We start from the raw sequence: 72,089 nt of genomic DNA, 5'->3' as shown, positions 1-72,089 counted from the left end.
TCTTATTTTGAAATTCTTTCAATAGTCACGTATCTCGACTTACTTGACATTTGCTCTCAGGTAGCGATAATATCTCCAAATAAATTAGGTTCTTACACTCCCTTCAAGCTTTGAATACTTCTAAAAATTTTAAATCTAATTTAATCAAATTTACTTACCCACCTGTGGCGATATGAAAGAATTAAATTTTGATGTTTGGTACTGTTCAGGATATTATTAACCTCGGATTGGAAAATAATCATTCGGTACGGTAAAAACTGTACAGTGTGAAGTAAAGGGAAAATTATAGCTTCATTCATTTGGTGATCTTGACCTTGAAAATGACGATCTTCTAAGTTAGAAATTTGGAGACCACTGAAATAAATCTTGACACCCAGCTGTTCTTAGCAAAACTGTTCTTAAAATTTACTCAGTTTGCAGCGTAGAAATGGTCATTGTAGACACATCAAGATATTCTGAGAGAGTCCTTACCCCCTCTTGTGACAGAAATCATTGGTATTGTTGGTTTTTTCTGTCTTATATTTGTATCTTCTATTTTTTAAGTTTATTTCCTTTTTCCCGCAAAACCGTCCAGTCTTAGAGAAACCTTTCAGAGCATAAGTCATGCCCAAAAGCTTATCCGGTTTCATTATAATAACGTGAAAAATCGTATTTGTAAATGGTAAGGTGTTGCGCTTCTTGATATTATATTTTCTATTGCTTGATTTCTTTGAACTAATTTATTGCTTCACTGCGTTATAATATTTTTCTATGAATTATTTTGATTCTGAAGTCTGATTGCTCGACTGCGTTATAATATTTTTCTATGAGTTTTGTTTCTGAAGTCTGATTGATTGGGTTGTTATTGTGTATTTTTCTATTCGTTATTTTTACCTCTCCGAGGGGACAAAGTCCCCTAGGAGAGGTTATACAACCACCGTGTCTGTCTGTGGGTCTGTCTGTCAGGCCTGCGAACGCGTTCGCATTTTCGGTGCAAAGTGTAATCACTGCGTACGCAGTTTCTCGAGATCTCTGCGTTCGCAGTTTCTCGAAGTGTTGGCAAAACCACCGTGTGACGGTGAGCGTTAACGGATTCATTTGCGGTTTGGTTTGGATGGTGTTTTTTCGCTCACCGTCGTGACGGTTTGGTGTATTACGTTTTTGTAATGTTTATGCGTAGGTTGTGAGTGTTGAATTAGTTGTGTTTGTGTTCTGATGGTTGTGCATGTTGAGTCTGTTGTGTTTATATGGGCGTTTTCTCTCCAACTTCTTCTTAATGACTTTGGGACGGACCGAGTGCTGAGTGTAATGCTACCTCTCAACGTCCAATGGCAGGGTTTCGTCTTAGTATCAATTTGCGATCGCATCGGGCTGGATTTGAACCCGAGACCTCCTGCTTGACAGGCGGACGTTCTACCACAGAAACACCGACACTTGGTACGCCTTATTGAAAATTAGACCTTCAGCTTTATCGGAAGCGTTTTTAATAGAGTACGAAATTTTGGTTTAATTGAAATAGAATTGAAATTGAAATTATTGCATCGAAGAAATTCTAATTTAGCGTTTCTCTATTGATTAAAAACAAATGCGCCACCCAGGTTTCGAACCCAGACCATTAATCATAATAATAATAATCAGCTAGGCTTGGCAGTCGAGCGCTCTACCACAGAACCACCGATAGCTGCTTAGGTTCACTGAAATTAAGACACGCATCGTAAGCATAATAGGTAATAAAGTCTTTTTTTATTAATGAATTTATGAAGGCCTAATCTGGTTTATTTACGAATGAAATTTTAAAGGTTAAATCTTGTTTTAGCGCAGTCGGCCGAGATAAGAGGGTTAAAGGGTAGACCCTGTGGGTGGTCCACTTTGTTGGTTTTTTGTTATTTATTTACGGGTATTCTTAACGACCTATATATAGTTGTGTTAATTCATAGACGATAATTTAACGTTTATTGCTTTAAGAGCTGGCGGTTAGTCAAGTGGCTCTCTGTGCTTTGTTGATGGTAAGGTTTTTGCTTCTTGTAAATATATTTGGTGTGGATATTTGGATAACTACGATTTCTAACGCAGTCAATGATTTCCTGGGTGTGCGAGTCATTATATGATATTGGAAATTGGACGGCATTGGTCTTTTTCATGCGGTATGTGTCACAACGTCAACTGGAAGTCTACGAGTGTTGAAATAAAATGAGCGTTAAAGATGCGGCAAGTATTTCGTAAGCGAGAAAAATACAATTACCATCTGTAGATATTTCTTTCATTAAAATTTGCTTAGTATTATATTCAGCTGATAAACATGTACTGTAAAAAGGGTTAAATTCAACTGTGCATTGTTTTAGTAAGTCTAACTCGCTGTTGTAACTACTTATTTATAATATTCTGAATAAATTAAACTCGATTGTTTCGTCTCAATTATTTAAATTAAAATTAAAATTTTATACCGGGCAGGGTTTGAACCGAAAATACGTTTTTCGTAAATAACTCTGAATTGCGGAGATATCTTTGGGGGTCGTGTCGAGAAATTAATACCACTAGGGACCATTCTTCCGAGGAGAGGTATATTTTGGCTTGCCAACTTCTTATTTTATGATACTCGAATATTTTAAACTGGATATAGTATAACGTTACTTCTGCGTATTTCGAATGTGCGTGATGTGGAGGGTATTTTCACGTTTTATTAGGATCAGTTTTTTTAATTTTATATATCTTTCATTTTATTTGTATTTTATTTCGCTTTTCAGTCGTATCTTTTTATAGAGTTGTATACATCGTGCGCTCACACTTATGTTGGTCTGGTTTGAAACTGGGTCGTCATTACTTCATAATTTATTTTAAACGTTTTCTCGACTGATTAAGATGTTTAATTTGAAATAAAATGAGCGTTAAAGATGCGGCAAGTATTTCGTAAGCGAGAAAAATACAAATACCCTCTGTAGATATTTCTTTCATTAAAATTGGTTTCGTATTATATTTAACTGATAAACTTGTACCGTAAATAGGGTTAAATTCAATTGTGCATTGTTTTAGTACGTCTAACTCGATGTTGTAACTATTTAATTTATAATATTCTGAATAAATTATACTCTGTTGTTTCGTCTCAATTATTTTAATTATAATTAAAATTTTATACCGGGCGGGATTGAACCGGGATTACGTTTTTAGTAAATAACTCGGAATTGCGGAGATATATCTTTAAGAGTCATCTCGAAAAATTTGCTTGCCAACTTGTTATTAAATAAACTATGCACTCGTTTACTCGCAATCACTGAGTTGTGTTCATTATTTATCTCGGTTTTTTGATCTGCGGGATTTTCAAGTAAATTCAAGGCGCAGCTCTTCCGATTCCATGGCATCTTTTCTGGGCAGCGTCGGGGAATTCGTTCCTGCTAAAGAAGATTGGGCTACGTATGTAGAGAGGTTGGAGATTTTCATGACCGTTAACCAGATTGACGACACATTGCGCTCTGGAGTCCTGTTAACATCTGTGGGTAAGAAAATATATTATCTCATCCAAGATTTATGTTCTCCAGCGGCTCCGAAAACGCTGTCATACAAGGATCTGGTTGCCAAATTAACGGCGCACTTCAACCCGGAACCCCATGTAACAGCAGAACGCCACCGATTCAGTAGATGCCATCAGGAAGCTGGCGAGTCTGTCGCTGATTACGTTACAGCGTTACGACATCTCGCTCGATTCTGCCTGTTTGGAGCGCAAATCGATAACTATCTACGCGAGCAATTTATTTCGGGAATCAGGGAGCAGGGCGTTTGGAAGAAGTTGCTATCAGTTAAGACCTTGACTTTTGCTGGAGCCATATCCATAGCGTAGTCCATGGAGCTCGCTTGCAAGGATGCTGATTAACTCAAGTCTGGCGGGAGTCCTGTTCCTGTGCAACCGGTGAGGACGAAAGGAGTAGTCCGTCCTGACGAGCGTTCCACCACAACTCGAGATCTATGTTTTCGTTGTGGTCGACACAATCACCAGTCAGACGATTGCTTCGCTAAAAATAAGGAGTGCAGTAATTGCGGCAAGACCGGACACTATGCAAGGGTGTGCCGATATGCTACCTCTTCATAAGGGTCTAAGCAACCACGATCCAAGCGTGGTCGCAAATCCAAATCAGTCAAGACGGTGGAGACAACTGATGACCACGGGATACCGATGTTTCGTTTCGGACATGACACCGAGCCGCCTATCCTGTTGCGTATCAAGACCAACAACGTCAAAATGGAGATGGAGTTGGATACCGGAGTCTCGGTGATGTCATCAAAAGATTTCCACCAGCACCTCAAATGCCAGTTGCAGCCAACCAGTGTGACCTTACGTCCTTACAAATCTTAGGTCAACATACGTCCACTGGGAACATTTACCACTCGACTAACGTATTGATCATTTTCCCGCGATCATGAACTTTTCGTGGTCAAGGGAGACGAGCCATCACTGTTGGGACCTACGTTCTTCCGCCAGTTTAATATCAAATTCGAAGACGTACTTGACGTACTTACCTTGTCCCAAGTGGTCGGTTCCGATAAACTTACGTTACAGCAAGTACTAGACAAGCATTCAGCGCTATTCACGGACGAATTAGGATTCGTCAAAGGCAAGATCGCTAAATTAACCCTACGTCCGGAGGCAAAACCGGTTTTCAAGAAAGCACGACCAATGGCCTTTGCGCTGATGGGTCCAGTTGAACGATAACTTAAGCGGCTACAGAAAGAAGGTACTTTGGTCCCGGTCACAGTATCCGACTGGGCCACACCTATTGTTCCAGTCTTGAAGCCGAATGGTGAAGTCCGGATCTGATGGTTGAGCAATATCCATTACCAACGGGTCCTGAGTTGTTCAGCAAGCTCGCTGGGGGACAAAGGTTCACTCAGTTGGATCAACGCTACGCCTATGCCCAAATCAAGCTTGATTTGGAGTCGCAACATATGTGCACCATCAGCACGCACCTGGGACACTTCAGGGTGACTCAACTGATGTATGGCGTTGCTTCCGCACCAGCGATTTTCCAGCGAATTATGGATAAAGTCCTGGCTGGAATTCCAGGGTGTATTTCATTTCTGGATGATACCTTGCTGACTGATAAAACCGATGATAGTCACCTGAAGACACTGGATAACGTCCTGTGCATCATGCAGGATGCCGGGTTCCGACTAGGCAAGAATAAATGTTCGTTCTTACTGCCTGAAGTCCGGTATCTGGGCCATAAGATCTCTAAAGATGGTATCCAGCCGACGGATGAGAAGGTGGAAGGTATTGTCAACGCACAACCTCCCAAAGATCAAACGCAGCTTCGAGCGTTCTCGGGTGCTCTGAACTTTTATGGCAAGTTTCTACCGAATCTGTCCACAGTTCTAGCTCCAGTTCACAGTCTTCTTCGTGACGAAGTTCGTTGGAAGTGGACCTCGAAGTGCCAAGCAGCGTTTGATGAAGCCAAGAAACTTCTCAGTTCCGCACCAGTTCTTACACATTACGATCCGAAGTTACCAATTGAGCTGTACTGCGATGCGTCAAGCTACGGTATCGGTGGTGTTGTAACCCAAAACGTTGTCTACGGCTGAAGCCAAGTACGGCCAGATTGACAAAGAAGCGCTGGCCATAATTTTAGGGGTGAAGAAATTCCATCAGTATCTCTTTGGCCGTCATTTCACGCTCTGGACGGATCCCCGACCGTTGGTAACTCTCTTCAAACCAAATACCTCATTACCATTGACTCTATCGCTATGGATGCAGCGTTGGGTATTGTTCCTAACTGGTATCAATATGCCATCGCATTTGTCAAATCGACGGATAATGTCATTGCGGATATGTTGTCTCGTCTGCCTTGCAGCGACAATAAGCAAACTTCCAATGACGTCGATTTCCACCAGGTTAAGATTTTTAATACCCTGCCAGTAACATCCGAAACCATTGTTCAAAGTACCCGACGAGATACAATACTATCCAGGGTGCTAAAGTGGACTAGCGAGGGTTGGCCTGATGTCAATCCAGATTCCGACCTACGGCCATACTTTGAGAAAAGGACCGAGCTGACGTTCATGTCAGATTGCCTACTATGGGGTACTCGAGTCATCATTCCTCAAGCCTTACGTGAGCAGTTGCTGGAAGAGTTACATTCCGGACATCCTGGTATGAGCCGGATGAAAAACCTAGCACGCCAGAACGTCTGGTGGGCAAATATGGACCAGTCGATTTAGGTATGCGTCCGAAGCTGTGGTACCTGCCAGGAGATCCAACCTAATCCACCACGAGCTACACTACATCCATGGGACTGGCCAGACAAGCCTTGGGTCCGCATTAATGCATATTTTGTGGGACCTATCAACGGTTCGATGTTCCTGTTAATCCTCGACGCACATTACAAATGGCAGGATATCTTCCGTATGAAATCCACGACATCCGAAGACACTATTTGGGCGTTCCGATCCGTCTTTTCCCGGCTTGGTCTGCCAGAACGCCTGGTGACGGACAACGGTTCTCAGTTCAAGTCTGACGAGTTCAAGGCCTTTACCAAGTCCTGTGGAATTCTACATACCTTTTCGGCACCATGCCATCCAGCGACCTCAAGAAGAGCCTGAAAGCTAGGGTGAGAGACTGTCATTCTCTGGACGAATCACTCATTCACTTCTTGGGTTCCTATCGTTGCATTCCCCATACGACGACTGGAGTTACACCTTCGGAGCTATTACAAGGTCGAAAGTTCCGTACTCGACAAGCTCTGTTACATCCTTCAATGGCACGCCGGGTGTATGCGAAACAACAACAACAAATGAACGGCTATGGAGGGCACAACCGAGAGTTCCATGTCAGCGATTCAGTCCTCGCCAAAGATCTACGCCGAGGTCAGACATGGATGCCTTCTACAGTAGTCAGTCGTGACAGCGGCGCACGTAATTACACCGTGCTGACCGACTATAACCAATCCTGGCGGTGGCATGTCGATCAACTATGGCGACATAAACCCAAGACCGATGTTCCAGGGGTTCCTGTAACAACGGCTGAACCACAACCAACGACACCAACTAAAGAGCCGGATATATCAGTTCCGATCCAGAACCTCGACGATAAACCAGACTCCGGAAACCTCCGGACAGACTTCAGTACTAATTAAATTTAATAAATCAAATAGTCTTCCCCGAGTTCTAATTTCGAGGGGAAGTGATGTAATCTGTTAACAATTATGGTTTTTATGCATAGATTGTTTTTTATCCATATCTATATAACCTGTTTTTATTAAATAAACTAAGCACTCGTTTACTCGCAATTACTGAGTTGTGTTCATTATTATCTCCCCACGCTTCCGCGGAATAGAGGGAAACCGTGACTGCCTTTCGCTTCGTTACCGAGGTAGTTCGACTATAAACAGCGCTAGGCAGAAGGGAATCGGGTCTCAGGGACGAGCGTATTTGTTTCTGTTCGTCATGATGGGGGATCAAATCTGCCATTGGATACAGGGGGTTTACAGGGTTACAGGGGTACAGGGGGGTTTGGAAGAGAGAGAGAGAGGCGAGTTTTTTTAGTAATTTTTGTGGGGAAAAGGGTACCACGGTAATTATCGCAAGGGAAAAAGGAGGAAGGGTGCCTTACTGGGGGGGTTTGGGACGAGAGAGAAAGGCGAGTTTTTAAGTTATTTTTGCGAGGGAAAGAGGGTACCCCGTGGTTTGACTATGGGGAAAAGGGTACCACGGAAATTATCGCATGGGGCAATGGGGGGAGTGGGGCCTTACAGGGGTAGAGTGCCTCGAAACACACAACTAGATGAGGGCCCACCCTACGGGTGGGCTTCTCGGCAAGTTCATAATAAAATAGCATGCCCTTTATTCGAGGCTGTGGCCTGCGTGGCTCGGCTAATAGCAAAAGTAGCATAAGACCCAAACGTGTGTCAGAACGGTATAGTAGTTAATGAGAGTTTGTCTCAAAGTAAAAAATGGAAACGAAGGAAAATACGTCATCAAAATCGAGGTACTCCAGCGCCGCCGAGCGAGGCGTTTTAGAACGTATGTCTAAGGGTGAGTAAATCACAGAGAAAATCGGGCCAGACTACAGACTAAATATAATGTTGCTAGTACTCTTCCAACTAGTAGGCTATGTATTCTATAGTGTGACTAGGTCTCACTAGAATTGTTAATAGGCTCGACGGTACAGCTGACACACTTTTGGGTCTTATGCTACTTTTGCTAATAGTAATACTCAGCATTCCTAAGTCACTGAATTCTACTTTTTTGAAATAAAAATTTCAGAATCGTGTTTTCTCAATATGACATCATTCGCTAATATTATTAAAAAAATTAAATTGGAAAAACTCAGAGTTAACTACAGTCAGTCTTGAAACAATTGTTATTGTTACGGCAACCGGACGCTTAAACACACTAGAGTGACGTGGTTTATACAAAGGCTGGCAGTAAAGTAGGAAACGTGAAGAATAATTAGTAAATGGATAAAAGGTACTAAACATCAATATTGTTAATAAACAACATTTCATACGAACTAGTACGCAATTCGTAGTGCCAATGATTTACGAAATAGAAGCAAGGCGTGCCCTAACAAGTTGGGAAAAAAGAGGCAGGTCGTGCCTTGGCAAGATGAAATAAAGAGGCAGGGCGAGCCCGGGATAAACGGAAAAACCAAACATTTTTCAAATACAAGTGACACAGTAGACAAAGTATCTCGTAAGGTTCGAAACCACGTGTCTACGCACTATGAAACATGTATGTAAAAACATTACTGTCTTCAAATTTTATTTGTAAAAAGTTCAATTTTTAAAAAGGTGTATAAAATACTTTTAACGCCATGAATTTATGAATTTTTGTTATTTTTGTTATTTATTATTAAGTATCTTCTTACCATGGAAATAATTCATTTCAACAAGATGGCCAAAGTTATTTTATAAAAAGAACTATTATCGCGTTTGGAGTTTATTAAAAATCGAAATTGCTCATATTGAATTGAAATTTAATAATGTTTAGGTATTTTTCTTTTAATTATTCGGTATGTAATTAAAATGATTATTTTTTTATTTGCTTATTGCTTTTATTGTTTTTTTAGTGGCAAATGAACTTCTTTTTAAGAGTATTCTTGACGCCAATATTGGAACAAGGGCAGGGGAGTGGGGGGAGGGGAAAGGGGGGTGCCCAAGCTGCACTCTCAGTGTTTCCTGGTAATTGGAAATTTCCCAAGATTCCAGAAGGATTAAGTGCCGGGAAGTGTAACAGAACGGTTCCTCACGAAGGCTACCTCGCTCCTACAGAGCCCAGAGAAGGGCATCCTGATAATAAATCATGGATCGTGTGGTTAGGAATTGTGCGTCAACCAAATAATTAATATTTAAATATTTTTTTAAAACTAATGTGCAGTTGAATAAATTTACTTTTTGTTTTATATATTAAAATCAGTGTGCGTTAAGTTTATTTTTAAAATTTATAAATAGAAAACCAAATCTATAAATTTGTTAATGCCACACTGAGGAAACATTTTAACATTATCGACAATGTTTTAGTTAACAAAGAGTTATTAAAAATCCCTTGTTAATGGTGTGCTTAAACGTGTGTTATTAACTGTGTGATTTAACTCCTAAAAGTGCGTATTAACAATTATAAAGGTGCCATTTAACTCTAACGAAAGGGCCTACTAACACCTTTAAAGGGGCGATTTAATTCTAAAAAGGGGGTATTGACACTTTTAAAGGTGTTATTTAACTCTTAAAAAGGCGTATTAACACTTGCAAAGGTGTTATTTAACTCTAACAAAAGGGCGTACTTACACGTTTAAAAAAGGGAGTATTAACATAAAAATGTGTTATAAATTTTAAGAAGTTGGCAAGCCAAAATATACCTCTCCTTTGGGCTATGTAAGTTAATTTAGAATGGAGATGTTAGTGTAATCTGGTTGTCGTACTGTACTAAATAGCGCGGCAAATTTAAACTTATCCTGTTATTCCTCCATGGTTTGTCTATGATATTATTTACTTTCGACTTGTAAACGTGGAAGTCAATGGCTCAGCTGTAAAAAATCTACCCGCTAAGATTCCTGGACACGACGGTATTTTATATTAAAATAATTAATTTATTTTAATTTAATTTATAAATTTAAAAAAGTTATAGAATAAATTGACGTTAAAGGCAGTAGAACCCTCATGGCGCTAGTCTAGAACTATAGTAGAAATATCCAATTCTATTAGAGGAAGCGTGCCCGCCCTGAAGAGGTTTTCTCACTTGAAACCTTTATTATTTCATATTTAGTGTTTTTATTTTAAATGCACCCTTAATTAATATATACACAACAATATCCGAGCTATAAAATGATAATTTTAATTATAGTTTGGATATTTATTCAAATATAATTTCTTAATAATGAGGTACATGGTTTTAGATTTACGAAAGGCGTTCTAGTAGATATGAGAAATTAAAGCACTACCAAAGCGGGGATACTTTTAGTGGGATAATTCCTCAAAAATCACTGTATTTCACATTACGTATAACTCGTGGTTAGAAAAATGAGGGGATTGAATTATGTATTGACCAAAATTCCTGAAAAGGTTATACTTCCTTTAATAAGTGTAAAAAATCGTAAAGGAACACGGACTTTCTCCAAGGCTGTTGTTCTAAATAACGTTGTAATGTATTTTCAACCATCTGGCGTAAAGATCAACAGGTTTGCGGTAAAATATCGACTTGCTAATAATATGAATCGGGTTCGATTTCTGGCCACAAATGTATTTTAAATTTAATCTACAAAGAATAAAAATCTTACAGAATAAATTGAGTTTAATAAACGTATTAACGTAAATTTATGTTCCTTTAAATATCGTTCAGATATAAAATGTGTCGGTGCTTCGCTGGTAGAGCATTTGCTCGATCAGCAGGAGCAACCGAGTTCAAATGTCGGTCGCCGTTTTGTTTTTATTCGATAGACAAGTGGTAACATTTGAAATCCTCTACGAAAAAATTAAAATCTTCTACGAAATAATTTAAATGCTCTACGAAAAAAATTAAATCCTCTACGAAAAAATTTAAATCCTCTACGAAATAATTTAAATCCCCTACGAAAAAATTGAAATCCTCTAGGAAAAATTTAAATCCTCTACGAAAAAATGTAAATCATCTACGAAATAATTTAAATCCTCTACGAAAAAATTTAAATCCTCTACGAAATAATTTAAATCGAACACGAAATCCCGTTGTATTTAAATTTGAATCAAAATGTAAAACTATTTTAACTATTAATATTAATCTGAATTTCTAATTTTCAATTAAGGCTAATATGTGTCGGCGGTTCTGTGGTAGAACACTCGCTGCCAAGCAGGAGAGCGGGCGTTCAGAACCCATCCAAGGTTTTCGCAAAATGATAATAATACGTATACCGTGAAAATTTTGTGGAAACCCTGCCATTTGCCCTGGCAAAAGTCAATAACAGGTAGCAGACGGATAGCAGAAATGCAAAAACCGCAACATACCGCCATAACTGATTAAAAGTGCATTTACACACTGTTATTGGAGTGCTTAAAAGTGTTTTATTTGTTTGATAAAGGTTTTGAATCATTGTTCGACTCATCGAATTGTGTTGAAATGATGTTAGAACAGTATGAAACGAACGCCAATTTCTTGAAAGGTTTATCTTACTGAAACATTTGTTTAGTGTCAAGTCACACTATTTTTACACCTATAAAAAGTAACTCCCTTTTGGAAGTGTTAAAACGCTGTGAACGAGGTGTAACACTTTCTTGACACCTTTTACACATCCATATTGCATAAGAGTGTAGCTATATAAAAGAAGATTTGTCTCGAAACTTACAGTTGGAGGTGTTGGAGGTTGTTGGTAATGAAAATATGAACCTTTTCCCCTTTGAAAGCGAGGTTCCAATTACATAAATACGTAGAAAGGTCAAGGTCACGCTTAAAAATATAAACACGGGGCCATAGGTGTAAATTATCGCTTTAGAAAGTTCCTCTATCAACGGAGCAATGTTCGCGGTGCCAAGACAAAAGGTAGAATCCGAAATGAGAAACAGAAAATAAGAATTATCGGATTTAGGAGGAAAGTTAGTTGCCGGGGCCGATTATTTCTGGCGAGTAGTAGTCACTTTGCAAGACTTTCTCCCGATTTAATGGCTATAAACACCATCTGTTGAACAGTGCAAGGGAGGTCTGAAGGAGAAGGGTCACTTATAGGGGTAAATTCAGTAGCTGTGATTCACGTGGTAGAGCAATCCGAAGAAAAACGAGTGTCAGAGCAATTGCGCGCTTTTTGGAATTTAGAATCAAAAGTTCAAAACTAATCAGATCGAAGCCACTTTGACCGATATCGAGAATAACATAAATTTAAAAGGAGTTTGCAACGAGGTAGCGTTGCCTTAGAAACCCAACCGTGAGCAAATGGGGAATAATTTAGAGGTAGCGAAGAGGCGAACAATCAATTTAGTGCGGAAATTAGAATTGAACTCCCAAGATATTGCCAAGTATGACGATATCATACAAGAACAGCTAAAAATGGGGATAGTAGAAATTGTAGAAAAGCGTGGAAACAACGCTGAGCACAAACTTTGTTATCATCTTGCCCGTCGGAGAGTCACCTGTGAAATTAGCGAAACCGCAAAAATAAGGATCGTGTATGATGCTTCCTTCCACCTAGGAGTAACAAACACAAGGAGAACGCATCTTTTCTTTCTTTCTTTTCTTTTATCAACTAGCTTTAAAACACGCTAACGCAGTGTTGTGTACAACTTTCATTGGACGAACATTTACGCTGAACGTTTTACGGGCTGGGGGAAGACAATTTCTGAATTTTCCCCTTCCGAAGGCAACAGGCGCTAATGCGTCTAACTAATGAAAAATGTACCCAAGAAAATGCATGACTTTTGACAGGTTGCGTTCTTCTTGTGTGGGGTGTTGTGTTTGTTGCTCCTTGCTCTCTCTCAATTGCTTAAAATATAAGTGCGCTTTAGGAAACATAAGATAGCCTACACCGGAGAAGGTTTTCCATCAAATAAGTTTAGTCGAGCGAGATAGGGACGCCTTGAGATTTTCTGTGTTAAAACTTTGAAAGACTTTCGGTTGTACGGCCACTCCATCTTGATTGGCAGCCTTCATCAAATATCACGCCCAACAATTTCCATGAGCTAGTGCTGTGTTGAGTAGTGACCTATATGTGGATGATTTAATTTAACAATATTAAAATTATGTATTACAGTGAATACCAAAAACGAACCTTAAAGGGATTTGAGGGACTAAATTAAGGCGGATGTACACGTGAGGTTCGCAAGCGATTTTGCGGCCGCTCGAACTATAGAGGGAAAAAAGGGGAAAATCACGTTTCATTAGATTTATTTTAAAGGAGTAGACATACTGCTGGTAAATGTTATAATGTTTCAGGGTTATTAATTATTCGTTTCTAAAGGCGAGATCACTGAAATAAAATTTTCAATTTCCCTTTTCAGCTGGAACAAGAGAGTCGTGTATGTCCACCTTAATTTTATTGGTATTATTCAAAAAACTCGAAAAGGCGAGAGAAAATTGCACATTTTGAGATACCCTTTCTTTTAGAATCATTTCCAAAAGCCCATTGAATCGTTCTTGATTATTTACAACAGACAGGGCAACGCGGTCTAATGTTTCGGCACTGTTAGTAGCAATATGTTCGGACGACACAGGTAATGTGTGATGTTTTTATGGCTTCTTTTATCACCTTTAATACATATACCAAATTTTTACTTATATGTAAATTGATGTCAATCTGTTTTTCAGGAAATATAGAAAAAGGGCAGCGTTAACAATACATGTACCACTTTTGGATTATTCTTCTACTGTTGGCCTAGTCCGATATGCAAGTGGGTTTTCAGCCATTGCGTGTATTTAAAAATGTTGAGCTATATCTGCTAGCAAGTAATATATTTAAATTGAGTGTTTCTCAATATGCCCATTTCATTGACAATATCTTGCATTGTCAATCTTTGTTTTTTTACCATTTTATGATGCCTTGTCCCCTCCATCATTGGAGGTTACCAATCTGGTGAACCACTGTGAGAGACTGGGCAAGAATCTTGTCATTGAGTGCGATGCCAATGTTCACCACGTTGCATTGGGCAGCAGTGACTGCAACAAACGTGGTGATGACTTAATGTAATTTCTGGTTAGAACTAAACTACATATTCTTAATAAACACAATCTACCAACTTTTGTTACAAGTAACAGTAGGGAGGTTATTGATTTAACTCTGTGCACAGAAAAGTATTACCCTCTGTAACACAATGGCATGTGTCTAATGAACCATCACTTTCAGATCATACGCAAATATGTTTTTCTGTTTTGGTCAAACCTGCCTAGGTAGTTACCGAAATACGCAATCCTAGATCAACTAATTGGCCTAGGTATAGGGAAGACCTTGATCTTCACTTACGGGGATGTGGCTCTAGGCTCTCCTCGGCGCTGGAGCTTGAAACGGCTGTTGATCACATGCAACAGTCCATAATAAACTCGTACCACCAAAACTGTCCTGAAAAATCTACCAACCAGCCAAGGTTAGTTCCTTGGTGGAACAATAAGATTGGTAGACTTCTCAAAACTACTCGCAAACTTTTTAATAGAGCTAAGAGGTCGGGTGTTTGGTCAGCCTATGCTCAGTATGCCTATCAAAGGGGGCAAATCTACTGAGACTACCCTTTATGGCATAATGAATTGCCTCGAACGTGCACTTAAGTTCAAAGAAATAGCGTTAGCTGTTTTTCTAAACATAGAGGGGGCTTTTGATAAAGTCTCTAAGGCTGTCATTCTTAAGGCTGATAAACGTTTTGGTATCAATGACATGTTGTGTCTTTGTATCGATTCTATGTTGACTGATCGGGTAGTGACGGCTTCCTTACTTGGAGAATCGCTGAGGGTCACCACCAATCGGGGCTGCCCTCAGGGGGTGATCATTAACCCCCGCTATGGTGCAAGGTTGTGGACGAACTCTTATTGAGGCTAATCAGGGAGGCTGTCGCGGCTTTGGTTAGGCTGATATGTCGCAATGATCATTACTGGGAAGTACCCTGGAACCATTTTGGCTATGATGAGAAAAGCTCTCATCTCTGTGGAATGCTGGTGAAGAGATGTTGGCCTCACAGTCAATCCTGAGAAGACGATCCTGGTTCCTTTAACTCGTAGGAAGATACAGGACTTGTTTTAATTTCTCTCTTCGCGACCATCTTGGTCAAATCAACTGAGGTAAAATACCTCGGTGTCATTTTGACAGTAAACAAACATGGAAGTGACATCTTGAGCTCAGTATCAAGAAGGCTATAATGTTATTCTGGAGGTTAAGGGGTACCATACGCAAGTTTTGGGGTGTTTGCCCAAAGGTTGTTTATTGGATCTTTACTATGTTAATCAGGCCTATTCTGACGTATGTAGCAGTGGTTTGGTGGCCAAGGTTGTGCTTAAGTTAGTTCAGGCTGAACTACGCACTGTGCAAAGGCTGAACTGTGTCAGCATTACAGGAGCTATGAAAACAATAATGAGTGCCTATCGGTTACTACATAATGGTTGGTGGAGGTCAGCTTATTGGGAGTGCAGCCACACCAAATTGTTTCGACAATTTTCTTGTCATTTACCGATCTTATTGATGGATTCTGACAACATGGCTGCAAAGTTACACTTTGAAAAGAAGTTTAGTGATTACTTTCTAAGTCGTTTAAACTGGACTGGCGACACAGTGTTTGGAACCAAGGGCGAAATTGTTTAGTTCAAGGATGGCTCCAAGACTTACTCAGGGGTGCAGTTTATTGTCAGACTAAGAAGTTTGGCTTCTCTGAGAGCCTTGGCATTTTTGCTACGGTTTTCCAGGCTGAGATTTCAGCTATCTGCTTCTGTGTAGACTTTGTCTTAAGAAGAAGTATCGGGGCAAGACTGTTCAGATTTTCTCGGATAGTCAGGCTGCCCTTAAGGCTCTTAATCAGTTTGGTATTACTTCCAAGCTCGTTCTTAGCTGTTTGGATCTCCTTTCGAAACTGCCACCCATAATAGGGCTTTTCCATGCTTAAATGGCTGGGGCTGCACAATGGACCTCTGGTCAAAGTGCTAGGTTGGGTTTAACCCAACCACCCAACTTTTACTAATAATAATAAAAATAATAATAATAATCCATTAAAACATTTGAGGCCGAACACCATAGTTTTCATTATGATAATATTTAATTTATTTCTCAATTACTATAAGTGACATCTAGACCAAAAATTAATTTCATTGATTACTTAATATTCTCATAAGGATCATAAGAATCGTCAAAGCTATAAGAAAATGTGCGGGAAAATTGCTTACTACATCACAGTGACTTTTAAGGCCAATTAACTCAAGGTTCAGCAAAATTTAGAACGATTTGAAAATGAAAACTAATACATTTAATTTGTAAAAATTAATAGATTATTGGATTAAAAATAAAATATTTTATAAAATAATAACTTGAATTAATTGTCTCAATAGGTCACTTGGAAGGTCTAAGAATCCATTGGTAATTTGGGTAGCAGCTGCCGTCACGAATATCTCAGCTATAAACCACGCCCTTTGAGACCCATCAGGGCCACCACAAATCCTTAGCCATCCAATAGTTTCCGAGCTTAAGCTAATCTTATTTCATTCGGGGATAATTATTTCATTTGTAATTTATGTAATAACTACTCTCTATTGCATTTTTTGAAATAAAGTAATTAATATTATCGCGCAGCTCCAGCAAATAATTCAGGTCGAAATAGGAATTGGAAAAATTAATCGAAAAACGAATCGAGAGTTCGTTTCATTCGGATCAAGGCCTCGTGACGCTTGGAATAGAAAGTGTCACATCTGTCAAACGCCCTGCCTTGATTACTTTATTCGTTTCACCATGTCATCTATAGATTCCATATTTGAAAACCGAGTTGGCAGAGCAAGCCAACAACGTTTGTTCAAAGCTGTTACGAGCTACACCACTACCAACTTCTTCCAATTCGGTTCGTGGCAAATGGGAAACTCGAAATTGGTCGTCATTTTCCACATGCTACTACAAATATTCCCCTATTGACAACTTCAACAACGACCAACTGTGTCGATTCTACTCGTACATTTCTGCTAGATAAAAGGCGACTAACCATAACAGAACGTTACTCTAAAACTCATTTCCACACTGACGATATTTCCCGTAAATACTATCTGGTAAGTATAAGTCTTTTTTACTACATCAAATTACTTGGAAAAGTAATGTTTATTTTCTACTTTTTGAAAACGTTTTATCTGCTAATTGGATTAAAATCAAATCATGGTCTACAGAAATAAAACTAAGCGTTTATTACAATTTAAAAAAAATCTTTACAATTCTAAAGTTATTTTATGGTCAATTGTAGTCTTTCAAAAATATTATAGAAAATTCAATTGAAAATATTTAAAAATGTCGATAGATAATATATTCTTAGCTCTTTTTGAGCCATTTTTTGCAACACATTTTATGGTTTTTCTAAACATTACCTGAGTTGATATGTAAGAATTTCTATAGAAAAAGGTTTAAAAGGTTTCTATAGATAATACATAAACTACACTATATATGTTTATAGTAATACATTTAATGTAATTATATAGTTAATACCTAGACTATTTTAAAATATTTTTATATGGAGATTCATTTAAAGCGTTTCTTTAGATAATACCAATAACCATTCTAAAGAGTATACACATTTTCGGTGTTTTAATTTGGCATTTAAACTGGTAACGACAATTTTACCCAACCCCTTAATAGTCTACACACTTTTGAATTTAAACTTAGGGCTGTGTGGTTTTATATTCCACTTACATTCTTTGCGTTACGTTAGCATTTAATTTGTACTCTATTAAAATTTCAGATCAATTCAAAATGTCTTCCAAATTTGCATTCTGCGTTTTCATCGTCATTCTCGGCATGATTACCACAGCAAAATCTGTTGGAGAACGTAACATACTTTTGTTTCTAAAAACCCTAATATTATTATCATTGTTAATCTAAGCAAGCCGAGCGTAGGCCTATTCTGAATTCAATTCTTAATTCGGGAAATTGTTACGATCAGAGGGGAACCAGCAATTGATTTAATGTGGTTATAAAGGCACGATTAAATGGTTAAAAATTAAATGTTCAAACAACTATTTTACAAAAAATTAAATTGTACAACCCAAGTAGGGCAGGTCAAGCTTCATTACTCAAGGTTAATAAAAACTATCTTTGGTCTATAATGCAGAAAAATTACGCGAAGAAGTAGAAAATTATATAATTAAAAAGAGGAAAAAAGCTTAAAAATACTCGGACTAATAGGTCTTCGAGGATAAAATGAATACGCTAAACTCAGAATAAATAGATCTTGGAGTCTAGAATTTAGTAGAATATGAGATAGAGTCTTAAAATTTAGTCAGGTAATTTTTCAGAAATGTTTTGTTTAGGAATTTAGAATTTGAATTGAATTTTTACGTGAGGTTAATTATCATTAAACACTGATAACTCCGTTACAATAGTACATAGATAATTTTGAAATACTCCCGCTCCAGCAGTGATAGATTGAAAGCTTCAACATATTAAAAATCTCGAGTGACGTATTACAACATTTTTGAAACTAGGTCATTGAGTGTTTTTTGGCGAATTTAAAACACTTTGCCAGCCCTAATGCTCATTAGTGGCCTGTTAAATAAACCGTCGCCGTTAAAACAAAACGAAGTATAATTTCGGTGGCCTTTTTGACAAAAATGGATTTTTAATTTTGCAAGGACTTGTGAAATCGCGTGTTAGGTTTTTACACGCTAGTTAATTTTATAGTTAAATAATTTCGTTTCAATATTGATTACTGAGGATTTTAATTTAAAAATATTTTGCTAAAGGGTAATTTTTAGAGATACGTGGTTTTGTGTCATGTAGTGAATTAAGAGCTGAAAATAAGCAAGATACGTGCTTTTGCGCGAAATGCGTTGTGAATATCAAAGATACGTTTAAATATTTTCTCGATTTAAAATAAGAAATTCAATTGCAACCTATTAATGTTTTAATGTTATATACGTAAATTAGGGTGTAGAATCGAAATATAACAAATTTTTCAAAACCACGTGGTTTTGTTTTAACGGCTAAGAAACTGCCTAATTCGATTACAATGCGATAGAGTTGTTTAAAAAAAATCAGTTCCTTTAATTTCCTACAGCTTGTGTTCCTGTTACGCAACCGTGTGCAGAAATGTGTACGCAAGGATCCGTGCCTACACCAGCGCCATGCGTTTGTGACGCGTCTAGTACTTGCACATGCGCCGCCTGCCCTACAGGTGGAACAATCTTTGAATAATGAAATTAAATTCATTTAAATCCAGCACGGCAATTCTTTCCACATTGAAGCTTTTCTCAAGTTGTGTTCTTTCTAAAAATTGCAATTTTAAATATTTTTTGTATAGGATATTTTTAGTTCAATTTACATTTGTCACGGTTTAACATCTTGGGGAAGTTTTAAAAACAATACTAAGAATTAGACTATAAATTCAGTGTTGTTATCAACTTTGCTCAAATATGCCCATACGAAATTTTCTTCGTTGTGGCACGGGGGTTTTTCTCCGAGTAATTCGGTTTCCCCCTGGGATTTAAATGGGGATTAAAGGCTGCACTAATACGGTTATAACCCTTTTCGAAAGCCGGAATGATTTAAAAAAATATTTTTTCTTGCAATTATTCTTCATTTCTGTGTTTTAAGATGAAATAAACTGACTTGCCTTTCCACGTTTTCGCTTTCTTTAATTCAATTCAAATATTAATTTACATTTCTTCAAACCCGATGAAAGTAACTATTGGAATTAAATATGCGCACGTCTAGAGTATAATACCATAGTTTTATTTAATAAAACTTAGACTGCATTATGTATTGTCAATATTAAAAAAATACTACATAATGATAAAAGCTGAAATTAAATTTCGAAGCAGAATAACTTCAATCGATTTGTTTCATTGTATTTTATTACAGAAGTGTTAAAGTGTAACTAATAATGAATTTATCTGTAGTTTGGGAGACTCACTATGTAGAGACCATGTTTAGCTTTTCTCCTTTCCCCTGAGACAAATAAAATCATTGGTTCTCTAAAACTCTCGTCTTTCGACACAATAGGTGAAACTTTGAAGTCCAGGGGGGTTGAGAAGATGGTAATCACGTGATTTTGTGGAGTACTTCAGCGCCATCTATCGTAAGAAATTCGAACTATAATTAAATTTTGATCTATTTACCTAAGTTATCTAATTAAAGTAAACCGATAGGTTTACTGTTTATTCTTACCCTCGACTACTGGGTAAAACACGTGTGTGAAAAGCACGAAAGCCGCGTTCACACGTGACACTTTGGAGACGTTTTAAAACGATTTAGAAAACCCGATTCACGGCCTCGCAAACTATATATATACATTCAACTATTAGACCGTTTCCGTAACCGTAAAACATCTGGTAACCAAAATAGCACACCTACCACCAGTATGACACCATTTTTTAAACCTTGCACAATATTCGTAAGTAAAATAGCAATTTAACTCTCAGTACGATTTCTAGCTCAAATCTTTACACTAAACCTTTCCATTTCTTAGAATAGAAATGGAACTTATCGTTATTTTGGTCAAAATTGGTAAAAAGGTTTTTTTAAACCGAGTATAAACAAAATATTAAATTTTCTATTTAAATTATCATATGCAATATTGTCAGCCTTATTTAAATGCAAAAACGTGGGCTGCGTGCCTGTGTTTAGAAATTGCTTTAGAAAATATTATTTAATTGACCTCATGCATTTAACGTAGTTCTTCCATTAAAATACAAAATATTTCTTAAATATGAAGTGAGTTATTCATTATCCTGTTTCATTTATATCATTTTTACGGGCAATAATGCTATAGTGCACAGGAACGTTTTTGTTTCTGCTAAAGAACCCCATTGCAGTTGCTGTTAAGCTGTAATTAAAACCTTAAGAGATAATGCCAGCTTCGACAAATTTCGAATTTAGGGTTTTAGGGAACATTATAAGATAGATTTGTATGTACAGAATTCAAAAATATATATGTTATGGCACTTAAAACAAATATTTAGTTATGAATATTAACTTAGGGAACATTATAAGATAGATTTGTATGTACAGAATTCAAAAATATATATGTTATGGCACTTAAAACAAATATTTAGTTATGAATATTAACTTAGGGAACATTATAAGATAGATTTGTATGTACAGAATTCAAAAATACATGTATATATGTTATGGCACTTAAAACAAATATTTAGTTATGAATATTAACTTAGGGAACATTATAAGATAGATTTGTATGTACAGAATTCAAAAATATATATGTTATGGCACTTAAAACAAATATTTAGTTATGAATATTAACTTAGGGAACATTATAAGATAGATTTGTATGTACAGAATTCAAAAATATATATGTTATGGCACTTAAAACAAATATTTAGTTATGAATATTAACTTAGGGAACATTATAAGATAGATTTGTATGTACAGAATTCAAAAATACATGTATATATGTTATGGCACTTAAAACAAATATTTAGTTATGAATATTAACTTAGGGAACATTATAAGATAGATTTGTATGTACAGAATTCAAAAATATATATGTTATGGCACTTAAAACAAATATTTAGTTATGAATATTAACTTAGGGAACATTATAAGATAGATTTGTATGTACAGAATTCAAAAATATATATGTTATGGCACTTAAAACAAATATTTCGTTATGAATATTAACTTAGGGAACATTATAAGATAGATTTGTATGTACAGAATTCAAAAATATATATGTTATGGCACTTAAAACAAATATTTAGTTATGAATATTAACTTCATAATATTTATATGTCAATAAATTTGCCGAAAATTTTCCTACCGTTCAAGTTTTTTTTTAGGATTAAATACGTGCCTAAAATTATGTGTTGATTCTTTGGGCACGCGCTGATAATATTTGTGTGGCTCGCGTGATTTTGCGTGCTCCCTTCAAAAATAAAAACGCGCGCGCTCATTAACTTTATCAGTGCATCGGAAAACAGCGAAAACCAACATCTTTCGAAAGCTTATTACATTATCGTTTGTTTTGGAAATAAGGTATTGATTTCTGTTTACTGATAATTAAATTTCTTATACGTAATACAATTATATGATTTTATTGAAGGTAGAATTTCGATTCCGATGTCGTATTAGTGTTCAGCATAAGAGAGAAAATGATTTTGGAAAATCCACAAGCTAGGCTTCCGATATTAGGCTTGAGAAATTTTTCTCCTACTATTTTCTCTCTGGTTTCCCTCTTAAAATTGTCTCTCTCGGCTCGCTCTAGTAGCAACCAATATAAAAATCTGCCCGCAAATGACATCAAGCCAAGAAATGCAGTGAAGCCTACCCTCCCATTTTAAAACTTCAATTTGCTAGTGAACATTTATTTTTCAAGTAAAATCTTCATTAACATAAAACATTTATATAGCTGATGTTGAACAATTTACTATCCGATATGGAAAAAAACTGACATTGAAAAATAACTGTGATTTGTGTACGATTTAAAAACTTTGGACGACCGTCACAAGTGTATCAAGCACCATTGATTTTAACTCTATCTGTGGTACTTAAAGATCACATTAGCCTGACAACTACAATTAACGTGTAAACTTTCCCTTCATTCGTGTCGTTCATATTAACCATTCAACGGATTGTATTTAAAACTGGCCGTGCATGTATAATGAAATCTACTAACTCTCATAAGCCCAAATAACTGATTTAGAAATTCCGTTTTAAATTTTAAACTAGATTCAAAAGTCACGGGGAAACTGAGCTTCATATTAAGAAAGTCCAGTCAAGGTTTTTACCCATTTTTTGAATGTAGGTCAAATATAAATTAGTACAAATTAAGAAAAGCCAACTAAAAGAATAGTTCATAAACTTTTTTTGACAGATTTCAACCGTATATTTTAAAATTACGGCCTTCACACAAAGGCGCGAATTGTCCCGGGAAAAACCGAGTGTATTTTAATATCTACGTGGACATCGGCAGTCATCAAATATGAATTATTGGCAATTGTGGAATTTCTATCCCTAGAGTACAAAAGTAGGAAACTCTGATCAGACATCACCTCCAACCGTTGTAAGAAGTTTCGAAGCCAATTGATCCTAGGTAAGGATGTTTCCACTTAATTGATGCAGTATTTTAATGTTATTGTTATCTGAATATTTATGTTCAAATACAGTTCAATCTAGCAAACAGTGGAACAGAATGGGAATTTCAGAAAAGTCGAATTTTATTCTGGCAGTGATTTCGGTCGTATTCGTGATTGGATTGCAATACGCTGAAGGTAAAGTAATTTTGATAATTAGCGTTCAAAGAAAATAAAACCGTTAATACATAATTCACCCTAAAATAGGGGTTTAATATTAGCCACTCCTTTTATAAATATAAAAATAAATAAATATAAATAATGATAAATGGAAATCTGTGGTTTTCCGAAACGGGGTCCATTTAGCACACTTATTTCGATTAATTTATTATTTTTTACTTATTAAACTTTCTTTAAACCATTTCTTATAAAAACTTGTTGAGGTTAACGGTAATAGTTAATGTAGGGGCGGTTGGCTCGCGTGGCGTGAATGGCTTGCCACCAGCCTCCTTCGCATTGTAACCCGACCACCTGAATTAAAGGTATTAAAAGTCGTTGGATGACTTAGGCCGAAGGTGGTGCCTTGGGTATTATCCTAGCTGATTATTTACACATAATTCCACGTACGAAATTTCACCGACTAATAAGTAAAAATGAATGAAAAATAAGTAACGTAGTTTGGAATTCAAATATGGAAAATTATTAATACGTCAGTCTATCTGAACCCTCGACGCACAAGACTACAACGCGAACCAATATAACGTTATTTTTTTAACCAACTTTGACTAGAAGTGAAGATAAGCACATTGTGAAAAACTAAATGAAATGAGACTTAAAACGGATTTAAAATTCACAATTTATTTATTTAAAAAATCCTACGTAGGATTTTGTAAATAAATAAATTGTGAATTTTAAAACCGTTTTAAGTCTCTTTTCATTCAACAGTTTCAACTTTGACTAAACAATGTTTGGTCGAACTTTGACCACTGATACTGGACAAACTATAGGAGCTAGGGGAAATTGGCAATGGACAATTTTAGTCCTTTGACCAGCCTAAACAATATCTTTAAATTTCCCATAGAAGAAGTAATTTCAGGATTTTTCAGAAGGGGGCAGAACTTGAGTTTCGGAAAGGGCAAAAACAAGTCAAATTTAATATTTTTAGGATTTGTAATCGAAATAGGGATAGCATAATTGTTAGTAATGTCCCGGATAATAGGCAGAACATTTCCACAAAATATTCAATGTACTTCATCCGATTCTGTGTTGGTATTAGAAAAATTCGTGCACTTTTTTAGCCTTTAAAAATTCAACGGGGGGGGGGGATGCTCCTCCTTGCCCCACCCAAATGACATCCTTGGCAATGTCTTTTTAAGGTTCAGACATTGAAATATTTCAATCATGATTTGGTAACATTTTAGCAATTTATAATGTTGATACAATTTCGTTCATGGTTGATCAGTTTAATTTCTGATCTCATAATTTATTAATAATCGTGACCTTAAAGGGGAACGGCCAAGCTTTTCCAAATATGGCCTTATTTCCGTATCAAAAGATTAACAAGACGTTCAATATACTAACACGTACCTTTTTTTGTCTTGAAAAACTAGCTTTTGGCCCAAAAAGTTGAAACGAAAAATAACGCCAGGTGTTTGGGTTTGAATTTTCGCCGCCATCTTAGGGGCTGCCGCCAGCGCCCCTAACCCCGTATGAGCAAAAGTGACATAAGACCCAAAAGTCTGTCAACTCTACCTTTGCGCCCGCTAAAATATGTCGCTTTTGGTATGAGCGATTCGCGAACTATACTAACTTTTAAAATCGCGCAATTTAGGCTTAAGTCTCGTATAACTGGAACGCGCCGCGCGTGCAAAACAAATTTTTCACGTCTTCAGCAGCGCGCGCTTTTACGTTGTTTTTCTGTCTCACCGACTTCTCACCAGGTGTCGCGGCGGACGCGCGCTTTTCGATTTCCCGAAATTTCTTTATTTTATTTAAAATTAACCACTCAATTTTTTTTGGTGCGGTTTTCGCCATACATTTTAGTTTTTAATGGGCTATAGGGCTATCTCACTGGTTAAAGCTTGACCGTTCCTCTTTAAGGATCATGAGTGCTTTATGAATTAGCGAAGGCCTTTTTAAAGATCTTAATTACGTAGATGTATCATTGCATACGATTTCCTGTTTAGATTTCATCCAGTAATATCACAATGGGTTAAGAATTGTTCAAATATTTTTTTAAATGCTAAGGCAACTAAGATTTTGAATAATTATAGCTTATTCGCAATCCCCTTTCTTATCTAACGGGGTTTTATTTCAGTACCCTTATTGCTATTGTATAACTATTTTCCTATAAATGGTTTTAAACCGAAATAGACAATTTTAGGAACTTTTTAAATGTAAATAAATTGATCAGCCACATATTTACACAAAGTAGCTCATATTATGATTATGAATAATAAAAGCTAGTGTTCCAGATGCCATATACCGTTTTTGAGAAACCCAGGTCTACGATACAGTTCTCTGTTCATCGCCTTAAGGTGGTGCTTTGGGTATTAGCCTAGCTGATTATTATTATTATTATTATTACTATTATTATAATGTCGTGGTGGATGTCAGCGCACTTTGTTTTTAAAATTTGCATTATTCATTCGATCTCGTATCACATTTTAATCACGTTCTGTATTTTCATATCATTCTTATAATTAGCGGGTACATATCAAAAGTCAAAATTTTAGCCAGAGATTCCAACAGTAGACTGGTTTCGCCCTTTTTGGGCTCTTCAGTTCTGTGTAGGAACTCTGGCTTTACTCGGAAATCTGCCGATATCAGTAAAACTAATAAACATTCAGAGTGCCCTATATGTGAGCGGTCCATTGCAGCTTATAGTGAAATTTTCACGTATTATTGCTTGGCGGTCGCTATTCAGCATTCATCTTTTACGCTCGGGCTTCCGTTGAATTCCAACGTAAAATAATTATATCAAAAGTCAAAATTTAGGCCAGAGATTCCACCATAGACTTTTGATATGTTTAAAGATAACGTCGATATAATAATATCTGACCCAAAGAGTACCATTATTGCGGTTTCATAACATAAAATATGTCGTAGTACACAATGTATATTATGGTTTGCTTAATTATTACACTCTGTATAACGGTTTACTGGTTATTTGAAATATTTCGTAGTTTAGTCTGCTATTCAGCAGCTCTTATTTACTGATATCGGCAGATTTCCGAGTAAAGCCAGAGTTCCTACACAGAACTGAAGAGCCCAAAAAGGGCGAAACCAGTCTACTGTTGGAATCTCTGGCTAAAATTTTGACTTTTGATATAAATATCTGAACGTTGGAATTCAACGGAAGTCGGAAGCCCGGGCGTAAAAGATGTCTGCTGAATAGCGACTGCCATGCAATCATTGCTGAAGAATTTCACTATAAGTTGCGATGGACTGCTCACATATAGGGCACTCTGAATATTTATTAGCGGGTACATGATTACGACAAATAAACGCAACATTTAGTTTTTCATTTTCATCAAAAAGGTTCTCCCTTACCATCGATGGATATTTTTTCACTCGCAAAACCATTCATGGGCCAGTTGCCATTGCCCTTTCCAGACAATTCGGTAAGTGAATTTCATATTTATCTTCCGGAGTCTTGGTCAAATAAATTTAGCATCATAGCTTGAAAGCAGGAACCCGGGGTATTTCAAAGCTACTTGGATCTACTACACGCGGTGTTTCCATGATCCAAAGAACTAATTGTGCATTGTGTTTTAATTGTACAAGCAGGCCATTTGTTTCGAAAGGTAGGCCTATATGTTCTCCAATTTTACGAAATTTTCAATATGTTTTTATAAAAAAATAAATAAATTTTATAACTATGAGAGATTAGAATGCATTTTCAACCGGTAGATGTAATGGCAGATACAAATGATACGAAAGAAAATTGAAGAACAGACTCAATAGATTACAAAATAATATAGCTTACCAAAGTAATTTATAAATTTGGTTTGATTTAAAATGATGGAATTTTCACTAAATTATGATATAGTGTAAAGAAAGTTGGTGCTACCAAAAATACCTTTGTGAAAAGATGTTTCAAATGTTCATCTGTTCTTATGGTTCAATCTTCAAAGATTAAAAAACTTATTGAAACAATAATTTATAAAATTGATGGTTCCTTCAGCTGCAAAGCAGCATAAGGACCAAACATTTCCCGTTCTAACAAGATAATTAAAACTCGTTGCTTTGAAGACTGTTTCTTCAGTTTATTGGTTTTTATTGTCGGTTTGACTTAAAGGTCAGTAACACAATTAATTATTAGCAACCAATATCCAAATTTCATTCGGACGAAGAACTAGTTATTTATTATGCAAGGCTAATTCAGCCAGTTAGTGAAATTGTGAAGCTGTCCAAGTAAGGATCAGGCCTTAATTTGTAGAAATCTGAAAAAAGGTGACCTGACTCACAGGACATTCATTCGAGATGTTTTAAACAACCTCATGTAGAATAATGTTATTAGACACCTGGTTGTACTTCATTTCTGGGTGGATCTGGTGGTCGTTATTTTCACAATAAAATTTTATTTCTTAATCGTCTTTATGGGAAGCCAAAATTTTCAACCTTTTTCCTTTGATCGGTTACAAATTTTTATCGTTGTATTATGACGATGCGCTAAAACAACACAATAGTGATTTTGTGGTATATTTAACCATTAGAAGGAAAGCCTGCCATCTGTGTAATTCAGTTTACTTTACAGAGTTTAAACCTGTATTTACCGGTGATTTTACAACACTTATTTGTAAAATACCGAAACATAAAATATACATTTAGTTTTAACATTTTCTGATTATGTAACTCTAACTCTACTTAACTTGTACGTTTTCAAGTATGTTCTGCTGTTTTCTCCATTGAGTTGGGAATATTAATCTAGAGATCCAATCAATTCTGCTCCCCGCGAAAAAAGTTTTTGAAAATTACGAATGTGATGTCTCCTCTAAAATGACGAGAAAATGTTATCATTTGACCCGTGGCGCCATCCATTATTTTTGGAAAAAAAATATTTTTGCCGGAAAACGCGTCTTAGTTGAACGAACCATTGAGAGATAGACGGCGCCACGGGTAGAATGATAAAATTTTCTCGTCATTTGGGAGCCGACGGCAGTATTCTTTTTTTTTAAACTTGTTTCACCAAATACTGAAATCCTACGTTTTGATTGGACCTCTAGATTAATATTCTCAACTCAATGGTTTTCTCTGTGAAAAAAATACGTAATCTCAAAATTATACAATTATTTTCAAAAGTTATCTATCGAAAACATACTCCGAGATTTTCGTAATTCCGAACATAAACTTGTTCTGTTACTTCTCACGGCGAGCACTCTTCACTAAAATACTCGCTAAAATCTAAGTATATTGTTGGTCATTTTACTTACCTCAGATTCGGAAATTTCTCAGTCCAGTTTTCCGTCTAGTGTTTTCTATAAAAACAATAATGTACTATACAACCCTAGGTCTTTTCACTGTATTAAAACTGATCTTTCACCCAGTGCTTAGAAAGGTCACTCTAGGGTCAATAGTGTTATTTTCTATATGCAAAATACAATAAAATTTATTCGGTTTCTCCTTAATGAATTGGCATGAAGGGCTTGCCCGGGTGGTTAGTCATTTAAGAAATCTGGTATACAAATAGTGATAAATCGAAATTATTATTTCCGGAAATCTATAAATACAGGAGAAATATTAGAAATATCGAGAAATTCAAAGAAATATTGGAAATCTAGAGAAATAAACAGAAATATTTTTGATATTTCTGGAAATCAGGAAATTCATAAGAAATATTAGAAACCTATAGAAATCCAAAGAGATATTAGAAAACTATAGAAATCCAAAGAAATATTAGAAAACTATAGAAATCCAAAGAGATATTAGAAAACTATAGAAATCCAAAGAAATATTAGAAAACTATAGAAATCCAAAGAAATATTAGAAAACTATAGAAATCCAAAGAGATATTAGAAAACTATAGAAATCCAAAGAGATATTAGAAACCTATAGAAATCCAAAGAAATATTAGAAAACTATAGAAATCCAAAGAAATATTAGAAAACTATAGAAATTCAAAGAGATATTAGAAAACTATAGAAATCCAAAGAAATATTAGAAAACTATAGAAATCCAAAGAGATATTAGAAAACTATAGAAATCCAAAGAAATATTAGAAAACTATAGAAATCCAAAGAGATATTAGAAAACTATAGAAATCCAAAGAAATATTAGAAAACTATAGCAATCCAAAGAGATATTAGAAAACTATAGAAATCCAAAGAAATATTAGAAAACTATAGAAATCCAAAGAAATATTAGAAAACTATAGAAATCCAAAGAGATATTAGAAAACTATAGAAATCCAAAGAAATATTAGAAAACTATAGAAATCCAAAGAGATATTAGAAAACTATAGAAATCCAAAGAAATATTAGAAACCTATAGAAATCCAAAGAAATATTAGAAAACCATAGAAATCCAAAGAAATATTAGAAAACTATAGAAATCCAAAGAGATATTAGAAAACTATAGAAATCGAAAGAAATATTAGAAAACTATAGAAATCCAAAGAAATATTAGAAAACTATAGAAATCCAAAGAGATATTAGAAAACTATAGAAATCCAAAGAAATATTAGAAAACTATAGAAATCCAAAGAAATATTAGAAAACTATAGAAATCCAAAGAGATATTAGAAAACTATAGAAATCCAAAGAAATATTAGAAAACTATAGAAATCCAAAGAGATATTAGAAAACTATAGAAATCCAAAGAAATATTAGAAACCTATAGAAATCCAAAGAAATATTAGAAAACCATAGAAATCCAAAGAAATATTAGAAAACTATAGAAATCCAAAGAGATATTAGAAAACTATAGAAATCGAAAGAAATATTAGAAAACTATAGAAATCCAAAGAAATATTAGAAAACTATAGAAATCCAAAGAGATATTAGAAAACTATAGAAATCCAAAGAAATATTAGAAAACTATAGAAATCCAAAGAAATATTAGAAAACTATAGAAATCCAAAGAGATATTAGAAAACTATAGAAATCCAAAGAAATATTAGAAAACTATAGAAATCCAAAGAAATATTAGAAAACTATAGAAATCCAAAGAGATATTAGAAAACTATAGAAATCCAAAGAAATATTTGAAATCTCGAGAAATTAAAACACATGTTGGAAATCTAGTGAAATAAACTGAAAAAATGTCGATATTTCTGAAAATCGGGAAATCCAAAGAAATATTGGAAATCTCGAGGAATCGCAAGAAATATTGGAAATCTAGAGAAATAATCGTAAATAATTAAGAAATATCGGAAATATTTAAGAAATATCGGAAATATTTAGAAAGACGTATCCCAGCCTCCTGAATTAATGGTTTTAAAAGTTGCCAGATGGTTTGGGCCTTAGGTGATGCCTTGGGTATTAGCCTAGTTGTTTATAATTATTATTAATATTACTTTCGAAATGTTTAGAAACCGTTTTCTGATAAACTTTTCGGTAATCTATCTCTTTGCAGATGAGAAGTGGATTTCCAAATATTTTTCCCGAAAAACCAAGTAACAAATTAAGATATTTTAGATTCTATTATACATATTTTAAGTGGACAGTTTGATCTAACTGGTCACTGGCGAAGTGTTCATCTTGTGTTTGTGAGCTAGTCAACCTTCGATTACAAAATAAATTCGTCGTGTGGTGTAGAGCTTTCCAAGTGCCTGGACCCAGAAACCCAATTATCGTCGACAAAATACATGAATAAAAAGGGGGCGATAAAAAGCCAAACCCTAAACGAATTTTTAAGAAATGACTGTTCCAATAGTCCTTCGGAATAAAATACATGTGCGAAACTCGGACCACAAATATTTTCTAATCAGGAATGAATAAACAGCTAAAATAACACAAGCAAAAATTTCGATGGTCTTATTTGTGGATCATCGGTACCGTGCAGGAAATAAATCATGTGTTTTTTGGGTGGCTGAATGGTTAGCACTTTTGCCTCGCAGCAAAAGGAGCCGGGTTCGATCCTACCATGTGGCAGTGGGTGAAAACTCGAAATTACTTCTTCTGCGTTGAGAATGCAAGTTCCCTCCCCACTGGTTAAAGGCGTTCCTCGGTTTCCCTTTCCATAAACACTTGTTGAGGTTAACGGTAATAGTTAGTGTAGTTGGCTCGCGTATCATGAAGAGCTTGCTACCACCCTCCTACGCATTGTAACCCGGCCACCTGAATTAATGGCTTTAAAAGTCGCGTGATGACTTAGGCCTGAGGCGGTGCCTTTGGGTATAGGCCTAACTGATTATTATTATCAATTCGGTGCTTATTATGAAGGAAACATAGCCATGAACTTACAAGGAGATGACCCGAGGTGTAACGCACCGATTTGGTTCAAACTCAGGGGTTTGCTAGACCTTCATGTAACGTGAAACACCCTAAAGGGAAATGTCTCCATAGACAACCGTTTTGCCATGGCAATGAAAAATGTTTTTGACAACACAAAATGAAAATTTTCCCATTGAATATAACATGGGAATCTGACCAAATGTAAGGGTACCCCAGTAAAGATTTAATCAATTTCGAACTTTTTCATTATTTTCTTATTTATATTTTCTATTTTTAGCATTTTCAAAAATTAAAATTTTTATAGAGGGTACCCTTAATATTGGTCAATTACCCATGTTATTTTCTATGGGAAAATTTCCATTTTGTGTTGTCAAAAACATTTTTGGTTGCCATGGCAAAACGGTTGTCTATGGAGACATTTCCCTTTGGGGTTTATCAAGTTACATGAAGGTCTACCAAACCCCTGAGTTTGAACCAAATCGGTGTGTTACACCTCGGGTCGTCTCCTTGTTAGGGTTACCGTTTATCGGTCAATTCCATCGACCTGGTAGTAAGAGAGGAACTATATGCCTTTTTAAAAATATCTTTATTTATTTTCACTAAATGATATCAAGGACTGGTTTTTAATGCAGTTGACTTCGAATTGGTACGGCAAGGTCAATAATGGGATTTAAGTAACCTGCTGAAATAATTTAAACCAGTCGGGTCGTAACAAATATTCGACCCCTAGACCCGTTCTCTCCCGTCATGGGTAGTCACCCAAAGGTCAAGGGTTCGCTTTCTGGCCAATTTCACCTGTTATTTCATATCATTATTATAGAAAGATTTCTTTCCATTTTTTATTATAAAGGATTAATGTCGCAATCGAAGGATTCTTTTGAAAACGAAAACCAAGGTGGACAGCTATATAACGATGTTTTCGTAAGTTCATTTCAATCTTCTGTTCCAGTGTTTTAGTCAATTTTCCATATTTGAAGCTAAAAAGGATATTTTAAAGCTTCTTTGAGCGTTTAAACGTGGTATTTTCTCAAGCTTAAGAACTCATAAACCCGAGTTGTTTATTGCCGATTTTATTCAAAGTCGGGCGTAATGTACACCTATATGAGATATGAAATTTACCAAAAGGAGACGTTGCACTACCCATTCCATTTGCCATGGCAACCGAAAATGTTTTTGACCACTTAAAACAAAAATAAGATTTGTTTCCTAATTTTACCGCAAAAATGTTCCAATTTACACATATTTGATGAAATTTACCTAAATGTTGTCCAAATTACCCATTTCGTTATTTATTTTTTTTTTAATTTTCGAAGGTGTGAAACCGAGAAAATCCCACGCTGTTTTAAATGGAGATTTTTTTGTTTTAAAGGCTCAAAAACATTTTCGGTTGCCATGGTAAATCGAATGGGTAGTGCAACGTCTCCTTTTGGGAAATTTCAAATCTCATATAGGTCTACATTACGCCCGACTTTGAATAAAACCGGCAATAAACACCTCGGGTACTCTCCTTGTGAGTTTCAAATTGCTCAAGTAGGCGATATTGCCTTAAAAATAACGACATTTTTAATAAGATTTTAATAGGAAACTATTATTTGTATATTTCTGAGAAATGGAATTTCCACCGGTAGTTGGTAGATAAAAATATTTATAATCGAATTGTAGCATAGACACAGTAACCTACAAATTAATTTTACTAAATATGACTTAATTTTAACTAAAAACTAAGATTGTGAAACGTTAGAACCTCCTTAAATTTCTATCATTTCCTTACTTCTGTATACTACCTTTACTTTTAGGTTTTAGAGTAGGTGTATCTGTTTTTTAGAATGATTTGTCTTTCACTTACCATTTGATAACAACATTATCTTAAACCGGTTATTTCTCAATTCTTCTAAGATCTACAAATTCAAATGTTTGTTTTGGAAATTTTTGTAATTAAATTATAAATAGTAAATGAAAAATTATAAATAGTAAATTAAATTAAAAATAGTAAATTAAAATATAAATAGTAAATTAAATTATAAATAGTAAATTAAATTATAAATGGTAAATTAAATTATAAATAGTAAATTAAATTATAAATAGTAAATTAAATTATAAATAGTAAATTAAATTATAAATAGTAAATTTAATTATAAATAGTAAATTAAATTATAAATAGTAAATTTAATTATAAATGGTAAATTAAATTATAAATAGTAAATTAAATTATAAATGGTAAATTAAATTATAAATAGTAAATTAAATTATAAATAGTAAATTAAATTATAAATAGTAAATTAAATTATAAATAGTAAATTAAATTATATATAGTAAATTAAATTATAAATAGTAAATGAAATTATAAATAGTAAATGAAATTATAAATAGTAAATGAAATTATAAATAGTAAATGAAATTATAAATAGTAAATGAAATTATAAATAGTAAATGAAATTATAAATAGTAAATGAAATTATAAATAGTAAATGAAATTATAAATAGTAAATTAAATTATAAATAGTAAATTAAATTATAAATAGTAAATTAAATTATAAATAATAAATTAAATTATAAATAGTAAATTAAATTATAAATAGTAAATTTAATTATAAATAGTAAATTAAATTATAAATAGTAAATTAAATTATAAATGGTAAATTAAATTATAAATAGTAAATTAAATTATAAATAGTAAATTAAATTATAAATAGTAAATTAAATTATAAATAGTAAATTAAATTATAAATAGTAAATTAAATTACAAATAGTAAATGAAATTATAAATAGTAAATGAAATTATAAATAGTAAATGAAATTATAAATAGTAAATGAAATTATAAATAGTAAATGAAATTATAAATAGTAAATTAAATTATAAATAGTAAATTAAATTATAAATAGTAAATTAAATTATAAATAGTAAATTAAATTATAAATAGTAAATTAAATTATAAATAGTAAATTAAATTATAAATAGTAAATTAAATTATAAATAGTAAATTAAATTATAAATGGTAAATTAAATTATAAATGGTAAATTAAATTATAAATAGTAAATTAAATTATAAATAGTAAATTAAATTATAAATAGTAAATTAAATTATAAATAGTAAATTTAATTATAAATAGTAAATTAAATTATAAATAGTAAATTTAATTATAAATGGTAAATTAAATTATAAATAGTAAATTAAATTATAAATGGTAAATTAAATTATAAATAGTAAATTAAATTATAAATAGTAAATTAAATTATAAATAGTAAATTAAATTATAAATAGTAAATTAAATTATATATAGTAAATTAAATTATAAATAGTAAATGAAATTATAAATAGTAAATGAAATTATAAATAGTAAATGAAATTATAAATAGTAAATGAAATTATAAATAGTAAATGAAATTATAAATAGTAAATGAAATTATAAATAGTAAATGAAATTATAAATAGTAAATGAAATTATAAATAGTAAATGAAATTATAAATAGTAAATGAAATTATAAATAGTAAATGAAATTATAAATAGTAAATGAAATTATAAATAGTAAATGAAATTATAAATAGTAAATTAAATTATAAATAGTAAATTAAATTATAAATAGTAAATTAAATTATAAATAGTAAATTAAATTATAAATAGTAAATTAAATTATAAATAGTAAATTTAATTATAAATAGTAAATTAAATTATAAATAGTAAATTAAATTATAAATGGTAAATTAAATTATAAATAGTAAATGAAATTATAAATAGTAAATGAAATTATAAATAGTAAATGAAATTATAAATAGTAAATGAAATTATAAATAGTAAATGAAATTATAAATAGTAAATTAAATTATAAATAGTAAATTAAATTATAAATAGTAAATTAAATTATAAATGGTAAATTAAATTATAAATGGTAAATTAAATTATAAATAGTAAATTAAATTATAAATAGTAAATTAAATTATAAATAGTAAATTAAATTATAAATAGTAAATTTAATTATAAATAGTAAATTAAATTATAAATAGTAAATTTAATTATAAATGGTAAATTAAATTATAAATAGTAAATTAAATTATAAATGGTAAATTAAATTATAAATAGTAAATTAAATTATAAATAGTAAATTAAATTATAAATAGTAAATGAAATTATAAATAGTAAATTTAATTATAAATAGTAAATTAAATTATAAATAGTAAATTAAATTATAAATGGTAAATTAAATTATAAATAGTAAATTAAATTATAAATAGTAAATGAAATTATAAATAGTAAATGAAATTATAAATAGTAAATGAAATTATAAATAGTAAATGAAATTATAAATAGTAAATGAAATTATAAATAGTAAATGAAATTATAAATAGTAAATGAAATTATAAATAGTAAATGAAATTATAAATAGTAAATGAAATTATAAATAGTAAATGAAATTATAAATAGTAAATGAAATTATAAATAGTAAATTAAATTATAAATAGTAAATTAAATTATAAATAGTAAATTAAATTATAAATAGTAAATTAAATTATAAATAGTAAATTAAATTATAAATAGTAAATTAAATTATAAATAGTAAATTAAATTATAAATAGTAAATTAAATTATAAATAGTAAATTTAATTATAAATAGTAAATTAAATTATAAATAGTAAATTAAATTATAAATAGTAAATTAAATTATAAATAGTAAATTAAATTATAAATAGTAAATTAAATTATAAATAGTAAATTAAATTATAAATAGTAAATGAAATTATAAATAGTAAATGAAATTATAAATAGTAAATGAAATTATAAATAGTAAATGAAATTATAAATAGTAAATGAAATTATAAATAGTAAATGAAATTATAAATAGTAAATGAAATTATAAATAGTAAATGAAATTATAAATAGTAAATGAAATTATAAATAGTAAATGAAATTATAAATAGTAAATGAAATTATAAATAGTAAATGAAATTATAAATAGTAAATGAAATTATAAATAGTAAATTAAATTATAAATAGTAAATTAAATTATAAATAGTAAATTAAATTATAAATAGTAAATTAAATTATAAATAGTAAATTAAATTATAAATAGTAAATTAAATTATAAATAGTAAATTAAATTATAAATAGTAAATTAAATTATAAATAGTAAATTAAATTATAAATAGTAAATTAAATTATAAATAGTAAATTAAATTATAAATAGTAAATTAAATTATAAATAGTAAATTAAATTATAAATAGTAAATTAAATTATAAATAGTAAATTAAATTATAAATAGTAAATTAAATTATAAATAGTAAATTAAATTATAAATAGTAAATTAAATTATAAATAGTAAATTAAATTATAAATAGTAAATTAAATTATAAATAGTAAATTAAATTATAAATAGTAAATTAAATTATAAATAGTAAATTAAATTAAAAATTTTACAAAGACTACAAATTCAATGGACACATTTTCGATGCTCATATCGTCTTTGGCGCGTGTGAACTTTAAATTTGATAGTATGACCCAATTTTGGGTTGCTATTAAATTATCTTAAAAACAACCTAATTTTGTTTAACCCAAATTTCGCGTTTCAAGATTTTTTACTACATTTGGATTATTTTTGACTCAAAAAGTAGTTAAAAATGAAATAGCCAAATTATTTATCCCAACGTTTTTAAGAGTGTAGTTTATTAAACTTCTATTCGTAGAAATTTCCTTTTGGATCACTTGTCTTTGTCTAAGGTTTAGATCGTTATTTATAGGTAACTATTTCTTAATAAAACACAAGTTGTAGAATGGTCTGCTTCAGGAAGCAACGGTTTCTTTTTGTTGAACACCCAAAACATTTCACGGCGCCATTTATGTTTATTTTCGAAATTAGGTAACTGAAAAAATTTGCCCCCTCACAAAAAGCTACTGCCCCTTAATTTAATTTTTCTGGCTACGGGCCTGTGACGAGCGATGGACCCTTATGGTATCCGGGCCCCAAAAAGAGCACGCTTGTTGGTCATTTTACACCGCACCCCGGTAATTTGTCCGGCTCTGCGCACCTCTCTGGCAGGCCTTGTTCTAGAGATAACTAAATGTTTTCCAAGAGAATGGTTTAAACAATGCCCCACTTAGAAAACTTCATGTATTCGGAATCGACCTGTAGTCAGATGTTTCAATGTCTTAGCGCCTGAACGTTCGTTTCCTTTCAATATTGTTTTCTTTTCTACGTATAAAAGTAATGTTTGGAAACTTTCATTTAATTATATCCTTTTAAATTGGTCTTTGTACAGGAGGAAATTGGAGGTTGGCAAAAAAAAAGAGAAAACTCTCCATTTTCATTTGTTTCAGGTAACTTACTTAGATTTTGTTGATTCTTTTCTAAATTTTCTTAATGAACATGTTCATCAACCTACTCACAGGCAAAGTGTTAACTTACAAGGAGACTACCCGAGGTGGTTATCTCCGATTTGGTTCAAACTCGGGTGGTAAGTAGACGTTCATGTAACTTGAAAATCCCTAAAAGGGTGGACAAGAATGGGCTTTCATTTTGCCATGGCAACCAAAAATGTTTTTCACAACTTGAAAACTGATTTTCTCTATGAAAATTAACATGGGAAAATCGAAGATTTTAAGGGTCCCCCCCCCCCCCTAACAATATTTTTCAAAAAATTAAAAAAGGTTCATCAATTAGATACATAATTCAGATCATGGCTAAATCTGGTACATTTGGACCAATATACGTCAATTTTGTTAAATATGAGTAAATATACATATATTGGGTAAATACGAGTACTCAGTTTTTAAGTTGTGAAAAACATTTTTGGTTGCCATGGCAAAACGAAAGCCCATTCTTGTCTACCCTTTTAGGGATTTTCAAGTTACATGAAGGTATACTTACCACCCGAGATTGAACAAAATTGGAGATAAACACCTCGGGTAGTCTCCTTGTTAGTGTCAACCTTGAAGTACAAAATACATTGAGAGTGTAGGGTAGAGCTTTTCTAGCGCATTGATTTAAAGCCAATTTGAATTTATTTCAACAGTTTGCTTCATAAAATTTTCTCCCATAAATATTCGATTAAATTATTCGCCCTCATGTTCGGTTTCCGTTCGAATGAATATGATTTTTCTCAATCACTCTGGTATCGAAACTTACGAAAACTTCGTATGAAATTTTTTCTGCTTTTTGGATATCTCTTTCGTTGAGAAAAGCACTCTTTCGACTCACAAATAATTTTATTCGCACAGCAAAGTCTAACGCTACTATAAATTTAATTATTATAAGAAGTTAGCAACTATCTGGTCACACTTCGAGAGTGCATATAATAGCTTAGATTATATCATTTATACTATACATACCCGGAGCTGACCACGTTTGCACGCTAAAAATCAAGCTTGCGCGGGTCATATATGAAGTACCAAGTTTACACGGTAACATCTAAAATGATACGAAAATGATATGATATCCAAGCTAGCTCGCTTCCGACCAAAGTCTCGCGGGTTGACCTGCCACGTTTGGAGGACACTTAACAGAATCTTACGACGTATTTCCACGCTTCTGATCAAATCTTCGTAGATTATCAAATAACTCCCTAATTCAGGGTCACGTTTAAACTATTTGAGGCTCCTGGACGTGTAGTTATTTAGGGTCCACTCGCACCTCCATGAAACCTCACACAAAGCGTGCTTATGTTTTATTTGGTTTATGCCCACTAGCGCGGTTCTCAAAAGCGCAGTGCCCCAAAGGCGCGGTTCCCATTTGCGCAGTTCCCAATAGCGCGGTTTCCCAAAAGCGCAGTGCCCCAAAGGCGCGGTTCCCATTTGCGCAGTTCCCAATAGCGTGGTTTACCAAAAGCGCAGTGCCCCAAAGGAGCGGTTCCCGTTTGCGCAGTTCCCAATAGCGTGGTTTCCCAAAAGCGCAGTTCCCCAAAGGCGCGGTTCCCATTTGCGCAGTTCCCAACAGCGCGGTTTCCCAAAAGCGCAGTGTCCCAAAAGCGCGGTTCCCATTTGCGCAGTTCCCAATAGCGCGGTTTCCCAAAAGCGCAGTGTCCCAAAAGCGCGGTTCCCATTTGCGCAGTTCCCAATAGCGCGGTTTCCCAAAAGCGCAGTGTCCCAAAAGCGCGGTTCCCATTTGCGCAGTTCCCAATAGCGCGGTTTCCCAAAAGCGCAGTGTCCCAAAAGCGCGGTTCCCATTTGCGCAGTTCCCAATAGCGTATTAGGAAACCGCGCTATTGGGAACTGCACTTTTGAGAACCGCGCTAATAGGCATAAACCTTTATTGTTGCACCCCTATCGAGCCACGCAACGTAGATCTAAATTTCCTTAGCTCCACTCCTATAGTGCTTAATAATAAGGGTTAATTCTCTAGTTCTCAATGTGGTAATAGATCTGAAACTTAAACCGAAAGCGGCAAATCAACCCAATGTAGAATTTGTTCCTCATAGGTTGAAAATTACCTCTGTCTAATATTGTTTGCAAATTTAAATAAAGCGGCTTTTTTGCCTTATTTTTTCGAATCTGAAAGTAAAATTAAACATCTAAACTAGTTTAAACTGATTAACAATGTAACACTATTAATGTTTTGTAGTATGTTTACTGATATTAGACATTTTATATCGATAATCAATTTTTTTTTCCGATTTGCGGAAAATTTTCCGGAACTTTTGCCGCATTTTATTTTTCCGGAAAATTAACAACACTAATTATTGGGTTATTGAACAACCCTGAAAAATAAATTATTGCGTTTGTGCTCTCTCTTTAATAAAATTTGTTTTCTTACTACGCTGCAGGAAAATAATTCGCAGATGTAAAATGTGAAAAGGAAACCATGCGGAGTGTATGACATTTATTGCGACTTTAAAACGGCCACTTTTAAAAGTTGTGTTCTTAGTGGTCTCCTGCTTTTCGTAAATATATATTAATCGTGTGAGCTGTATTTATCTTTATGTTATTCACTTACTTCAAGACATGTAGAGTACACTTTTGGCTATTATTTGTTTATTGTATTCCATGTTTTACTCTACTCGCACAACATTGGAAAACATTTGGTGAAATCGGCATTTTAGGTTAAAGCGTTCTGATTGCGGAGGAAAGCAGTAGCGCTAATTGCAAATAAGTGTGAAAACCTCAAATTATTATGAAGTGTGGTCTGTTCCGCAAATACGTCTGCAATACTTGGTTAAACAACATTCGTAAAGAACTTGGATGTCTGTTTCGACATATGTTAACGCTTTGCGCTACACTAAATGCCCTGGTTAAGCAAAGAAATGGAAAATTTACAATTTTGAATTGCCACTTTAGTGTTAAAATTTCACGTTTTCAATTGTAACAGATATAATTATTTCATGTTTTGGATTGTAACCATTATATTATTTCGTTTGAATTAAAGCAAATTTCGACTATTTTTTTTTAAATATTAAATATTAGTGCGAAAGCCATAAATTACAATGTGCTTTAGCGTGATAGAACGTGGTGTTTTTACGCACTAATAATAATTTTACTCAGAAATTTTAATAAAAATATCACCAACGCTTGACAATTAAGCTAAGTTTTTTCAACAACTCTTTATTTATATTTTTAAAATAAAACGTTTTGTGGAAACGGTAGCTTGGGTTTGCTTTTAAAAATTGTTAAATTACTCTTAAAGGAATATTTTTAGGAATATATTGACAGACACTATCTAAAGTAGTTAATGTAGGGGGCTGATGGGTTGCGTGGAATGAAGGGTTTGTCACCACCCTCCTACGCATTGTAAGTCGTTAGATGACTTGGGCTTAAGGTGATGCCTTGGGTATATTAGCCTAACTGATTATTATGTTTTATTATTACCCGCCACCCTTAGAGGCACCCATGGACAATGTGGTTATACTTTGGGGTGACTGCAACAGTAGAGGAAAGCATTGTTTAGTGCCGAGGAATATTTTAGGACTTTTTAATTATAACTCATTTAATACTTAACTGTTTTTGGGTACATTTGTTTCTCTATGGACACTCTCTACTGTTTCTTATTTAATGTCCATTTTCTACGACGTGTCAGCTCTTGTAGATATTTTGCGGTGCTTGATATTGCTTACTTGTTAAATCATTAGGTAAACGTACTTATATACGATCTTCAATTACTCTAACTTATTGGTAAATTACTCAGTTGATGAGCTAGTGAGCGATACCTGATTCGAGCCAAGCACTTTTATTCCGAGTCTCTTCCAGCAGCCATTGTTGAAGGATGGAATAGGTCTTTTTTGACTGAGTGGCTAAATTACTGATGTGGAAATGTGACGAGCTTCTCAAATAAAACTTATTCCACGTATTTTCCAATTAAGAAATGTAATAAAAGGCGGTGTTAAATTTTGGTAGTAAATTTTGTTTTCGGAGAATTTTTTTGGAAATAACACGATTCATAAAATTGTGATAATCGTATTTCATCTTTGAATAGTTTGAATAGAAAGGTTTTATACGTGCAAACGTCTATCATTTTATCTTACCAGCAAATATGAATACTTCATAATACACGGAGTAGGTTTGTTGGCCGTGTTTCGGTTAAAAGACGATTGACCACGTTCTGTATCCGTAGAAACATATCTCTTGCACGCATAGCCAAACTGGATGCCCTCTAACGTCTCTTCTGAAAAAAGGTTTGCAATTCGTCATTATTCTGCTCAGCCTTTTCGTCCTTGGCCCTCCTTCGGTAAGAAAGGTTCGATGTCTAGCCTCTCTCCCTCTTTAGTGAAACTATCAGTTTCAACTTTTGCCATCTTGCCCATCAAAGTTAAGGTTTGTCCTCTAGCATCCGCCCCTTTGCTATCTTGCCCACCCGAGGGGAAGTTTGTCCTGCCCTCCAGATAGAGGTCGGGGATGGTTAACTTTTATTCAATAGATAAAGCTCTCAAAATTATTCGTAAAATGATTTTTTAATCATTTTCCGAAATATTAACCGGTAAATTTCTTTGTTTACATTTTTTCTTCGAAAAAAATCAATTTAAACATGGATAATGATTAACCGTTACCGACCTCTACCTCCAGAGAACAAGTACCCACTGAATCCATTCCTCCGAAGAACGGGAGGGAAAAAGACGGATGGAGGTGCTTTTGTTTTAGTTGGAGGTGAAAGAGCGGAGGACAAACAGTTGCTCCAAGTAAAAGGGTGATGTCGATATAAAAAGCTTTTTTCAATCACAATGTTTTTTAAAAGTTGGTAAAATTAGATGATTATTAGTGCAGTTCTCTTATCAACCTTCAGTTGCAACGTAAGATTGCCAAACATTTTCTCCAACCCTCAGGCCTAAGAAGCGAGATATGTTCTTACTTCGCATTTGCCATTAGTTTTTAAAAGATTTAGGTTCAAAATTTTGAGCGAAGGATTAAATTTATCTGAAGAAAATTAAGAAGTCCAAGAGTGGTTACAGTTAGCCCACGAAAAAAATGCATTATTTGATCTTGATATTTCATATTATCAGGGGTTGGCCAATTTTTCAATTTAAAGTTTCGCTTTTTTGTAGGTCAGGATCATCTCTTTGAAGGTTGAGGTTGCCATTAACTAAAGCTCATCCATTTCAATATACCAGTTATATAAACGATTAAACAATGTGTTATCTACTATAAAGGGTGTTTACTAAAAAATGATACAGAGCTAATTTCTTAAAATTAGTTTTAGGTATGAATTGGAAATTTTAAGTGTGTAAAAAGCGTGCATGTTTTCATTTGACAATATCAATGATTTTGAACCGTGTCTTCAAGGTCATTAAAAACTTATCCATTAAAGATAGCGACCTAGAACAGCTTTTGGATATTCTACATCTGTAATCATTAACGAAATTCCCTTAGTCCAGTCAAAGCTAAAGGTTACGGAAATTATTAAAATATGAGGCGTTTAGGAGACAGGAGTAGTAAACTGCCATAGAAGAGCTTGCCAATGAACTACGTAAAGAAAATTGTTGCTTCAGAAAATTTAACTGGTGAATATTTTTAAATTTAAAGAAGCCACTGCTACACTTGCGCTACTTGGCGTGCAATGCTTGAACTAAATGCGTACGTGGTAAAAACCTCGCATCCGTCGAAAATGAAGATAATACTAAGCAACTTCACCCAGAAAGGGAGTTGCATATTTACTTTAGATGTGTTTAATGACACTCTTTTGAGTACTTACAGTGGCGTAAGAACCGGGGGAGGCCAGGGGGGAAATTCCCCTCCCAAATATTTTGCTGAAGGGGCAACTAAAAACTATAATTAGTCAATTTTAAAATATTACCGTCAACATTTTTTGAAAAAACATTGGTTTTGGATCATAATGTACTTGAAACTTACTGAAATCGTTCCTATTATTGTATTAAAGAATTACCCCTTAAATTAATTTATTAAATTTCGAAATACCAAATATACTTAATCTTTTTTGTTATTTGCTTTTTAAAAGAATATTTTCTGGTCATCAGGGGACTGTCCCCTTGACAACAGGGTTTGAGCTGTGTGGCCCCTCCCAACTTCTTAAACGATCCTACACCCCTGGGTGATTCATTATACCCTTTTGGGTGCTTCACTATTTCGTCTGGGTTACTGCATCACTCTTTTTAGGGAGCTAAACTTTTCCCTTTAGAGTACTACGCTATTATCTTTTTAGGGTGCTACGGTACTTATTATAAGGTGCTTCTCTACTCTGGGGTACTCTGGGGTACTATGCTACTCCTTTAAAGCTGCTACTTTTGTTCAATAAAAGCTTTTAATTTTGACTACCTAACGGACGTCGTTTTTAATATGTTGGGTTCAACTTAACTGGTCTTGAATCATTAATCGCGCTCTGCTGCTAATGATCAAACCAAGGAGGATGGAAATACCGGAGGGGGAATATGGGATTCATAGGCCTGGCAATGTGGGGAATTCGGACATAAGATACTAGAGACACCTAGCGGACACCGTAGTCAAATTTCGTCCGCGTGTTCGTTGGGACTTGGTTAGAAATGCGTGCCGGTTTTAAAATCGTGTTAAAGATTTATTAATTTTGTCTTCAAATTAAATAAACATCTCCGAAATTAGTTTCGTGGAATCCAGGTAGAATATTCGTGTTTCAACTTGTATAAAAAATCCTTGTGAATAGAATGAAAAGTAGGCAAAATTTATAGAGACAAAACATTAGGCCTATTTTTATGATGGTGCTACGCTCGTATGTCCGAAATTGTATAGCTCTCGCGTTGCCGAAGCTAAAACAGCGAGTCCGTGATGGGGGAATACAAATTTTTGTTCCAGGTACGCAGTATTATATTCCTAGATCAAACTTCATTAACAACATTTAAATTGGCAATGCAATTTCCGGCAAACGTACATTGACCATTTTCTTGTATCTAATCCGATACGGCATATAATCCATCTTGAAAATTACGGCTTTTTCTCGACTTTCAATTTGAAACGGAACTCTGTTCTGCACAGATTATGACGTTAAAACTCTGATCTTATATTTCAACCATGGGCAAAGTAGTTTGCCCATGTTTCAAACCAACCAAAAAATAGCATCGAGTTCGGATCATAAATAAAACATCTTTGTTCAGTTTTAAACACTAGAACTTCTTCAAGGAACCCTAGTGTCTCAGTAAACACGAAATGTAGGCTTAGTTTTCAGCGACGTTTAATTTCCATAATTTATTTTCTTAATTGAATAAAATGTTCATTTAATTTTATTGAAACTAGTATATTAATAAAATTTTGTTGCCTATTATATTAGTATGGAAAAATATTTGTAAAATGTTTCGCCATAGCCCGTAGCATGAAGTTCTAATTGGGTGTAAGTATGTTCCGGTTTTGAACGTGTTTATGATGTGTGTTCAGGGTTTAAAAGTGTTCTAAATATAATGTGTTGAGGTTTTGAACATGAGTTATGGGAAATATTCAGCTTGTGAACGTATTGAAAATCTCAGGACCCTTATACACAGAAAAAAGTGTTTAGTTTTTGAACACATTTAAATATTCAATACTTAAACATTATTAGAATTTGAACGCAAGAAAATGTTACGAAGACTAAAATGTGTTCTATTGTGAATACATTGCCATTCTCCTAGTGTGATTCACTCCAAAATAGATCCTAAACACAAAACCTGAACACTTGTTCTGTGAACATGTTAATTCAAGGACATGATCTACGGTTTTGTGTTCCATAGCGATAAAATCTTCATTCGGCTTTAGTGCGATTTCCGGCCTCTTATCTATCAAAGTTTCAGAATTCGCGGCAAAAATTCGCAAAGGAGTGTTGAAAAACGCGTTGAATTTCAATTTAACCTTAAATTTTAGTATTACTAGTAATTGGAATGATTAAAATTAATTGTTATATGTATATGTGTTTAAAAATAAATGTTAAAAAGAAATAATTCATTGTAAATGCTGTAAAAAAATTTGATGTATTTGTGAAAGACCCAATATCCTTTCTTTTGTATTGCATTTCGAAATCATTGTTACAAACTGGAGATGAAAATTGGCAACGTCGAATCCGGTGGTTTTGGTGAATAACCCGAAAATACCCCATCGGACTGCGCGTGCTTATAATCCTACACAGCTTGAGAACCCCCCCTCTAGGGGATTCTTTTACAAGTCAGTCCAGTGTATTAGAGTGGACAAACCTGTACACCATTAGAAGACACAGGTAGGCAAACAAATGCAAAAGCTGTTGAGGCTACGTGATTTCTTATCGTTTGATATATAAATTGCCATCCTAAGTTAAAGAGTGGATGCCGCCCACCATTAGGAGACCCGGGTGGGAAAACTTTTATAAAAGCTGTTGAGCCCATGTGATTTTCTATTGTTTGATATATCATTCACTATCCTATGTTAGAGATTGGGCACCTCCCACCCTCAGGATACGCGGTTGGGCAAACCAATACAAAAGCTGTTGATGCCATTAGATAGACGGAAAGTATCAAAGATGAAATATTTAAGCAAAACACAACAAAAGTAATTCTTTTAAATTTTTGAAATTAGTGGAAATATTATTTGAAGAAATTCTTAAACTGGGATTCAAATGTGTTTATTTTAGGAAATTTATATCAAACATTTGGGTAGTTTAGGCACCAAAAGTCATGTAAATTCGGAAATTCATAAAAAAATACCCATTTTTCGGAAAATAAGAAATCAGTTGAACACGCGTCAGTGGCTCAGTGCGATGGTTTCATCGCAATTTTTAGGGCGTATTACAATTTTCGTGGCGTACGATATCGTACCATTCGGTGACTCTCCCTTTAAGGGGGTTGTTTGGAGGGGGCGAAAATTAACGGCACTGCGTGCGCGTCAAAGAGTTCTATCGAATGAGACCAAATCTCTGGACCAACTTTACAAACTATACAAGTTCGCCAAGAAGGCGATAATATTATTTTGGGCCACACATAAACGACTTCGATAAGAAAGTGCCACACTTATTTATTACTTCTGACCACACACGGTTTCGATAAGAAAGTGCCACCCTTATTTATTACTTCTGACCATACACGGTTTCGATAAGAAAGTGCCACCCTTATTTATTACTTCTGACCATACACGGTTTCGATAAGAAAGTGCCACCCTTATTTATTACTTCTGACCACACACGGTTTCGATAAGAATGTGCCACCCTTATTTATTACTTCTGACCATACACGGTTTCGATAAGAAAGTGCCACCCTTATTTATTACTTCTGACCATACACGGTTTCGATAAGAAAGTGCCACACTTATTTATTACTTCTAACCACACACGGTTTCAATAAGAAAAATTGCCAAAATCCAGGTGGCGCCACTGTCGCGATGCGACGCGCTAGAACTAAATTCAACTTTCACCTAAGAAGAATCTATTTCCGTTTGATTAATCCATGATAGATCGTTCTTAGGTGAAAGTTAAACATGGATGTATCACCTGCAGCTTTAGCCAGTGCAAGTTTTTATCATATAACTATTCTTGTTTTTTCTTTGAGTAAACAGTAAACACGATAAAGAAAATCTTTACGCCCAGGAACTAGCATTTTGTAAAAATATTTTCGTTTAAAGAAGGCTAGTTGCGGGGCCTTTTTTCATGGGTATAAGTGAAAGCGCAAATACGTTGAGGACAGTGGACTCGGTTGGTATAGGCGTCGGTTTTTGGAGATTACGCAGCCAGCAGCGATATTATAAATTATTTAATAAAATATTTTTCGCAGCTCCATCTACCGTGTCGTCGCTTTTCCACGCCTAACAAACTACAACACTTAACGACATTCCATCCATAGCAATAGTCCCACTTCGATATATATATATATCGTTGTGGAACTAAAAATGGTCCCATCCCCGAAGGCGAACTAGATAAATTGTAAATCGTCAACGGATAAAGACCCATATTAAAGAAACCAATTTGTGGTAAGAAAACTTTGTGGTAAGAAAACGTTGTAGTCAATAATAGAAATAGTATAGTGATAGTTATAGATAGAACGCGACTTGCTAATCAACTAAAGTTTCCCAGTAAAACAATTAAAATTGTTCAGTCTAATTAAATATAGCGGGTATTGTAAGATACCCTGGAACAAACCCCTAAAATTCTACAAGGACCGGAGCGCAGGACTGATACAAACGAACATTACGAACTTCCTTTTGCGCCATTGTCGTAAAGTTTGGTAAGTTTAAGTTTATTTACTGATTTTTTTAAAATTATAAAATAGTTTTCATTCTATACGGGAGTAACATGGCTGTGGTTGATAGATGCTTAAAGGAAGTTACCATTAAAAGTTTTTATCAAAACACAGTCAAATAGACCACCACAAGTCAAATTTGAGCAAGTTAACCGAGGGAACTGTCGTATTTCGTGGAAGACACCAAAGTTAAAACAGATTATTATTTACAGGGTTTCTTCGTACAGAAATCGTTTAAAAAAATTCGTCACATTAGACACATGGAAAAATAAAAGAGTCTGGTGAAGTAAAGAACACTAAAAAGTCAGCTGCTTTAGTGGATATTGAGGATTAAAAATTTACCATTCAAAGTGAATGGGGAACAGATAGGAGGAATTGAATAACTAGACCAAATTTTAAGATTCCTTTCAGTACACTTATCTCTAATTTCTACTTGTATTTCATTATAGCTCCAAGCAGATTTTTCGCTTTTTAATGGTATCGGAAAAAAAAGAAGAGGAATTTTACAGCAACTATGAAAGAATGGCTCATTTAAAACTGCAAAATTTATTTTCATAGTTGGATCTCTTAACCTTGTAACTCATTCTTTGTTCATTCAGTATTTCAATTTTTAAAGAAGGTTGAAGATAACCTAGTTCCTAAACCAAAATCTAAATCGAAGACTCAAATTTAATGCGCTTAAAAAGGCTGCGCAGTATTCTGTTATTCGAGTTAAAGAGGTGAGAGTTAAAATTTCAATTAATCGTGGAAAGAGTACACACCTTTAAGATAAAAAACAGTGGGGACATAAGGAACCATAGCTAATGTTTCCCAGGGTTTTTTGGCGTGAAAATTTCAAAATATACTTGTGGTGGGTCTCAGAAATTCTAATAAAAAAGTAAATCTTTGGAGATTTTACTTCGGTGGTCGTCCTTATTGTTTCGGTTAAAAAAAATTGTTTGCTAGCACCTTAAAAATAATTTTTACTGTTTAGACACTTCCAGTTGAAGGTAATATCCAAGCACCCCAGCTTGTTTTAATAGCATACAACAAAGAACAGTTAACAAGGGATTTGTTGTGGTAGATGAAACTGTATTTGATTGCCAGGCCGGCTCTGTAATAGAATGCATTTATGTTTTACTCATTACTATGCGCTTGATTTGAGTTCTCCTGCTATTTTAAATCAAGTTCTCGGTTGTTTTCAAGATTTCCTTCTGAATGACCGTTCCTAAAAGCGTAAGTTCAACAAGCAATTGACTTTAAGTTCATTGAAGATTTTTGTCATAACAATATACAGGCTTTAAAAATTAACAATTTCTATATAACAAAACTGTTATAATAATTTCTGTATTTATGTGATAATAAGTTTTAATTTTGTTTAAAAAGTGAATTAAACATCCTGTGATGCAATCGAACTTGTTTTTGGACCATCCAAGAGCTTCGTTTTGTAGTCTTTTTAGGCAATTTTAAACGTATTTCATATATTTTTTGAACAAAATAAATATTCCCTTTAAAGGGTTTTTCCTACAGTATATAGGGCACGATTTTGTTAGACAAAAATTAATCATTTTGTGCTAGATTTAGTGAAATTCTACCTTAAATATGCTAATTTGTGGGCCTCTTCAACTGCGGCTACGACTTTAAAGGGGCTCCAAAGTTCGGTGGCAAAATTTGTGTAGAGTCAGTAAAGTGCGAAATTTACGGTTGACTCTGCCTGCCGCTGCCAAGACCGAGTGAGGGGTTCGGGGGGATGAAAAGCATGCTCAATTTTCTTTTCTTTTTTGCCACCGAACTTTGGAGCCCCTTTAAAGGCACACTATTAAGGTACGTGGCCCCGAAACAAGCTTTTTTTAAAAGAAAATATTTTTACCAAAAGCTAGTTCCAGGGAGTAATTATTTTACAACTGTAGAGTGGCGCCACCGCCAAAAAATCCAATCCCCCACTCTTCCACCCCTCCAGAGTTATTCCCAAGTACTACGAACTGACCAGGGGTCGGTCTGTAGTAAGAACGGCATCCCCACTCCGCTAATCCTCATCCCCTGTCACAATAAGGAATTCCCTTAGAAGAACTCAAGTCAGTGATGCCAGATCGTGGGATAAATCCCATATTGTGGGATTTTTAGGGTGTTATTTTTGGAAATGGGATAATGGGTTTTCTTAACCAAATCAAAGGGTTTTGTGGGATTTTTCATTTTTTGGGAGATTTTTCGATCGCCACGAAATTTTTTCTAAAGAAATATTGATACTGCCTTCCGAGGAAAAAGAAAGTACCCCCTTCCACCTGTTCGGCTCGATAACGATCCTAAATTTTACTTTTCATTCTCATAAGCCACTGTACCCAGTGACTACTCACCCTTAGTCCCCCCTCCATAAAGAACGCAAGGCGTCGCGAGCCGCAAGGAAGACCGGGGGGATCATGACGTGCGCCAAGTTCCAAGAAAGGCGAAAGATTCGCATTTCTTGGAATTCGTCCAGTCTTATCTCCGAAACAACTTGGGATTAGAGAAAAACGAAGCTGTCCATTGTCCAATTTGAAGAGGAGCAACGGTCAAATGGGGGGGGGGGGGGCATTCAGAGGCTTAAACTATCATCACCTTACTGTGGAATGCATATTGCATTCTGAGATCTAGCTTTGAGGTCAATAATATCAAGCCAGAACCCCGACATTTCGATCTCCACAATTCAAAAATGTATAATGAATAAAATGGTAGAGTTGCTACCTATAGATAAGCAAGGAGGATAAAGTAAACTAGTTCTTTAAATATGACATTCATAATTTTTCCAAAAAATAAAAATTCATAAAATACAAAACAAAAAAACCTAATTTAATTCGGTCCCAAAAAATTGTACCTGTTTTCCGAGGAGTTTTCATGAATGTATAGGGGTTGTGGTTTTTGGGCGTTTTTTCACCGAAACTGTGGGATTTTTAACTTTCGAACATTGGCAACACTGACTCAAGTTTTTTTGGAGGACTCTAGCCGAATTGGTCTGTGATGTTTCATTTACGTATCTCCAGATAAAATCAATTGCAAACATTTGATATTATAATAATTAAATTAGCTTTAATAAATCCATTGAAAATGAATATATAATATACATATACACGTAAAATATATTATTTATTTTTTATACTTATAGTTGTGCAATAAATTAAATATACAGCAGAAGTTACTTACGGATTTATTTCAAAGAAATATCAGATCCTGCAATAATATTATTTAAATTTACTTTACATTATTATGATACTACTTTTTCGTTACTAATAGAAATACGAAGGAAGTATATCAATGTAATTATAATTTACTATTATTTAATCATTTTTAATTTCGTTTAATTTGTAACACACAATTTAATTAAAACGGTCTGTGTGAGATGTTTAGTAATTATTTCTGTAAACTTTACTTGGCGCGTTGAACTTTAACTATATTATTATCGATTAAATGCTTCTAGCCCCAAATTAACTCTATATTCCTTCCGCTGCATTTTGAGTCGTGCAGTTCGCGACTACGCGAATGTTGGACAGACCATTTCGAAGGGTTCTGAAATAAATAGGAGACACCAGTTCGAATGAAAAGGTTTTGCTGTTGGCATTATTCAGTATAAAAGAATGCACGACCCTAACGTAGGAAAGTTTTCCTCTCCACAGGGAGTAAAAAGCGTACACCTTCTTTGCACGTGCTGCTTCGAAATTCATGGAAAAACTAATATTTATATTTGTGGGTGCATAGCATTCAGCGTTATTTTACACATGCTATCGAAATTCCACCTTACGTAGCTATCGTTTCATTTCGATCCCATCGGCTCTATTTCAGAGTGTAAAAACAACAGATGCTTAAAGCAAGGATGGAAATAACTGTCACTGACTAAATAAACGACATGTAACCTTCGTAGAGGACTACGTGGACAGTGTCACTTAGCAGTCTAGTGGAATGTGTGCCGCAGTAATAATTCCTATATGCAACTGGTTCGTCAAAGGCAGTACGTAATTGCTACTGCCTCACATTCGAATCTATATAACAGGATTGCACCATTCTAAATTGGACTTCCGTGCTAAATTTCACTGTTGAACTGTATGAACTGTATTCATTTCCAGTTACGGCAACTGGTGGTGTGGCAAATTTATTTCACTCCGCTAACTAAAGAGTTATTACTAACAGGTTCATATTCAACATATATTTAAAACAAAATATTTTACGATTTTATTTATTTCCTTTTGCTAGAAACAAACTGTTTAAGGGGGAAGACTACAGTGACCATTGTCTACTTTCGCGCTATTTCAAGCTGAACTCTTTTAATTATGTATTTTAACTTATAAAATTAATATTTAAGTGTAGAACAGCCTCTTGTTTAGTGCTTAAAATAATTTTGACAATTTCAAATTTAAAAATAATTAAGTTATTACGTTTTAATTCGGACCCCCAGAGCTAAACAAGTTCGGCTAGCGCCCAAACTACCCCTTAGTTAGGACCTTATATATCGTTAACTATTAATATTAGAGTTATCAAAATTATTTTAAGCACTAGAGGAAGGTTCAGCCAAATAAGAAAAATATAATTCAATTGTGTAATTGTTAAAACAGAAACTTTCAGTTTGAACGAAAAAGAGGCTTTTACTGTATTCTTCCCCCTTAAGTAAGGCAATCACCGTCTCAAAAATACGATTTTCCCTAATGGGAAAATTTTCAATTGAAATTCAGTTTCAATGTTAAATGGCTCTTGTTGCCGTGATGATCGTACGCGTGTTAAAAACTAGGAAAAGCTCTAATTTTATCGTAGAATAGTAGATCCGGCTTTAGTGAGCTCTAGCATTTCTCTAGCCCTGTTTCTAAAGAGTCGCGCGTACACGTAGTGATATTGAAACGTTCTTCAATATGAAGTTTAGGCTTTACAAAATAAAATAGAATTCATTAAAAGTATTCTATAAAAAATTGGGTACCTAAAGTACTCATAGAAACACCTATTGAACTATTGTAAGGTCCCACCAGAAAGATAAAATAAAGGTAATGATGTATATCAATTTTAGAGTGTACTAATCTATGCATCAATGTGTCATAAGATCATCATTGAGTGTAAAATTGGGTAGTTAAAGTACTCAAAGACACCTATTGAACTATAGTAAGGTCACATTAGAAAGATAAAATAAAGGTAATGATGTATACCAATTTTAGAGTGTAATAATCTATGCATCAGTCTGTCATAAGACTATCATTGAGTATAAAATTGGGTAGTTAAAATATTTAAAGGAACACCTTTAATTGGTGTAAAGTAATACCACGAAAATAAATCAAAGGTATTTATTGTTATAATAATAGACTAATGTTAAATAATAATAGACTAAAGACTAAGTACGATGGAGGGCGCTGGATCAGAAGGCCGTCACGTGGTGTCTATGCTGCACATGTTGGTTGGCAGCCGAGTTATGAGGCCCAACCGTTTGGAGGTTGTCCCACTGATTATCGGGGTATAGCGTTGCCTCGTGACATAGAATTGAGTGACAACCGACGTTGTAGTTGATCCACAGGAAATAGTACATGTCCCCAATATCTCAACCGTGTGTCCTGAGTAAGCACGGATCTTGTGAGTCGCTTCCTGGAGTTCTGAGAGAGGCAACCGGTGAATACCGGCATAACAACGATGTAACTAATACCAATAAAGTCACTAAATTATTTTATGAAAGCATAGTTTAATTCCAACAAACTAAAACCAATTAAACTATAACATTTATGTAAAACAATTTTAGACTATAATAATCTGATGAAGAAGAAGTTCTTGACCAAATGGCTGTTGTTCAAAATCCTGAGCCTGCTTTTAAGGGAGATTTCCAGCGACAACAGGGAAATGAAATTAAGCCACTGGCCTTGAAGCTCAGTGGTTCACTTAATGTCGTTCGTGGTGACAACGTCTGGAAGGGTTGTCCGCGTACCCTACAGATATAGTGTATAATTCTTAAGCTTTAAGAGCCGGATTCTGTAAGTTTATTTATTTATTTTGTCTTGCCGTACATCAGGAGTGTCCCAATGGGTGATAATTAGTATATTGAGATTTCCTCTTGAAAATGGTGACTTATTTTTTTTAAAGGAGAAACAACGAATTTTAAAGTGCACAAGAAAATAAGTTGTAAAGCGGGATGCTAATTTTATCGTTGAAGGATACATATTAATAACGTTTTTAGCGACTTGCACAGATAAACTTATTTTTAAAAAGAGAAACAACGAATTTTCTTGTGCACTTTAAAATTCGTTGTTTCTCCTTTTAAAAATAAGTATATCTGTGCAAGTCGATAAAAACTTAATTAATAATTAAAATGGTGACTTTCAAAATGTTCATCTCCAAAATGTACTAAAGCAGAGTTTCACAAATCTCCTATTTAGAAGATCGCTATTTTGAAGGTCGAAATCTCCACGTTTAAAGAAGTTATTTTTTAATATATATTATGTAGTACATTAAAGAAATAAATACACAATTTGCTACAGAGGTCGGTCTCTACAAAGGTGGTTTGAATAAGGGTTGTTCCCGCAAAGGTACTATAGCCACCAGACTAAGCACCATCAAGTCGCCATTGTTAGACAACACTCTAAATGTGATATGGCGGCAAAATGTAAAAAAAAATCGATCCGTCCTTTTTAATGCTTTTGACTGTCTGGTCAGTATTATCTGAGCTCAATATTACGGAATTGTTTATTTAAACGTTGTAGTTATCTATTCCCCTCTTTATTTTGGATTTTAGTGAGTAGTCTATTTATATTTTGTAAACTTAGGTGTTAGGCTTAGCGGAGTCGCCGTTATAACGTTATAACGAGGACGCGGCCTATGCATAGCACGGGCTAAGAGGCGCCATCTTATAGCGGCTAGGGTAAGGTTTCATTTCACTGGAGACTGCTTTAATATGCTGAAAAACGTTTGTGAAGAATGCCAAGCGGAGGATACCCCAATAAATAGGGGTTCGGGCAAAGACAATACTTGGATAAAATGTGTAACATGTCGACAATGGTATCATGCGGAAGTGAGCAAGATTCAGGAGTCATGGGTAGGTAGCTACTGCAAATCAACCAGGAATGGCTGTAGTCTAAAATCTCTAAATAAACATAAAAACCATACTAATTAGTAAACACGAAAGTCGTACTGTAAAATCTCAATATCAGTTTCGAATTTCTGTAACTACTTTGATGTACAAAGTTCGTGCGCAAACAGTCCAATCCCTAGGGTTAACGCCTTGAGAGTTATAATGTTTTATGTTAAATATTAGGGCTCTAAGACGGGGTAAACTCGCCAGTCAAGCTCTTAGGAACGAATTTAAGCTGTTCGACGTCCCTGAATGGAAATGGAAAGGAGCAAATTTCCTAAAGAGCGCTATTGTGGTGGTCTAGATAACCATTTTAAAGGTCATGATTGCCCTGTTTATAAAATATTTTTATAATATAATATTCTAATATATTTTTGTTCTACACGAAAAATCGCCCATTTTTACACCCCTAGAGAGTGCAGACTTACCTATCTAGTGGTCAGTAGGGTCAACATGCCGGTCCCAAAACAGTACAGTGGAAGGCCACCACCCAATCCTCCCATTCCTCCTATTCCTCCAATTCCTCCTGCTCCCCCCATTCCTCCAATTCCTCCCGCACCGCCGTCCCGCCCGCACCGCCCGCGAGTACCGTGGTGGTGAACGTACAAAGGCAGGGTGGCGCTGGTGGTGAACGTACAAAGGCAGGGTGGCGCTGGTGGTGAACGTACAAAGGCAGGGTGGTGCTGGGTGGTGAACTAGCAACGCTAGATCACCACTGGTGGTGAACGCACAAAGACAGGGTGGCGCTGGTGGTGAATTAATAAAGTGACACCATCGAGCGGTGTGGGTGGTGAACTAGCAATGTTACATCTCCACCGTAATGTTATAGTATAAATATAGGTGGGATCTTGTTAAAAGAACATTCTACAGAACAAGTATCAACACGAAATCATCTATGTAAGTATATTAGTTTTTTTTTTTACTTAGTAAATATTTTTTTTGTATGTTCCTAACATATAAATTTTCATAGCATGTTTGCCCAAGTTTTGTTCGCCGTCTCGTCAGAGAAATTCATCGAGGTTACGTCTACACTAGATGTCCGTCTAGGACTTCGAGATAGTGCTACGGGAATCACCTTAGACGAAGCCGATTTTCATGAGTTATACAGAAAGAAGGATGAAATACTAGCTTTCTTTGAGAAGGATGACGCCCCAGGATCATCGTGCTTTTTCAGCGGTTCCGAGACGAAACGTGTTGAACTAAGAACGTATCAGAATCGAAAAATTTTGGATATCCGGGAGATGGTTCCGGGGTACGGTGAATTGTACGGCAAGTTTTTCCCAACCAAGAAGGGTTTCGCCATTGGTTACGCTCTCACCAAAGTGCTAATGGATATGTATAAAGACGTTGTAACATACCTAAATGAAGCAAATAGGATATATGACCTTTTAAAGGACAGTATTTTGGAGCAGTTGCGTGTTAATATCCGCCAGTGTTGCTACGGTTGTACCGTGGACCATCCGTCACAGACTCAACACAACTGTCTTGAAGACTGGGATATGCGTGTTGAAATGAATTACGACACTGCGATAAGAAATCTTGACTACATTGAGATTTATAAAATTTTTACTTTAAAAACATTTTTAAATGAAGAATTTTGCAAATGTATGGTCGCTAGAATAGTCTGTAACGCTAAACAACTTTTGTGAATAAAACTATTTGATTTGAGAAAAATGTGTCATTCTTTAAAATGGATTTCAGGTTGCAACATCCTTTTAACGGTCTGATCGCGGGTGCGACTCAGTCTGGGAAATCCTTTTTCGTGGCTAATCTTATCAAATATAAAGATACGTGTATTTCACCCCCACCAGAGAGAATTATATGGTGCTATACGGAATATCAACCCAAACTGTTTAATTCGGTATTAGATGATACACCCACCGTTGAATTTCACGAAGGGTTATTAGACGTTAAAATTTTAGACCCAAATGTCAAGAATTTTGTTATTCTTGATGATTTACTTTGTGAAATATCAAATAACAAGGATGTCACGAATTTGTTTATAAGAGGTTCTCATCATAAAAACATGTCGGTTTTTGTACTTATGCAAAATTTGTATTATCCTGGGAAGGAAATAAGAACGTTAAATTTAAACGCGCACTATCTGATAATTTTCAAGACACCACGTGACAAATCGGCGATATTTCATTTGGCTAGACAGATTTCCCCAACTAACAGTAAATACGTCATCGACGCCTTTCATCAAGCAATCGCTAGAGACTTTGGGTATTTATGGGTGGATTTGAAACCAACTACGTCAGACGATCACAGACTACGAACCGGACTTATACCAGGAGAAGAGGCTGCCGTTTTTATGCCAAAATGAAGAGAATTCATAATCATAAGGAGTTTTTAAAATATCTGTCTAAGTGTAATTCGTGTCAAAGAAATGCCGCCATCAAATATGCTAATAATGACGCGATCAAGGCTATTGTGGAATGCTGTATAAATGTTCTGCGTGGCAATGTAAAACTGTCAGATGATCATAAGAAGCGATTGAAGCGACATTGTCATATTTTGCGGAAGATATCTAAACCCAATACCATCGCAAAACGGAAAAAGATTCTAATACAGAAGGGAGGATTTTTACCGTTACTCTTAGCACCACTTCTTTCAATTGTGAGCAGTGCGGCAGGCGCGGCTATAAGTAGAGCTATCAAAAATGGCTAGGAAGATGATCTTAGTCCCCGAAGACGTTTATCGACGACTCAATTCGCAACCGAAACTTGACGAAAACTTGGATACGAAAACTGTTTTAAATAATCAGAAACTTAATCAATCACAAAAAGTGGAGTTGTACAACCATTTATTACAACGTAACAAAAGAACTAAGAAGGCGAAAATCGTTGAAGAACCGAAAAGAAAGAAAGACTGGTATTCGGAAATAGCTATCGCGATACCAGATTCACATCTAAAACCCGTCATTGCTTTGTACAAGTGGATTGAACGAAACAGTAAAATTGATTGGTCTACCAGTGGTGAACTTATTTATAAAGAACGCCCTATAGTTAGATCTAATATCATGGACATTTTACACGAATCAGTTAAAGGATACAAAACCAAACCGAAACATGAAATTGTTGGGTTAGATAAATTTTATGAATTGTTGGCCAAGGAAAATGTACCCAAATCACTTGTAAAAAATAAATTCCCCTTTGAATCCCCTATTGAAAATGTACCTATTATTTCCAACGATTCACCAGAAAAGGTGTTCGATGATTCAGATTATTTACCTCCAAGTCCCGAATCAATGTATGGCAATGGATTATTGAGTTGGATAAATTTGAAATAAAGAATATAATAATATATCAGGTTTCAGTTCTTTCATTCACGAATTATACCTCAACATGGAAGGTGGCATCGATCCTACTCCGTCTGGGTTGATAACCTCTTTATCGATATCATACTTAAAATCACCCAAAGTTATTACGGCGTTTTTGTTATTATTTATTATTATCGTTTTTGAACTATTTGATTTCGCGTACTGGTATCACGAACGGAAAATGAACTGTACGATGAATGGATAAGTTAGAAGAAATATACTTCAACGTTAAGGACGCCGGTAGTTACGGAGGCATTCGCGGTCTTTATCGTGCTGCCCGGGCAAAGGGAATTAAAGTTAACATAAACGAGGTGGGAGAATTTTTAAAACGGCAAGATACGTACACATTACACAAACCAGTGAGACACAATTTCCGAAGAAACAAGACGATAGTGTATGGGATAGACGAACAATGGCAACTTGATCTTACAGACATGCAAGATATAAAAAATCACAATAGTGGATACCGATATATCTTATGTTGTATAGATGTATTTCGCAAATACGCATTCGCTGTGGCTACCAAGGATAAGAAAGGATCAACTATGGTAAAGTCATTCAAATCTATTTTAGAATCAGGTCGACAGCCGAAGGTTGTACAGACTGATCATGGTAATGAGTTTCTATGCAAAGAAGTTCAAGGTGAATTAAAACGTAGAGGAATCAAGTTTTTCGCAACGCACTCCGAAGTAAAATCTAGTATTATAGAACGATTCAATCGAACATTGAAGTCTCGAATGTACCGATATTTTACGGAGAAAGATACGCACAAATATATCGACGTTTTACCAGATTTATTGGAAGCTTACAATAACAACTACCACAAATCTATTAAATGCAAACCCGTTGAAGTGAAGAATGAAAATTCGAAACAAGTGTGGGAGAACTTATACGGGAAAGTCAATTTTTCACCCCCAGTCTCGTTCCCTTTTGAAAGAGGTGACTTGGTTCGCATGAGTAAGAATAAAACCACGTTCGAAAAGGGTTACAAAGCCAATTATACCGAGGAAATATTCAAAGTAGTGCAGTGCATACCAAGAGACCCTCCGGTATATAAGCTGGAGGATTTGAAAACTGAGCTCATTTCGGGTGTGTTCTACAAGGAGGAAATACAGAAAATAGGGAAAGACCTCGAAAACTGCTTATTCAAAATCGAAAAAGTTCTAAGGAAAAGAACAAAACCAGACGGAACTAAAGAACTACTAGTACGTTGGCGTGGTTACGGTCCAGATTTTGACTCTTGGGTGCAAGAAATCGTAACATTATGAGTTTCTATATCACGTTACCGTCCGACTCTTCTATGCACTATTTCAAAAACAATACTATAAGCAAGTTTAGAACGTATTTACCGGAACCAATGAAACTTGAGGGAGCGTATGAAGTTGGACTTGCTGAAATCAGTTACCCAAGAACCTGGAATAACGTTCAAGGAGAGTGTGTAGTTCGAATTTGGAAAACTATGTCTCTACCGGATTCCTTAGAAGAATCAAATACTAAAACACCTAAGACACTGAGAAAACACACTGACATAGAAAATTTCAACGACGTAATGGATTTCGTTAATATAGTAATACCACCAGGATATTACGGAGTTGAAGATTTACTGGAAATCATGACTACTGATGACGACGGGCGAAATATTAGCTCTAGAGTCAAGATATATTACAACAAACCAAACCGTCGTGTAATTGTTGAACTTTATGAAATGAACCAAGTTTACATACCACATGAAATCGCCATCATATTAGGATTCACGAGAACTCCAGGCAAAGACGTAACTGTAGTGACTTCCATGACGGCGCCTTTTAGCTGTGATATGGACGCTGGGTTACATTCTCTGTTCATATACTCGGACATTATACAAAGTCGATCGGTTGGAGATTCGGATGTTCCATTATTACGTATTATAAGTATTCAAGGAAAAGACGGAGACACTGTTGAGAAAGAGTTTTCACGACCACATTATATGCCTATTGCGCATAACAATTTTCAAACCATTGAAATTAATATTATGAGTGAAATGGGTCAGCCTATACATTTCGAACGAGGAAAAGTTCACGTCACTCTTCATTTTAGACCCCGAAGAACATGGACTTATCTATAAAATCAGGTGTAAAATCTTTCTTCCGTTCATTTGTGGTTAGCGGGTCAAAGGAGAAACATGTCTCCACGTAATCTGGATCACGTTTCTGTAAACGATTATAATAACTATTACTTAAATCAAATTGGACACGGATCAATTCCGGTATACCGTGGAGTAGCCGTGCAAAGAGGATATGGTCTTGGAAATATATTAGCCTCGGCATTTCGGTCTGCCATGCCTTTACTCAAAAAGGGTGCCACATTCCTTGGTCGAAAATTTTTAAATACCGGAGCAAAAATTGCTTCCGACGTCTCGAGTGGTGTGTCTATTAAAGACGCGTTAAAATCTCGGGGGAAAGAGGCGGGGAAAGAAACCTTAAGAAGAGCCGCCGAAGCAGTGAGTAAACTTAGTGGAAATGGACGTAAAAGGAAACGTAAAACGTCTACCATCATCAGTTCAGTTCGAACCAGGAAGAAGAAAAGACGTTCTCTGCTTCAGTCTGATATATTCTCGTAATCATTGAACAATGTCGTTAGCCCACCCCAGTTCGCAGAACAGCATTAGCTCGGAACTTGATTTATTTCACGTACCTTATACTCAAACTGGTATAATAGGAAGTCAATGGGTTGAATATAATCCAACATCGAACATAAATGAAAACCAAGCAATTATCTTTAGTATCGCTGGAAACTCGGAGACTTACATTGATTTGAAAAATACTTTACTTCAAGTTCAAGTGAAAATTGTGAAAGCAGATGGAACTCTACCAAAACCCGATATTCACGACGCTGTATCTAAAACCACAACTCCTGGGGACAAAGTTGGCCCGGAAAATTTGTTTTTACATAGTCTCTTTGGCGAAGTTCATGTATCATTGGGTGACAGATCAGTTACGTCATGCCCTCAACAGTATCCTTACAAGAGTATGATTCAAACGCTCTTGACATATGGTGGGCCAGCCAAGGAAAGTTTCTTAACCGCGTCTCTATTCTATAAAGACAAAGCTGGGAAATTTGACGAATTTTCCAATAACGACGGATTTAAGAAACGTGCAAAATTTGCCCAAGAAGGTGTTATTGACATGATAGGAGTTGTACGAGCCGATATTTGTCAACAAAATCGACTTATTCCTAACCTGATAGATCTAAATTTCAAGTTTATCAAAAGTTCAAACGAGTTTTGTTTACACACAGACGGTGAAAAATGCAAAGTCATTTTCACACACGCATCAATGTTTGTCAGAAAAGTTAGATTGACGCCAGAGATTATGTTATCCCACGCTAAAACTTTGGAACTGGCAACAATGAAATATCCTATCACCCGTACGGAATGTAATTCATTTTCAATTTCCCAAGGCAACAAAATATGCGTCAAAGACAACTTATATAATGGCCAAATACCGAGTAAGGTGGTGATCGGATTTGTGGACCAGAATGCGTATTTGGGAGACTACAAAATGTCACCTTTTAACTTTAAAAATTTTTCGTTAACTCAAATCGCCCTATACCTTGATGGTAGTAGTGTCCCGGCAAAACCATTAAACCCAAATTTCAAAGATAAGTTGTTTATGCGATCATACGCTAATCTCTTTCTTCAAACTGGTCAATGGAATATTGATGATGGAAATTTTATCGACCGTGATGAATTCGCCAATGGTAACGCACTATTTGTGTTCGACTTAACTCCTGATCTCAATGGAAGTTCAACTGACTGTTTCAACCTGGTAAAGAACGGGAGCGTTCGTCTCGAATTAATATTCGGAGAATCATTGCCGTCAACAGTTAGCGTGATTTACTATTCCGAATATCAATCTTTGGTCGAGATCGACAAGAACAGAGCAGTTTTATATGATCAAAGTTCATAATGGACTCGCAACAACTTGAAATCATACTCAAGAATGACCCGTATACCAAATATTTGTTCAGAGGAGTCTTCCCTGCCGACAAACTGCCCAAGAATGTGAAAACGTATCCTTCACTTTACATCGTGAACACTGATACGTCCAATGGGGTAGGAGAACATTGGTGTTTGATATATCTCTCAAGGTCACTCAATTGTACATTCTTCGAGAGTTTCGGGAACAGCCCTGATTTGTTTAAATTTAACTATTTTATAGAGAAAAACAGCTTAACTGTCACGTATAATTCTGTTCAATTGCAAGGAAATTCTAGTAAAACCTGCGGCGGTTATTGCGTTTATTTTGCTATTAACTTGTGTCGGGGAATAAAATTGTTTAGTATATTGGAAAGATTTTCTGAAAACAAAAATGTGAACGATCGTATGATATCTGAATTCATGTATATGAAATACTCAATAAATTTGTTATAAAAATATTTTATTTCGTTTTATAATGCCCATGGGCTAAAGTTGCAATACCATCGTCTAGGATAAAACGTTTATCGTCACAGGGATTCAAACACAATTTGTTTTGTCGCACGGTTGTCACAATATGTTTATTACTAACAATCCGTTTCATTTCCGCGACCGTTAGTTTACTGTTTAGGAGACAGTCGCGATACTCCGCGTGACGGACGCGCTTCTGCACAACGCGTTTACACACACCCTTGCAAGTCTTTTTCTCGCCTTTAGATGACAATATAGAGTACATTTTGGGTCTAAGTCCGCAAAATTCTTCAATCGGTGTGCCGTCCATCTCATCCTTAAATTTGCCTAGCCTCTTTTTGTTGGTTTCGTCAAACAGAGGGTGATTTTTGGGGTATCCAGAAAAATCGTACATTTCCTTCTGTTTGGCGAAATCTTCGTACAAATCAGTTGTTTCGATTTGATACGTGAGACTGTCTGTAAACATAGAATACATTATTAGTTATGTTACGAAATAACCTTAGAAGATTTATGTACTTACCGGTGTCGGTAAAAAGTAGTTTAGCCTTTTCACCGTACTGATTTTTAATGACGTCGTAGTGGAATCTGTACATCAGGAGTTTCGATAGGTCTAAAATTGCGAACCCCGTGTATATAGGTCGGTTAAGAATAAGCTTTTTCTTGGTAGAATGAATTCCCACGAGATCATTTTGAAAAATAGTAAATTTCTCAAACGCCGGGGAACTAGCTTTCTTTACCGCCTTTTCCGGTGTGGTGACTAGCTTGAAATCCTTACGTAAACGTAAGTTTTCCATCGTTTTACCTGGAAAAAATATAATTAATTTAAAATGTTAATGTTAATTTAATTTAATTACTTACCGAAAACAGCGTTGTTCATTAATTTAAATAAGTCCTTTTCAAAGTCATTAGCCGCCATCTTCCTTTTCTCTGTGTTGAAGTCGATATAAGTCTTCAACCAGGCTCCTTGCTCAAATTTCAAAATTCGGTGAATTTTGGTTATTTTGAGCCCCTTTTCCACGTAGTATTTAAGGTTTCGATAATGTACTACGTATCGTTCTTTATTGAAAAGATTAGGAACCAGTTTCGGCAAACTTTCCTTGATTGGAATTTTCAATTTCGTCATTTGCGATTTGGAATAGTCGGATAACGCCTCGGTCTTAATTGACATGGATTCTGGTGCCAGTGGGTAACAATTATGATCGTCGTGTAAAGCGTTGGGATATTCTAGGTCTACTTCGACAATAAATCCTTCCGGAGAATTGTCGGGACATCTTAGAATTTCCCGTTCACTGTCTGAAGACGGATCAATCCATTTGAAATTTTTCATGGGTAAGGCGTCGCACATGACTGTTCCATATAAGTTATTTGCGTCTATTGAGATAAATTATTATGATTAATTTTACCATTTATTTTTTTTAATTAATTTTTTTTTTTCAATTATTTTTTTTCAATTTTTTTTTCAATTATTTTTTTCGATTATTTTTTTTTAAATTATTTTTTTTATTAAAATTTTGATTATTCTTACCGAGATAGCAAATATATTTATCGGGTTTGGAGGGGTCATGTGATTCGAGGTATTTGTTGTTCGCATGAGCGAAGCGATGGCTTATCATTGATACACCACCTCGAATTCCCTTTTCCATGAAAAGATGCATATCCTCGTCTAGAAAAAGATCTAAGTGCACCTTAGTCATACAAAGGGCTGCCTGCCACGCAAAACCCGGGCCTGTATATGAATGTGCGGGATCTAGACGATATGAAGTTACGCACATCTGACGGAAATTTTGAAAGACGTCTGCCAGAAGGAGAGTATCGGATAACACATATATATCGTGATATCGTCCTTTAAAAAACCATTACAAAACCAATTAGATACAATTATAACAAAAAATAAATAAATATCGTACCTAAATTTTCCACTCTGAATGTTTTCCACACGTTTTGCGCATGAATGTAATCAGATTCGGGTAAAGTCTCGTCAGTTAAGTCATTGAAAAAGCAATCGATGGGTGGCAGGCTAGTCTCTTTGAACCGTTCTTCGGTATCCATGTACGAATATGGATATATCCCTTTCCGTAGAAGTAACTTAACTTCTTCCGGTTTGAAAACCGAGTTCAATAGGGGAAACTTGATAGGTCCACCTTTTGCAAGATTACCAACTAGAGTCTCAAGTGAAGCTGGTAAAAATCGTATAGAGTCAACGAAACGAAGCTTGTCTAGAGTGAAGGAAATGTACGTTTCGCTGTTTGTTGCTATACAATCTATATTTTTCTTTTTTATCTTGGCAATATGTTGCATGATAAGATGCGCGTCATATCTGTGGAATATTATCCTTAAGTATATATTATTAAAATATCGACAACCAATATAGTACCTGCTTAGATTGTGAAGAAAAACTGGGATAAATTTGGGCGCTTTTAACTTCAAATTGCAACTTTGACACGCACATCCCCTGTAAGCTCCCGTGTAGTGGTCGTGGTCGCGTGTTTTGACTGAGGTTTTTGAAAATGCTTCTTCACATACGTAACAGTGTGTCGCTGCCTGGTAGGAATATTCTTCAGCGTCTGTAAGTTGCATGGGTATATTTTCCTTCAACTTATCAGATATGATCGCAGATTCGTCAAAAAGCATTTTTAAAAACTTCAACGCGCCATCTTTTCCTCTGTATGTTTCGTGTTTTTCGAGAGTACCTATGAAATAATTAAGTTAAATAACGGTAAAAAAAAATGTAAATTATAATAAATTACCAGTGGGTCCGATAATGGCGTATGAAAACCCGCATGTGACGTGTAAAGCGAGTGACGTGGTTGATGAGAGTGTAGTATCAGGGAGACAAGTCGATATCTTTGATTGCAAAGATTCAAAATCAGCAACTACGATATATGGAACCTGAAATAAATTAAATAAAATTTTGTAACATTTATTTTCACAAATTTTTTAATAAATTACCATTTGCTTCATGCCGAAATTTTTGAACTTCAATACAGGCTCGTTATGCGGCATTGTCACACGCTGTGGCTCGTGAACATTACAATCACGCATGTGGTTAACGTGGACTTCCTCTGTATGACTTCTTCTGAGACAACGACGACAGTAAAATGTTTTGTGATCGTGTTTAGTGAATCCACTTAAGAGACGACTAAGATGACGAATTAATACATAATTTTGTCCCTTTGATAACCAAAGAAGGTCAATTTCTCTTGATTCTTGTACTTTCCTTTCACTCACATATCGCGGGAAATAACCCTTTTCATATGCGAAAATGTTAATTGATAGGTTATTCGCCTCTTCGAACTTTTTCAGTTTATATGTATCAACTTCAAAAGGAAACGTAATACCGCACAAATCAAGTTCATTCAGGTAATTCTTGTAATTACTAATACGACTAGGGTTGGTAGAAGCTGGATGAAGTTTGGCCAATATTGACCACAAGAAACATTTATCGTCACTTGGGTCTTCAGGTACCACATTTACCGTGGCACGTTTATTTTCAATTACAGGTGGTAATTGAAAATATGTACCGCCTACCAGAGGTAAGTACTGGATTATATTAATTTGTAAATATAAAATTCTGTCCAAAACCCAACCACTTCCTAACCCTTCATAATTGTTCATACTATCTGTAATTTTGTCTCGACTAGAGTTTATTTGTTCATGGATTATCTCGGGAGACATCGTTGCGTGTGTAAACCCCCTGAAATACGGCATTGCCTCAACGTCCGTACCGGTATTTCCAAGCTCACGGGTATATCGCGCACGCACCACCATATACCACTTGATACCTTTATTGGTATTCAGTTTGTTTCGAAGATACGTTTCAACCTTAGCACGGTGTTCATTTATAAATAACACAGGGTCAGTAACACCATCTGGTGCCGTTATGCGAGCCGAAAAAATCGCGTCACCAAGCGCGTTAACCTCTTCTATTTGAAGAGGTTGATCGTATGGCGGCACTGTTGGTGGAACGGCTGGCAGTACTGCTGGTGGATGAGCTGGTAGTACTGCTGGTGGATGAGCTGGTAGTACTGCTGGTGGATCAGCTGGTAGCACTGGTGGTTGTTGGTCAACTGGAAAGGCAACGGGTAGGCTAATGGGTGGGTTATCGGGTGAGTTAGTGGGTATGTTAGTGGGTTGGTTAGTAGGTAGGTTAGTGAGTGGGTTAGGATCGTCGACGGCTTGCTGGTCAACAACGGCTGAACCAACTGCGGTTGGTTGTTGGTGTTGGGCTTGAATATTATCCCAATGCTCACCAAGCCATTCGTCTTCGGCTTGAGAGTCTAATAGATGGTTTAAGGGATCCGATTGATGAATCACTTTGTCTTCTTGACCATCTATATAAAAAAAACTTTATGTAACAAATAATAAAATTTTCTTGAAGAAACTTACCATTTTTAACTCTTTTACGATAAAAAGATTCGGGTGATGAGACCCTTTTTACAGGCGAGTTTGGTGGTGGTAATTCATGTGGTGCGCCTGAACGAGTGAATGATGGGTTGGCAACGATACGAGGTGTCAGATCGGGCTGTGAAATCCTCTCAGAGATCGGGGACAGCTCTGGCCGGGAAAACGTTTCGGATCTCGGGGACGGCTGGGTCCTCGAAGACGGTCCGGGTTGGAGAAACGTCATCGGCGGCGGTGGATGCGGATAATTCAGTACCGTAACGGGGACCGCCCCGTGATTAAAATTACGTTGGTGACGATTTAAAAGGTCGCGTCTCGAAAATGACTTATCACACACGGGACATTTTAACCTGGTATTACCATGAACTGATATCATATGACGGTTGAAATTTCCCTTTTGGGAGAAAACGGTTGAACAGATACTACACGAATACATCTTGAATATACCTTTTTCACCTCGTACCAGGACTTTTTATACCCTTTTTAGATTTGAAAACTTCACCCTCACCCCGCCTTTGCACGTTCACCACCAGTTCGCCACCAAGATTCTCATTGGTTAAAAATGACGTATACCTAAACGGTGTCCGAGAGGGCGGTGAATTCTATGTTTACCCCAAACACAATATTGAGCAATTTTTGAGGAGCATCTCTCTTTTTCCCTATTGGCTGAAAGTGACGTATTCCAAATTAAGGTGTCCAGTTAGGATAATGGGTTTCTTCGGGACACTTTGGCACTCTCTATAGCTTTACACGTTCGCCACCTCTGATGTCTTATCTTTACTCGTTCTCCACCCAACGAAAAGCGGGGACTGTCAATCAGGAATAAAACCCTTCTTTTCGGTAGGAAATTAATAATACAGAGAAAGGCTGCTACCTTCTATAAACCTTTCATTTTAGCGGGGTACAGCCTGTACGTTTTCTTATGCACCACTCTCTATAGCGTTACAAGTTCACCACTCAACGGAAGCGGGGTCTGTCAGTCAGGATTATAACCCTTCTTTTCGACGAGGGGGGGGGGTAAAGGGATGAGCGTCAACCATTAATACACAAAAGGCTGCTGCCTTTACACGTTCACCACTTAATTGTAGCTTTGGCTGTTCACTGCCGACACCGCTCTGCCTTTGTACGTTCACCACCTAAGTATTGCGTCATTCTTTCGTTAAACATAACTTTGCTAGTTCACCCTACCTTTGGCTGTTCACCACCGCGGTACTCGCGGGCGGTGCGGGCGGGACGGCGGTGCGGGAGGAATTGGAGGAATGGGGGGGGGGCAGGAGGAATTGGAGGAATAGGAGGAATGGGAGGAATGGGAGGATTCGGTGGTGGCCTTCCACTGTACTGTTTTGGGACCGGCATGTTGACCCTACTGTGGTCCTTTAAGTAATTTTAAATGATTGAATGTTTTAGTTGTTATAGATATAAAGGAAAGTAATTCTTTTGTAGGGCTAAAAGGTTAAAACCAACACATAACAACGATGACAACGTAGCCTTATTTTTTGTGAAGTATATGTACAATGGCCTTCCCATTGTTGTTAAAATTTCAGCAATTAACTTTGTGCCATAGGAGAGAAGTTCAGGTGGTTTCGTAAATCACGTGTTCGTATTCTGCCGTAGGTGTTCGTATTATAGTTACTACCGCTAGGTTCCATTTACCAGCTAAAAACTACGAATAGCAAGCTAGGGATGGCTATAATGCTCGCTGACAAAATAAATGCTCAGTGTCTCTTGAAAAGCGCTAAATAGTCCTTGCCACTTGGCAACGTAGTGGCATGGGGGTGGCTCTTTGGCGCAAAGGTGATTAGTACGTAGACGCAGATCCGAGTTGATAAAATAGTATTGTCGCGCTGCTGAGCATTTACTTTCACGCTGAATCATCGTCTGTGTGGTATTTTGTAAGTATGCAAAAGTTATATTTCTAGTAAACGAAAAATTTTGAATTAAACTGTCTCCGATTTTAGGCAGGGCTGTTAAAAACCTATTAAAAATTCTATAACTTAAAAACCAAAATCTTGTTTTCAAATCTTTTTTAGAAAAGTAATATCCATTAAAAAATTAAAAAAAAATTAAAAGAACTTTTTCTTTTTGGTTGGTTTAAATCCAACTAGTTAATAGCAAAACTGTAAAAACACAGTTTTTAACTATTTATATGAAAGTGCTTTGCATGAAAGGAACTAAATTATTTTGGACATGCCCAACACCGTGGTGCTCTACCTTAATCTAACCCATAATAGCAGAAACCAAATCTAACATAACATGTCTTTTTTAAAACAAGTTAATGGGTTTTATTTGTCAAAACAAGATGGCCCTTAATGGTCAGGGTGTGCAATAACTGGTGGCTTTACCGGGGATTCGGGGTCCGGCTTTTGTAACCCATAAGGGCGGTGGCGCACTGGGAGATGTTAGCTCTGATCAAATGGTTCTATCTCCACCTCCGACTTCGGTCAGGTGTGGGCTGGATACTGGGCTTCGGCTCAGGCTAACGGAGAGGGTCTGGGCAACCTGGCCGCCTCGGCGGATTGGGTAGCCTGCTGTGGGGCGGCGGGCCTCCGTATGAGGGCACGGCGGTCCTGTTTGCCGGCCTTTTGTAGTCCCACCGGGATCTCCGATGCCAGCTTGCCGGGTAACTTGGACTGATGTGTGCCCGTCGTTCCCCTTTAGGAGCTCTCTCCAAAGGGCTTGGCTCTGTGCCTCCGTAGGTGGGGTGCCCGCTGGAGTTGCTATAGCATCCGCTCTCTATCCCACAGCTGTGCGCGAAGTGGGGGCTGGTCGTCCCAGTGCTGCGCCTTTTGTCGGGATGAGTGGCTTGCGTCGAAGGTGCGAAAATCAGTAGTAGGGTACTACTACCCCTGCTGGCTTTGTCACCTGTCCGGGCTTGTGGACGCTGGCGTAGGGCATTCTGATGAGACCACGGGCGTAGTAGGCTTTTGATTCGCTTGGAGCACCGGTATATAAATTTCTGACCACATGTCAAAACAAGACATTAGTCAATTGAAACGAATATGTAAATAAATTCGGACATACGAAACCAATTTCTTTGACATATTCGAACTAACGAATTTAGGATTTGGACAAATGCGACTACCCCACATCAAACTACCATAAAGAACCAACCTAACAGACCATACCTTAATTCAAATATCTTTACCTGGTTAAAAATGCCAATAATTTCTAGAGTGTATAACCAAAAATATAAATATTTTAACATAAGAGAAATTACAATGTTGAGATGATTAATAGCGTTAACCCGTCATGCTCGAGTAGTTAGCTCCTTCATGTTAAAAACGAGCAAATCATCGCATTGACTATCTAAAGTTTACGTCTTGCGATGCCACTTAAGCACACGCCAGTGAATTACTACCGGGATGAAAAAGAGACCATGATGCTAGCGGATCGTCTTAACCTAGTTATTATCTCTTAATTGCTTGATGAATTAGGCCTAAGATGGTGCCTTGGGTATTAGCCTAACTGATTATTATTATACATACATGCTTGGTAAAACTTTCCTTACGTTGTTTTTGAGCTGTTCTAATTCTCAGCCATTTTCAGACGACAATGGCATCCAGATCTTTGATTCTTTTCGTTTCTGTCGCGCTGGTTACTGCCGTCCAAGTGGCACGATCCGAAAGTTACGATCCTATAAAATGTAAAAACGATAGTGTCTGCACTGGGGATGATGTCTTTAACCTGTTTTGTGATTTAACTTTTGATATTGTTCCAAAATGCGTGAAAACTGGCGCTGGCAATGATGGAACCTGTTTATGCCAGTGTGGTGAAGAACAATCCGCTTGCACGGAGGATAATGCCAAACAGATTGGTGGAGCCTGTGGTCCAAACGCGTCCAGTGCCGAATGTATCGATGCTTCAGCCTTTCCTAGCGCTGCAAACGCTCCTTCAGTTAAAGTATGCGGCTGTAAGGATACCATCGGCTCCAAGTCGTAACCTAGCCACAACATTATTCATTCGGTTTTAATACAATAAAATCATTTTCAAAAAACACCAAAGCTCTATTAAATTTATAAAAATTTAAATAAAATTTTTCTACTGCTTTAGAATTAAAGTAACTTAGGTATTATATGTAGAAAAGCTTTTGTATGATTTTTTGTATGCTTTTTTTTATTAACAAAACCACAAACGGCTATAGAAATAACTTTCTTTAGAGGTCTAAAGGGTTCTTAAGACGGTTTAAGGGTATCGTTGGGGTAATGGTTGGTTAATAATTATGTTTATTTAATTATGTTATTGTTTATTCATTGTGTATGATGTAATAAATAATTTTCCTTTCTGTTGTCTTTACCATTGCTATAAGAACATTACTATTTTTTAAAGTTAAAGACCACTAACCAAAATTAGCGCAGAATAGGGAAATAAGGAAATCGCCAAGAAGTTATACATCCGAAAGCCAGAACTTGCAAGTTACTGGTTGTTGAAATAATGGAAACCTCTCACCTGTAAACAGAACGCCAGGTTTTTACTAAGGATTGAAAACTGAAAAAAAATACCCGGCTAAAAGGAAACACTGTTTGCATACCGTACAGGTAAAAAGTTTCCATTATTACAACAAGCACTTGAGAAAAAGTAACTTCATGTCCTGGCTCTCGGAAATATTACTTCTGGGTAATTTTCTTGATGATGTTTTATTGAAGCGCGCGTCTATTGCGAAGTTCGCTTAAAGTTTTTTCTGCCAACTATATCTAGCCATACCGACTGCGTTATGAATCGCTATGAGCTGTTCCCACTTTAACTCATAGAATAAGTGGTGCCATATCTAGAGTTATTGCTGAACTAATGAATTGGATAGCACGAAAGTGCTTAAGACTGTCACCTGCTAAA

The 72,089-nt window shown here is 35.3% G+C and overlaps 1 protein-coding gene and 1 long non-coding RNA gene across 2 annotated transcripts; both read left to right on the top strand.

Moving 5' to 3' along the window:
- The first annotated feature begins 17,097 nt into the window (after nucleotides 1–17,097).
- On the top strand, nucleotides 17,098–19,696 carry LOC149958547 (uncharacterized). Its single transcript, XR_016478301.1, has 3 exons — nucleotides 17,098–17,142; nucleotides 17,823–17,909; nucleotides 19,137–19,696. It is a non-coding gene; the product is annotated as an uncharacterized LOC149958547 (long non-coding RNA).
- Nucleotides 19,697–23,015: 3,319 nt separating this feature from the next.
- Nucleotides 23,016–40,865, top strand: LOC149958546 (uncharacterized). Its single transcript, XM_090165913.1, has 7 exons — nucleotides 23,016–23,126; nucleotides 23,200–23,304; nucleotides 26,647–26,729; nucleotides 30,682–30,721; nucleotides 32,353–32,423; nucleotides 37,755–37,812; nucleotides 40,254–40,865. The coding sequence occupies exons 2-7, from the start codon at nucleotides 23,226–23,228 to the stop codon at nucleotides 40,259–40,261; spliced, it is 339 nt and encodes a 112-aa protein (XP_090022039.1). The 5' UTR covers nucleotides 23,016–23,126; nucleotides 23,200–23,225; the 3' UTR covers nucleotides 40,262–40,865.
- Nucleotides 40,866–72,089: the final 31,224 nt, after the last annotated feature.

The sequence above is a fragment of the Leiobunum rupestre genome, chromosome 2, assembly GCF_980474605.1.
Source record: "Leiobunum rupestre chromosome 2, qqLeiRupe1.1.hap1, whole genome shotgun sequence".
Classification (NCBI taxonomy): domain Eukaryota; kingdom Metazoa; phylum Arthropoda; class Arachnida; order Opiliones; family Sclerosomatidae; genus Leiobunum; species Leiobunum rupestre.
Note: the sequence above shows the minus strand (reverse complement) of the source record. Positions and strands in the feature narration are given on the sequence as shown.

Bases quoted from the DNA above. Each gene is read 5' to 3' on its own strand.
- LOC149958546 (XM_090165913.1), top strand. From the start codon at position 23,226: ATGGGAATTTCAGAAAAGTCGAATTTTATTCTGGCAGTGATTTCGGTC. The intron at 23,305-26,646 runs GTAAAGTAATTT...TTCATCAAAAAG, and splicing joins TGGATTGCAATACGCTGAAG to GTTCTCCCTTACCATCGATG. The intron at 30,722-32,352 runs GTAACAAATTAA...TTTATTATAAAG, and splicing joins TATTTTTCCCGAAAAACCAA to GATTAATGTCGCAATCGAAG.